Genomic DNA, 72,089 nt, shown 5'->3' with positions numbered 1-72,089 from the left:
ATTTGTTAGAGATGCAAATGATGCATATGCTATGATATGAGGTGGTATCTTAGGTCAAAAATTGGGGTATGACAATGAGTTACCTCCACAAGGAAAAGAGCACAACAAAGCCTTGCACATCTCGATACAATGTGGGAAAGCTCATCTATCTAGGGTTCTGATTGATACAGGTTCGTCACTAAACGTGATGCCAAAAGCTACACTTGATAAAATAGCTTTGGAAGGCCTAGTGGTTAGACCAAGTCGCCTGGTGGTTAAAGCCTTCGATGGATCACACGGTCCAGTGTTCGGAGAAGTAGACCTCCCTGTTGTAATGGGTCCTCCCACTTTCTGCATCAATTTCCAAGTAATGGAGATTGAACCAGCTTATACTTGCTTATTGGGGCGTCCTTGGATTCACGCAGCTGGGGCAGTCACCTCTAACCTCCATCAGAAGATAAAATTCGTGGACAGAAACTCTATAGTAACCGATAATGGGGAAGAGGATATATTTGCCAGTAACCTGGATTCATACAAATACATCGAGGTTGGAGAAGGGGCATTAGAAACTGCATTCCAAGCGCTAGAAATTGCAACTGCTATCACATTATCTGTAGAAAAGATACGAAGGGCGGTAACATCCTGGAGAGACCTGCAAGACCTGAATGTGGAAGGCTGGGGAAGAGTACCAGAAATCCAAGAGAAGAAGGATCTCCTGGGGCTAGGATATCAGCCGACAAATATCACAAGCGCTGCAAAGGAGGAACAACGATTCCCCCCGATCATGCAGACTTTCGTGACAGGCGGATATGAACACGTAGCTATGATATCTAGCATGGATCCTAAGGAGGGAACGTCCAACTTCATCCGAATGATCAGACCAGGAGAGTAGCTCCAGAATTGGACAAGCCTGGAGATACCGGAGATAGTTTCTATTTCGAAGTAATTTTCTTTTGTTGTGTGTTTTATTTCCCTTCAACAAAGAAAAAAACAATTTCGCTCATGCCTCGCCCGAAGCATAGAGTTGGTTTGTAAGGGCCCCATTCACTTTCAAAGTTCAAGTTTATTAATAAAATTGTCGTTTGCATTTGGTATTGAAAACATTGTTCTTTCTTGCATTTACTCTTTTAAAATGACAAATAACTGTCTTGCATAAAAAAAAAAGCACAACCATATCTGCATACTAAAAACAAAACATAAAACATGTGCAGATCACTTCCTAACACTACCGATAATAATACTGCTGAAACTCAATATAAACTCGAGGCTCTCGCTAATCAGTCCGAGGAAGGGGATGAGGAAGACGATGAACTTTCGGAAGAACTGTCAAGGTTAATGGACAAGGAATCCAAAAGCATGCTCCCTCCTCAAGAAGCCATTGAAATTATAAACTTGGGTACAGACAAAGAACCTAAGGAAATCAAGATTGGGGCAACGCTGAATGAGGATGTAAAAGCGGCGCTGGTCAAGCTTCTCCACGAGTATGCAGAAATATTTGCTTGGTCATACCGTGACATGCCAGCGTTGGATACAGATATCGTCGTGCACAGGTTACCGCTCAAAGAAGGTTGTGCACCCGTCAGACAAAAGCGCAGAAGAGTTCGACCGGACATGGATAACAAGATCCGAGAAGAGGTACTCAAACAATTCGACGCAGGATTCCTTGCCGTGGTTGACTATCCACCATGGATTGCCAACATAGTGCCAGTTCCTAAGAAAGACGGGAAGGTACGCATGTGCGTGGATTACAGGGATCTAAACAAAGCAAGTACGAAAGACGACTTTCCACTACCCCACATAGATATACTGGTGGACAATAAGGCACAAGCTTCGGTGTTATCCTTCATGGATGGGTTCTCTGGGTATAATCAAATCAAAATGGCTCCCGAAGACATGGAGAAAACAACCTTCATGACATCTTGGGGCACCTTCTGCTACAAGGTAATGCCTTTTGGATTACGAAATGCAGGGGCAACATATCAACGAGCCATGGTCACACTATTCCATGACATGATCCACAAGGAGGTCGAAGTATACGTGGATGACATGATTGCTAAGTCCTGTACTGAAGAGGAACACATTACTCACTTACAAAAGTTGTTCGAACGCTTAAAGAAGTTCAAACTGAGGTTGAACCCAAACAAGTGTACATTTGGTGTAAGGTCAGGAAAGCTGTTAGGATTCATCGTGAGCCAACGAGGCATAGAGGTAGATCCCGACAAGGTAAAGGCTATACAAGAAATGCCTTTCCCAAAGACGGAAAAAGAGGTTTGTGGTTTCTTGGGTCGTTTGAAATACATCTTAAGGTTCATCTCACATCTTACAGCCACGTGTGAGCCCATATTCAAACTACTAAGAAAAGATCAGCCGATCAAGTGGAATGACGATTGTTAGGTAGCTTTAGAAACCATAAAGAGTTACTTACAAGAACCACCGATACTCATACCTCTCGTACCAGAAAGACCGCTGATCATGTATCTCACAGTCCTCGAAAGGTCTATGGGATGTGTACTGGGGCAGCAAGATGAAACTGGCAGAAAAGAGCACGCTATTTACTACCTCAGTAAGAAATTCACGGAATGCGAATCTCGGTATTCACCATTGGAAAAGACATGTTGCGCCCTAGCATGGGCCTCCAAATGTCTACGACAATATATGCTGAACCATTCCACATGGTTAATATCAAGAATGGATCCTTTGAAATACGTGTTCAAAAAACAGGCTCTCACGGGAAAAATCGCTAGATGGAAAATGCTATTGTCAGAATATGACATTCAATACGTCACTCAAAAGGCAATAAAAGGGAGTGTACTGGTAGAACACCTGGCTCATCAACACCTCGAAGAATATCAGTCTATGAAGTTTGACTTTCCTGACGAGGATATTATGTTGGTAAGAGACTACAAAATACCAGGACCCGACGAAGGACCCGAACCAGGGGCAATATGGACGCTTATGTTCGATGGGGCCTCAAATGCACTAGGGAATGGTATATGGGCAATCTTGACATCCCCTGACAATCTTCACTTACCTTTCACTGCAAGACTGTGTTTCGACTGCACCAACAATATTGCAGAATACGAAGCGTGCATATTGGGGTTAGAGGCTGCAATCGACCTAAGTATTAAACTACTCGAGGTATATGGGGATTCGGCACTGGTAATCCACCAAGTAAATAAGGAATGGGATACTCGAGATGCAAAGCTAATCCCATATAGGGACCTCATACTGGATTTAATGGCCGAATTTGAGACAATTACTTTCACTCATATCCCAAGGGTAGAGAATCAAATGGCTGATGCGCTAGCAACACTCTCCTCTATGTTCAAAGTAACTTGGCCAAACCACGAGCCACAAATAACGGTTAGACACTTCGATGAGCCTGCTTATTGTCTCACAATTGAGGAACAACCTGACAAAAAATCTTGGTACCACGATATCAAGAGATACCTGGAAAAACAAGAATACCCAAAGAATGCCTCCACAATTGGCAAAAAGACACTAAGGAGGTTGGCATCCAAGTTCTTCCTAAGTGGGAATGTCCTATACAAGCGGAATTACGACTCGGTGTTACTAAGGTGTGTGGATAAAAACGAGGCCAAGGAGATTATAAGAGAAGTACACAAAGGTAGGGCTGGACAACGGGTCGAATTGGGCGGGTTCGGGCCCAAAACCTCAATCCGGCCCAAACCGCGGGTGAGATGTATAGACCCATTTTCGCCCATTTTTAGCTGCGGTTTATACGGTTTGCGGTTCGAACGGGTTAAAGATTTTCGGGCGGGTTTTCACGGATAAGAACTTAAACTATTGTTAAAAATTTCTTGCGGATTCAGAAGGAAAAAAAGTATGAACATCAAGTTAGAAACAAAGTTTCATATATAAATTTGATGTTTAAAACATGAACAACACAAAGAATTGGATTAGAGTTATGTTAAAAAAAATAAAAAAAATCAGAATAAACTATATTAGATCTAGATATGTATCAATTAAGCATCATTCAAATTGAAAAATAAAATAAGAGGGAGAGACAGAAGACCAAGAAGAGTGGTTGTTGTGTGTTATTTGCACAAATGTAGTTTTGCATGATTATGTGAAAATAATAAGGTGAGAAAATGAAAATGGTAAAGAATAGAAAAAGTGAGCAAAAGTGAGAGAAAATGCATAGAGATAAATGTAGAGAAGAAGGGAATACAGTAGTGAAATTTTGAAAGAGTTTTTCTATTAAAAAAATTCTATTACTTATTTTAATTTAATAATTTTTTATTATTATTAACGTTACTACTAAGATAAAGTATTAGCTAAAACTCTCTTGTCTAATATCATATCCTATGCCACTTTTAAAATATAAATATATTAGTTGATGGGAATGGTCATTGCCACACTGTCATGAAAAGAAATGCAATGAAAAATCATAGTGATTGATTGATCTTGAAAGTAATTAAATAATCTGGTATTTCTTCAACATTGAGACTTTGTACATTGAAAAGTAATGAAAGCAGTGATATGCACGGGTGGCTTCGGTTACCGTTGGGTCTATGATTTAGATCCGCACCCACCCATTTCAACCTGTATGAAACTGGTTCAGACCATTTGTTCACCCGCAGACCGACTCGACCCGCCCATTTAACCAATATTAAATTCGGTTTATGCGGATTTAACCGGTTTTCGGGTTTTTGTCCACCCCTACACGAAGGGACCTTCGGAACTCATGCAAATGGACATTTAATGGCGAGAAAAATATTACGAGCAGGGTACTACTGGTTAACAATGGAAGCTGACTGTTTCAAATACGCGAGAACATGTCACAAATGCCAAATATACGCTGACAAAGTACACGTTCCGCCAAATCCGTTGAACGTACTAAGTTCACCGTGGCCATTTGCAATGTGGGGGATTGACATGATAGGGATGATCGAACCCAAAGCCTCTAATGGACACTGATTCATATTGGTTGCCATAGACTATTTCACCAAATGGGTCGAAGCTGCTTCCTACACCAATGTAACGAGACAAATGGTCACTCGGTTCATCAAGCATAACATCATATGCCGGTACGGGGTCCCAAATAGGATCATCAATGACAATGGGTCGAATTTAAACAACAACTTGATGAGGGAGCTGTGCGAGGAGTTCAAAATCAAACACCACAATTCTTCACCATACAGGCCTAAGATGAATGACGCTGTTGAAGCTGCAAACAAGAACATCAAAAAGATAATACAAAAGTTGGTGAAAACATACAAGGATTGGCACGAAATGCTTCCCTTCGCCCTACACGGTTACAGAACCTCGGTGCGCACATCCACAGGGGCAACTCCCTTCTCTTTGGTTTACGGTATGGAAGCAGTCCTCCATATCGAGGTGGAGATTCCGTCACTAAGAGTCCTGGCTGACACAAAGTTAGAAGAATCGGAATGGGTAAAAACTCGTTTTGATCAGCTTAATCTCGTTGAAGAAAAGCGACTAACAGCTTTATGTCACTGGCAACTCTATCAGAAAAGGATGAAAAAGGCGTTCGATAAAAAGGTCCGCCCTCGAACTTACAAAGAAGGAGACATCGTCCTCAAGAAATCTTACTACCTCGACTTGACGCTCGCGGAAAGTGGACACCTAACTACGAAGGTCCATATGTCATAAAAACGATATTCTCATGAGGAGCACTCGTCCTCACTACAATGGACGGGGACGAGCTGCCACACCCAATCAATTTAGATGCGGTCAAGAAGTATTACGCCTAGCAAAGGCAGGATCATAAGCCATGAGCCGAAGACAAGTCACAAAGGATAAGGAGTCGTGCAATCATCTACCTCTGAGGTCAAAGGATTACTGGGGCCCTCAATAGCAAAAGAGCAACAACAGTATTAATATCATTTCTATTTGTCATTTTCTTTTTCGCATTTTTGTAAATTCGCCGATTTAAGGCAATATCAATAAAAGCTTTCTTTTTCTTTCATACTACGCTTTCTCGTCATTTTAATACCATGTGCAAAGGATAAATTATTTTCATAAACTTTAGCATTGAACTCAAAATGAGAAACTTACAAATTTTCAATACAAAAGCAATGGGAACGAAACCATGACATCTCAGGCAGGCAATATATGCCCCACGCTGCAATCATTCTGATCCACCACGATCTCTCTTACCATGGATGTTACCAGTAGATCATCCCAGAACAATCCAAACTAGGATTTGCAAAAAACTTGAAAGGGTTAAACAAATTCAATGGGTGACAAGGAGATAAACCGTTGAAGTCATCACACATACATAGTCATTTACACATAAACATTCATACACTCAACATTTGCATACAAACATTCATACACGCAACATTCGCACGCAAACATTCACATGTCTACATTATACAAACAACAAGATCGTAAGCATACGCATGATGCATACGCATTTGCAAAGAAATTTTCTATGCATGTAAACTTGTCCGCACCGGGGCAAGTGGATCCCATTAGTCCAGGTAAGCTTGCTAAGGATATGGCAGGTGACCCTTTTGGGATCAATCAAAACTACGATAGTAAGCAGGTACGGCCGACCGCGACGACTTACTAGCACAATAGTAAGTGGGCCACACCATCTACGATAAGCTTACTCCAACTACGATAGTAAGTAGGTATGGCTAGCTGCGACGACTTACTAGAGCTATAGTAAGTGGGCCACACCATCTACGATAAGCTTACTCCAACTACGATAGCAAGCAGGTATGGCTAACTGCGACGACTTACTAGCATAATAGTAAGTAGGTCATACCTGTCATACCCCAATTTTGACCCTAAGATCACACATCATTTGCATACCAATCATCAATCAAGAAGTTTTAACTTAGAGCTCTACTTGTGATGTTGTGCTCAATTCATCTACAAGGGAATCATCAAGCACCAATGTTTTTCTTATATATGTTGTTTTACTAACCAAAATACCAAAAATATTGCCTTATGCTTTTGTATGTTTGTGTTTTGTAGGTACCAAGTCAAAGTATCCTTCAAAAAGGGCATTTTTCAACAATTTCACTATGCAAATCGATTTGCATAAGGTGTAAATCGATTTACACAACTGATTTTGCCCAGATTTTGCTTCTTCCATCAGTGCAAAATGATTTGCATAAGGTGTAAATCAATTTACACAACTGTTTTTGCCCCAGATTTTGCCTTTTTTCAGCAATGTTAATAGATTTGCATAAAGTGTAAATCGATTGCACCAGTGCGAATTTTGAAAAATGAAGGCAAATTTCAGCTTTTGGAAGTGTTGACATCATTTGCAAGCATGGGAAGCATGACTTAGCTCTTGTATTTGATTACCTACATCATTTAATCATAAACCCTCATGTGATTGCATCAAGACTATTGGATCTCTTTTTTGGATCCAAAACCATTTCCCAAGCCTAATTCTATTTTCCATTCCTAACTCCAAGCCACAAAATTTCCCAAGCCTAAGTGCTATAAATTGAGCCATTCCCCTCCTCATTTTTCAAGCTTTGATAGCCAAGAAAACTCTTGCTCTTTCTCTCCTCATCTCTTCCAAACCCCTCACTCAAAGCTCTCTTCTTCTTCCATAAAAATTAGTGAGTCACATCTTGAACCTCACTAATTTAGAGCTAAACCTCCATCTAAACATCACTTTCTTCATCAATTGTGAGAGATCAAGGCTTGTGGTTGTGTGTTCTTGAAGGAGATTCAAAGTTTGTGAAAGATTTGGTAAAATTCTAGATCCTTTCCATAATCCAAGATGTGATCCATTGTTGTTTATGTGTGATGCACCTTTGGTGCTACATTGCTGAGTTTTGCTTGCTTACTTGATAAATTTTCGTGCACAAATTGATCCAAGATTACAAGGTGTTTGGTTTTATGTTTAAACAAGTTTTCTGCTCTTTATTTGTTGTTTTTTTTAAAACTATGTTGTGCAAATCAATTTACATCTGGTGCAAATCGATTTACATAACTAAAAACTGCGCAGATTTGAAAACAGAGTTGTGCAAATCGATTTACACTCTGTGCAAATCGATTTACATCTGAGCAGAATGTGTTTTTTTCCCTTTTTTTAACTTGTTTTTGGTTCTAACTCATCTTCTACTCCATTCTTTTGATATTTTCTTTGAATCACAAGTTAGAGGCCTAATTTCTCTCTAATTTCAATGGACTTAGGGCGTCGATAGGATGAGAATCCAAATCCGCAAAATTAAGTGATTGAAATTATGGATGAAAGGAGCTTTTCAATGTGGTTCCATCTTTTACTTCTTTTTATTTTGATCGATGAAAGTCTTAATGCCTTGAGAATTCTTATGGATTCTTGGTAAAGACTAGATCGCTCCATATTTTTCTTTTCGTGCAGTATTGCTTTCGGAAAGTGATCTACATATCACTTCTCTCGCATGCATTAGCACATAAAGTTTTGACCGGCCTCATTGTAGGGTGATTTCTACATAAATCACTTGGCGATCTGCTTAATATAGCGCAATATTTCGTGTCCTGAATAAAAAAAAGATCAAATATGGAAGAGAATTGTATGCGGTTGATTTAAGACTTATGGAAATTTATCATGTAGTCGCTATGATTTTGTCAAGCTTCTGATAAAGTTCCATTGAATTTAAATCCGAGAACATCCTTCACTCACCATCGATCTTTATTACTAACTTTGATAACATACTTGACAAGTTTCAAGATGGTTATCTTTAACATCTAACAATTGACTTTAATTTCCGCAATTTATTATATTGCTCTTTATATTTTGCTTTATGCTTTATCATTTCATCATATTTACATTCCGCTATTTTCTCTTTGTCCATTTGGACGTATTGTTTTTGTTTCCGCTATTTTATTTTGTCCACTTGGACCATACTTTACTTTTATGCTAAAACACTAATAAACAACAAAAAATATAAAAAACTATTAAGGCTCTCTTTCGGACTATTGGTTACTATCCCGAGCATTTTGGAGATTCTGACTTGTGGACTTAGCGCCTCTGGACCCTTATTCTGTTATTACTCTGCTGTTATTCTGTCTGTTTGACATTGGATTGTTGTCTGTTTGTGTATGCAGGTATTTCCTTGAAAGTCCTTGATGGTTAGTTCCAAGGCATTGAGATAAGGATTTTACCCGAAAACAGCCGTTACTCTGCCCGATTTTCGTCATAATTTTAATGTGCTTAATGCAAAGTGATGCTAAAGATAATAAGTTCATATGGATCCCTAAGTAATGTGTTGGTTTGATATTGATAAGTCCAAAGGATGGGAAATCTACATTGACTCATAATGTCAAGTGTTGGCTTCTTATTTCGGTTAGACCGTTCTTTTCCTTAGCTTTTATTTTACGCAATATGATAGCCTCTTCATCTCCTCCCCTTCTTTAATTTTCAAAATCTTCTCCCTTTAATTTACGTTCTTTTCCCTTTTCCTTTGGAAACAATAAAGCGCGGTGGCGATTTCAAACAAAATATTGAATCGAGTCAATTCCATGGCTTCGATCTCAGATTTTCCCCGCTACAGAAAAATGGCGACTTCACTGGGGATCCAGTTTTAAGTGTGTTAAGCCTATTTTTGTTTATCTGTGTGTTTTTATCTGTATATATTGTTGTGTGCTTTGTTTGTTTATCTTCTTTTTTTCTTTTTGGTGCTCGATGGTTCCTCTGTGATGAGATAAAGTTCTAACCCGAACTTTGGTGAGTAACTTGAGATAGGAGGTGGTAAGACCAATAGTCGCATGCCAGGAGCAATCCTTACCATGAGCGTCATATGGTGGAACCCCAATCAGTGGAGGCCTCATGGAAGGTGGTAGATGTTGTTACGAACCATCGTAAGAACGCTATTACTTTTAATAGTGAGTGTCCGTAGAAGCTGAATGACCTAGAACCCTTTTAACCCATCTAAGCCTTTTTTAGGATGTAGTGCAGAAACAAGATCAAGTACCAATTTGAGCTTGTTGTCATGCGATACTACGTTCAGACGAGGTCTTTTTAGGCATGTTATTGGCGCCCATGAGCAATTGTGCGTGCCGGTAATATCCGATAGAAGATTGAAAACTCTGGGAACCTCTGTAGAACCCGATTGGCAGGTACAAAATTCCCTAGAACACACCTTGTGGGATGGGTAGACCCATGGCTCCATGCTCGTGATGTCGAACCTTTGAACCTGGATTGTGTGATTTTGTGTGATTTGATGTGATCTTGTGTGCTCTTGATTGTGATTGATGCATAAACCATGCATTCATGCATCCATAAAAAAATGTCTTTCACAAATGGTTTTCAAGGAACTTAGAGACTTTTTTTGTAAACATCACAGGTACCATGGATCAAAAGAGATGCATCAAGAAGTATACTTTCAGGAATTCAAGTGCAAAAGAGTTGAAAGAGCTGGCAACTTTGGTTCCTAATCTTGACAACTTCAAAAACCGTTATGGGAAATTGATCTCTATCTTGAAGACCAAAGTGGAGAAGGGGATTCTTGAGACTCTTGTGCAGTTTTATGATCCCGTTTATCATTGTTTCACCTTTCCGGATTATCAGCTTATGCCAACTTTGGAGGAGTATTCTTATTGGATTGGTTTGCCAGTTACGAATGATATACCGTTTAGTGGTCTAGAGAAAGAGCCTAAGGTTTTTGAGATAGCAGAGCTTCTTCAGTTGAAGATATCAGATGTGAAAGCAAACATGACCAAAAAAGGAGGAATTTGGGGGTTGACTTCTAAGTTCTTGATTGGAAAGGCTTCTATGTTGGCTAGTAAAGGAAGTATGATTGCTTTTGAGACATTTTTGGTCTTTCTCATCTATGGTTTGATACTCTTTCCCAACATTGACAACTTTGTCGATGTTAATGCTATTCGGATCTTCATGATTGGGAATCCTGTGCCTACTTTGCTTGGGGATACTTATCATTCCATTCACCATAGGACTGATAAGAAAGGTGGACTTATCAACTGTTGCACTCCTTTGCTCTATAAGTGGTTTATTTCACACTTACCTCAGACTAAGAATTTCTTGAGCAATCCTGATGGTCTCTCATGGTCTCAGAAGATCATGCCTCTTACTAATGGGAATATCCATTGGTATAATCCCGCTTATGACATTGGTGAGATTATTGATAGTTGTGGAGAATTATCTAATGTACCTCTTCTTGGTATACAAGGAGGAATTACCTACAATCCCATTCTTGCAAGGCGTCAATTTTGTTACCCCATGAAGGAGCGATATGCTAGTATTCTCTTGTCAGGAATATTCTATCTTAATCAGGATGGAGATTCGGATATGAGAAATCGGTTTGTGCGTTCTTGGCACCATGTTGATAGGAAGAGACATTTGGGAAAGAAACAATGTGTTTCTCTCAAAGACTATACTGATTGGGTTCGAGCTAGAGCTCATACTTTTCAGATGCCGTACTTACTCGAGGAGCCCTCTCTACCCATTGCTCCACCATTGTCTTCCACTATTCCCGTCGAGAGTATTGAAGAGCACTTAGAGCTCGGGACTAAGTTGAGAATGGAAAGAGATGCTTGGGAGAAGAAGTTTCATGCTTCGGAAATTGAGAATAAAGAGTTGAAGATACATTTGAAATAAAAGGATGAAATGCTTTATATCCAAGATGAGTGGTTGTTGGAGAAGGATGATCAGATCCGTCGTCAGGAAGAGCTAATTCAACAACATGGTGAAAAGAGAAAGAGACAACAAGAGGATTTATTTTCCTCTGGTAGTCATGAAGATTCAGTCGCATGGAAGGAAGTTGCTGATAAGCTGATGGTCGAGAAGACTCATTTGAAGGCCTTTTATGAAGACGAATTGGAGAAGCTCCGTAGGAAGCTGCAGAAAGGAGTTGGATCTTCGTCAGAAGCGTTCCCTTCTAGTTTTTAGTTTTTCCGTTGTTTTGTAATTTTGGATCTTTGAATCCTTTTGTAAGCTTTTCCATTACTAATGAAAGAATGATGCAATGTTTTATGTTGTTTTTGCTAATGTTTACAATTAGTGTCTTAAAGTTCCTCGAAAACCAATAAAAATCATTTGCATTGCATTTCATGCATCATTCCGCATTTTGGTCTTGCTTCCGAGAGTATTCCCGAGGTCTTAATCAGTGTTCTTCATACAGAATCAAGCTGTCTCACCGGTATAACACTCGAGCTAACTGCAAGAAGAAGATGGAAGGTCTTGAACAAGAGAATCGTGAGCTACGCGAAGAGGTTGTTACTTTGAGATCTGGTGTGGAACGTCTCACTGCTCTAGTTGAGACATTGATGGCTGCTCAGAATCAGAATCAGAATCAGGTTCCTCCTCCTAATACCCAAGCTCAGGGTCAGGCTACTGTGATTTCTGAAATTGCTGCTACAACAATTCCTGCTGTTCCTGTTGGTGCTACTCAGCAACGTATGCCTAATGGATATCCCTGGGGTATTCTTGAAGGTTATCTATCTGTTCCTTAGATGACTCGTCCTTTGACTCCCTTTATGGTCAACACGTCTCCTATTGTTCATACTGGTCCTTTTGTCCCAGAGCCCATTTATGATGTTGCGCCAAGTGAAGGTTTGGGTATCCACGACAGAATGGATGGTTTCCAAGATCAGCTTGAAGAACTGCAGAAAGAGATGAAAGCCTTGCGTGGGAAAGAACTGTTTGGAAAGAATGTGCATGATCTCTGCCTTGTTCCCAATGTGAAAGTACCTGCTAAGTTCAAGTTGCCTGAATTCGAGAAGTATAAGGGAAATTCCTGTCCTCAAGCACATTTGGTGATGTATGTAAGGAAGATGCCCACTCACACTAATGATCAACGTCTATTGATCCATTATTTCCAAGACAGTTTGACTGGAGCTGCTTCTAAGTGGTATATGGGCCTTGATAGCACCCATATTCACACTTTTAATGATTTAGCTGAGGCGTTTGTGAAACAATATAAGTATAATATGTACATGGCTCCTGATCGAGATCAACTACGAGCTATGATGCAGAAAGAAAAGGAATCCTTTAAGGAATATGCTCAGAGATGGCGTGAGGTTGCCGCCCAAGTGATTCCTCCGATGGAAGAAAAAGAGATGACTAAGATTTTCCTGAAGACTCTCGGCCCATTTTATTATGAGAAAATGATTGCGAGTGCTCTTGTAGAATTCACTGAAATGGTGGGTATGGGTGTTAGACTGGAAGAAGCTGTGCGAGAAGGTCGTCTGGTTCAGAATGACAATCCGTCTGGTGGTGCGAAGAAGTATGGTTCTTCTTTCCATAAGAAGATGGAATTAGATGCTAATGCTGTTTCTCATGGAAGGAATAGTCGATCCAGAAATCAACCTCAACAAGTGGCATCAGTGACTCCTGTTGTGAATTCAGTGCCTGTAACTCCTGTTAACCAACAACCAGTGAGGCGGAATCCGTATCCTCGAGTTAATTTTGATCAAATCCCCATTACGTACAGTGAACTGTGTCCTGCTCTAATTCATAAGAAGTTAGTTCAACCAAGGTCACCACCTCCTGTTCCAGAGAAACTCCCCTGGTGGTATAAAGCTGATGCCACTTGTGCTTTTCATCAGAATGCTCCTGGGCATGACTTAGAGAATTGCTGGCCTCTAAAGAACGAAGTTCAGAGATTGGTTCGTTCTGGAATGCATTCTTTCCGTGATATTGGTCCCAATGTGCAGAACAATCCATTGCCAACTCATGAAGCATCTGCTGTGAACATGGTGCATGGATGCCCCGGGAAGTATAAGATTTATCGTGTGGAACACATCAGAGGATCATTGGTGGAGATGCATGCCACTCTGTGTGAATATAGTCATTATGAGCATAATCATGCTGCTTGTAGGATTTGTTCAGTCAATCCTCGAGGGTGTTATATTGTGAGAAGAGATTTACAAGAGATGATAGATCAAAGGCTCATTGAGATTCTGAGGTACAGAGATGAAGATGATGTCAATGTGATCGAGCCGTGCTTTGAAATTCCGGAATGTGTAGAAATTGATTATTATGGAAAAGCTGCTGTAGAACCTCTTGTGATATGTTTGCCTGGATCTGTACCTTATAGCTCTGATAAAGCTGTACCGTACAGATACAATGCCACCATGCTAGAAGCCGGAAAAGAAGTCGAGATTAAGCCTCTGTCTTCTGTTGAGAATATAGCGGATGTCAGTAGAGTGACTAGAAGTGGACGAGTTTTTACTCATCCCCAAGCAGTTGTGGATGTCCAGAGGAATCCTACTCGAATGCCTGTGAATGATGCGACAAAAGTTAATGAAGGTGTAAATGCAAGCTTCTCAAGCATAGTGTGTTTTGATGAAGACAATATGGACATCAAGCTTTTATAAAGGATGTGCAAAAAGAATTTCAAGTATCAAGCAAAAATACATCATTTCAAAGTCTTGAAGAAATTGTGAAGATTCAAGAATCAAGCTAAAATGTCAAAGGTATAAACAATACTCACTTTGACATATAATTGTTCACAAATATATTTTCATGCATATCATAAACATACTACAAAGTGTCATCCCTCAAAAGATCTTTTAAAACCTTTTTCAAAGTTAAAATTCAAAATAAAGGTTTTAGGAACCGGGTTGTCCCTATGGGGGAACCGGTTCCCAGCATTCTCAGTTTTTAGTTCTCTGTTTTTTACTATGGGGAACCGGGTTGTCCCTAGGTGGGAACCGGTTCCTCAGTTCAAAATTTGAAATTTCTGCTGTAACGTTCAGCAAGAACCGGGTTGTCCCAGGTAGGAACCGGTTCCTACTTAAACAGTGTGTTTTTTCATTGCATGATCTTATTCAAACGAATCCATTTTCTTACCACTTGATCATTGCATTGTTTCATGAAAAAATAACCATTCAAAGAGGTGTTTGACACATTATAAATACTACATATTTCAGAATCATTATTCACCTTCTTCATTAACAATTCATAAACCATATATTCTTCATCTTTCAATATTTCCAAGTGTTCATCAAATCTTATTTTCAAGTGAAACTTTCTATACACATTTTCATTGAGAAATCCATTCAAAGTTTCATGCATACATTGTGAACACTTATATTCATTTTGAGAATTGTTCATTTGAATAAGAAGATCAATCGAAGAATGATAGTGCTATACAAACTTCATCTAAATCTCTTGTAAAAATTCAAAGAAAATTATCTCCTTACTATCCAGGATTGTTGGAAGTAAGTGGTGTGTTTGAAGAGGATTATTCTTCATTCACATTAGTGTTGATTGATCTTAAAGGTGTTAAGAACCTTTGATCACCCTATAGGTTAGATAGTAGGCATAGGCTTGTACAATAATTCTAACTATAATGAAATCTCTTTCGTGTTTGAAAGGGGACTGGAGTACTCTCGGATTGTGAGGGGAACTAGTATATATCGTTGCGTTCTTTACTTTTCTGCACTTTATCGCTTTCATCACCATTACCAAAGAAAAGAAAAGAACCTTACAAAAACCTTCAAACACTTAACCAAAAATCATTAGAAGTATTCTCATAAAACCGATTAAATTTTTGAAAACCTAATTCACCCCCCCTCTTAGGCGCACTCTTATACTTACATTCGGCATCAGAGCAAGTTATAGGTAACTTGTTCCTAAAGATCCAGAATGGCTTCCGCAAATCAAAGACCGGTTTTCAAAGATGGTGGTTCTAACAACAAGCCTCCATTGTTTTGTGGTGAATATTTTGACTTTTGGAAAATCCAAATGAAGGCTCATCTAGAAGCACAAGGAGAAGAAGTTTGGGAGGCTGTCCTACAAGGTCCTCATGTTCCTACAACGGTCGTTAATGGTGTTGGATCGGAGAAACCTAAAGCGTCATGGGATGATAATGATAGAAAAAGGGTTCTTGCTGACAAAAAGGCGATCAGTCTTCTTCATGGTGCTCTTAGTATGGATGAATTCTTCCGAGTATCAACATGTACAACATCAAAGGAAATTTGGGATACTCTTGTAGAAACTCATGAAGGTACCGCTGAAGTTAAAAGATCAAGATTGAATACTTTAAGCCAAGAGTACGAACTGTTTAGAATGAAGCCTGGAGAAACTATTCTCGATTTGCAAAAACGATTCGTACATTTGACAAATAACTTGAAGGCACTTGGTAAGACTCTTACTACCGAAGAACTTAATCTTAAAGTGCTCAGATCTTTGACAAGGGAGTGGCAACCAAAAGTGACGGCGATATCCGAAAAGAAGAATTTATCAAAACTTACTTCCGCAACACTATTTGGAAAACTTCAAGAATATGAGACAGAACTTGGAAGATTGGAAAAGCATGAGAACTTAGAGAAGAAATCCAAAGGCATTGCATTAAAAGTAGATTCAAAAGAAAGCAAAATGAAAGATGCATCGGATGAAGATGAAAACTTCTTGCTTCTTGTAAAAAGGTTAGGCAAATTTTTTGGTAATAAAAATAATATTGATAATGCTAACTTTGTCAAAAGGAAGAAATTCTCAAAGCATAAGGATAAAGAAGCATCCACTTCATCACAAGAAGTAACATGCTATGAATGTGGGAAACAAGGACACATAAAGCCGGAGTGTCCAAAACTTTCTAAGAAGAATGGATTCAAAGGCAAGAAGGAATTCAAAAAGAAAAGGGCCTACATAGCATGGGAAGATAATGAAGTAAGTTCTTCATCGGACTCCGATAGTGACAAAAGTGCAAATCTAGCATTGATGGCATCACACCACTCCGATGATGAAGAAGGCGAGGTTAGTTACGATGATTCTCTTTTTAATAATGGTGCACAAGATGCAATAAATGAATTGTTAAATGAGTGTAAAATTCTCTATAAAACTATCTCATCTCAAAAGAAGATAATATCATCTTTAGAAGAGAAGGTTAAGATAATTGAAGAAGAACACAAAGATGACAAAGAAAAAATGATTAGTGTTCAAGAAGATAATGTTGCATGCAAGAATTGTGAATCACTTTCCTTCCAAATTGTCCAATTAAAACGTGTTTTAGAAAGATATGAAAAAGGGCAAATTGGATTGGAAAATGTTCTTAGCACACAAAGATACTCCAATGATAAGAGCGGACTTGGTTTCTCTAAATTTGTTAAACCAACATCCAACAAGACTATCTTTGTCAAAGCTAGTAACCAACCAATTCAAGAGAAAGTGATCAAGCCTAAAGTAATGCAACATTATCCTAAAAGGAAGAACTTTATTAAGAAGAAATCTTATCCTCCTAGGTATAGAAGTAACTTTGAACCTACTTGTTTTTATTGTGGTATTATTGGTCACACACCCAATGCTTGTTATGTAAGGAACTTTAGTGTTCCTAGTGGACATTATGTATGGGTGAAGAAAGGAACTAACTATGATGGACCCAAAGCCATTTGGGTACCTAACAAAACTTAATTTGTTTTGTAGGTATGCTTGAAGACCACTTCAAACCTATGGTATCTAGATAGTGGTTGTTCAAAGCATATGACGGGTGACTTAAACCAATTTTCAGATCTAAGGTTAAAGGCCAAGGGTTTTGTCACTTATGGAGACAACAATAAGGGAAGAATTCTTGGCAAAGGCAAAGTTGGTGCACCACCTTTCACATCCATTGAAGATGTTCTTTATGTTGAAGGACTAAAGCATAATCTTCTAAGCATTAGCCAACTTTGTGACAAAGGCTTCAAGATCAAATTCACTAAGGAAGAATGCTTGATCATCGATGAAGTCACCAATGAGGTAAAACTCAAAGGTACAAGAATTAATAACATTTTCATGATTTCTTTAAATGATTTATCCTTGAAAGTAAAATGTCTTTTGGTAAACAATAATGAATCATGGTTATGGCATAAAAGAGCAGCCCATATTCATATGGATCATTTAAATAAATTAACCAACCATGATCTTGTTATTGGCCTACCTAAGATAAAGTTTGTTAAAGATAAATTATGTGATGCATGTCAAAAGGGAAAGCAAACCAAATCATCTTTCAAACCAAAGAATGTGGTGACTACAACAAGACCACTTCAATTGTTGCATATGGATCTATTTGGTCCATCAAGGACAAGAAGCTTCGGAGGTAATGTATACGCTTTAGTTATTGTTGATGATTATTCTAGATATTCTTGGATTTTGTTTCTTGTGCAGAAAAGTGATGCTTTTAGAGCCTTTAAGAAGTATGCAAAACAAATCCAAAATGAAAAATCATTAAAGATTGTATCCATAAGAAGTGATCATGGTGGAGAGTTTCAAAATGCATCGTTTGAAGAATTTTGTGAAGAACATGGTATCTCTCATAATTTTTCAGCACCAAGAACTCCACAACAAAATGGAGTAGTCGAAAGGAAAAATAGGTTTCTAGTGGAACTTGCAAGAACAATGCTTAGTGATGCAAATCTTCCTAAATATTTTTGGGCGGATGCGGTTAGTACGGCATGTTATGTTGGAAATCGAGTAATCATTAGACCTATCTTAAAAAAGACTCCATATGAACTCTTCAAAGGAAGAAAGCCAAACATTGCTCACTTTCACATTTTTGGATGCAAGTGCTTTGTTCTATACAATGACAAAGACAATCTTGGTAAGTTTGATGAGAAATTCGACGAAGGTATATTTCTTGGTTATTCTCTTTCTAGTAAAGCATATAGAATTTATAATAAAAGAACTTTAACTATTGAAGAATCTATGCATGTATCTTTTGATGAGACTAACACTTCCAAAGAGGAAATAGTTGTTTGTGATGATGATGATCCTTTAGATTTACCCCCGGAAGAACCTTCAAATGATACAATTGTGAAGGCACCGGAAGAACTTTCAAATGATATAATTGTGAAGGCACCGGAAGTACAACAAGAAAGTGTTCAACAAGAAAATGTACAACAAGAATCAAACACCAATGATCTACCAAAAGAATGGAGAACTCATAGAGATCATCCTATTGACAAAGTTATTGGTGATATTAGTCAAGGAGTTGCAACAAGATTAAATCTCAAAGATGCTTGCTTACACATGGCTTTTGTTTCTCAAATTGAACCTTCCAAAGTTGATGAAGCCTTAGGAGACGATCAATGGATAAATGCAATGCAAGAAGAATTGAATCAATTCGAGAGAAATCAAGTTTGGGAACTTGTGCCTAGACCAAGTAATAAACACATCATAGGTACTCGATGGGTGTTTAAGAACAAACTTGATGAGAATGGTATAATTGTTCGAAACAAAGCAAGATTGGTGGCCCAAGGTTACAATCAAGAAGAAGGAATCGACTTTGAAGAAACATTTGCTCTGGTTGCAAGGTTAGAAGCTATTCGTCTTTTACTTGCTTATGCATGTTCATTAAATTTCCAGCTTTATCAAATGGACGTCAAGAGCGCATTCTTGAATGGCTACATCAATGAAGAAGTCTATGTCAAACAACCCCCGGGATTTGAAGATTTCAAGAATCCTACACATGTCTTTAAGTTGAGAAAGGCTCTTTATGGCTTAAAGCAAGCACCAAGAGCATGGTATGATAGACTTAGCAATTTTTTGTGTGAAAAGGGTTTCGAAAAGGGTAAGGTTGATAAAACTTTGTTCATTAATAAAATCAAGAGTAACACTTTATTGGTTCAAGTCTATGTTGATGATATCATTTTTGGATCAACTAACAAAGAAATGTGTGAGGAATTCTCATTGATGATGCAAGGAGAATTCGAGATGTCTATGATGGGAAAGATGAACTACTTTCTTGGACTACAAATTAAGCAACTCAAAGATGGAATCTTTATCAATCAATCCAAATATTGTAAAGAATTATTGAAGAAGTTTGATATGGATAATTGTAAAGCAATGAATACTCCAATGGGCTCCGGTACATATGTTGATCAAGATGAATCCGGTACTCCAATTGATATTACTAAGTATCGAGGTATGATTGGTTCTTTATTATATTTGACGGCAAGCCGTCCTGACATAATGTTTAGTGTTTGTCTTTGTGCTCGCTTCCAAGCAAATCCAAAGGAATCACATCTTATGGCGGTTAAAAGAATCATGAAGTATCTCAAAGGAACAACCAATGTTGGCTTATGGTATCCAAAAGGTAGTGTTTGCAATTTAATTGGTTATTCTGACGCGGATTATGCAGGATGTAAAACTGATCGTAAAAGCACAAGTGGTACTTGTCACATTCTTGGAAATGCATTAGTATCATGGGCTTGTAAAAAGCAAGCATGTGTTGCTCTTAGTACGGCCGAAGCAGAATACATAGCAGCGGGTAGTTGTTGTGCACAAATTCTTTGGCTTAAGCAACAACTTTGTGACTACGGACTTGATCTCGGATGTATTCCTCTTCGATGCGACAATACAAGTGCTATAAATATTACAAAGAATCCGGTCATGCATTCAAGAACCAAACACATAGACATTCGACATCATTTTCTTCGCGATCATGTGCTTAAAGGAGATGTTGAAGTCACTTTTGTAGATACTCATAATCAACTTGCAGATATCTTCACCAAGCCTCTCCCAAAAGAATCGTTTTACAAAATTCGACGAGAGCTTGGAATTTTAGACGAAGGTGATGTTTAAAATTTATTCGTCATTTTCATACATCAAAGGTACACGTTTCTAAAATTTTATAAGTTAAAAGTGCTTTATAAATGTTCATTCATTATGACTTGGTAAATATGTATGATATGTATGCTTTATATTTCATAAAATTAAAGTTTTTGAAACTTTTTCAGTCCAGGAACCGGTTCCCATGTAGGGACGAACCGGTTCCCCATACTAATTTCCAGAGGCGTGTTTTTTGTGTTTCTCAGGAACCGGTTCCCATGTAGGGACGAACCGGTTCCCACGTACTTTTTCAGATTTTTTCTTGCTTTTACCGTGGCTGTACGTATTATTTTCTTTATTTTTATTTTTTTTACTTATTCTTTTATATCACTTTATTACTCTTTATCTCTATTCAACCACACATTTACTTTCATTATTCACATACATTCATCTTCATCTTCTCCAAACACCCTTCCACCTCCATTGTCAAACCCCATTCAAAGCTCCACTATCTCACTTTAACCCATAAATCTTTATTACCCACTACCTCAAAACTCTATATAACCCTCCATTCTTACACATATCTAACTCCAATCTTCCTCCACTCACCAAATCCGAAAATCCCAACTTAAACCCTAACTTTCAACTCCTTTCAACAATGGCACCCAAAGTTTCAAGAAGTGCAAAGGGAAAGAACAAAATTGGAGAGACAAGTGAAGATCCTCAAGAGATTCAACCAACTGTCAAGAGTCGGAGACTCACTTTCAATATTCGTAGTCGGAAACTCCTTCCGGCAAAATACGGTAAACTTCCCGATTTCCCTAATCACAGCTTCAATTTTCCGGTGGTAACATACCGGAGGATTGGCAACCGTATAGTAAGATTGATGTTTTTGTGGATATGTGCCAACCAACTCAACGCGACACAGTTCGCCAACAACTTGCTATCAAGTTTAACATGTTCGGTTCAAGCTTATCGGTGAGTGATAGGATGCTCCATCTTATCATTGCTTATGTTTTATTTCCAAAGAATTCTAACCATTCCAGGGTCAATGAGTTCGAGTTGATGGTTTTGCTTGCTCTAAGACGTGGCATTGAAGTCAATTGGGCGCTTTCAATTATGCGCCACATGCAGCTCATGGCTTCCCTTAAAGGAGGCTTACCTTATGCAAGGGCCATCTCTCATATTGTTCGGAATGCTGGTGTTCTCCTCCAAAGGGAACCAAAGAAAAATATGGATGAACAAGAGTGTGCTATCACCACCGCTACCGCTCTTAAAAATACAGGAATAGTTACGGATCGTGAAGGTAGATTCGTTTACAAAGTTGATTTTGAGCCAACCGTGCCACAAGTTCCTCAACCTCCCGAAGGTGGATACACAATGGATATGATGTTTGCCAAGCTTTGTTCTATTCAAACATCTATTGATAACAACAAGCGGGAGAATAACTATGAGCATAACCTTATGAGAAGACAAATGCGGGAAATTCAACGGACTCAAAGGCGTATCTTGGCTCATTATGAGGGAGAGGAAGGAAGTGAAGAAGAAGATGAACAAGAGGATGATGATGAAGAACAAATGGATGAAAGTGACTAAATTATGTGCTTTAATTTCTATGTTATGTTTTCTTTCTATTATTAGTTTTTATTTATGTTTTCTAGACATTGTTCCATTTATGTTTCGTGATGTTTAGGACTATTTGTGTTTGTGTTGTAATCGTAAAAAACATTTACGTTTCGTATCGTTAAAATCATGTTATGTTTGTAGTATTTCATTTTGTGTTATCTTTGTGGTATTTCACATTGTGTTCTTTTTTATATACTTTTTCTCTTTTTCCCCATCCTTTTTGATAATAACAAAGGGGGAGAAGAATATGCATGTGTTTTTGTTGTTGTTTTGTTTCAAAGAAAAATGCAGGCCATTGTTAAAATTATCAAATGAAACTCATCACCATAAATCAAGGAATCATGGATTTAGGGGGAGTCTCTAACATAGGGGGAGCCTTGCATTGTTCAACATAATTTCAAAAGCACAAAACAACTTTTCAAAACATTTTCAAGACTTGGTTGTCATCATCAAAAAGGGGGAGAATGTAAATGCAAGCTTCTCAAGCATAGTGTGTTTTGATGAAGACAATATGGACATCAAGCTTTTATAAAGGATGTGCAAAAAGAATTTCAAGTATCAAGCAAAAATACATCATTTCAAAGTCTTGAAGAAATTGTGAAGATTCAAGAATCAAGCTAAAATGTCAAAGGTATAAACAATACTCACTTTGACATATAATTGTTCACAAATATATTTTCATGCATATCATAAACATACTACAAAGTGTCATCCCTCAAAAGATCTTTTAAAACCTTTTTCAATGTTAAAATTCAAAATAAAGGTTTTAGGAACCGGGTTGTCCCTATGGGGGAACCGGTTCCCAGCATTCTCAGTTTTCAGTTCTCTGTTTTTTACTATGGGGAACCGGGTTGTCCCTAGGTGGGAACCGGTTCCTCAGTTCAAAATTTGAAATTTCTGCTGTAACGTTCAGCAGGAACCGGGTTGTCCCAGGTAGGAACCGGTTCCTACTGAACCAGTGTGTTTTTTCATTGCATGATCTTATTCAAACGAATCCATTTTCTTACCACTTGATCATTGCATTGTTTCATGAAAAAATAACCATTCAAAGAGGTGTTTGACACATTATAAATACTACATATTTCAGAATCATTATTCACCTTCTTCATTAACAATTCATAAACCATATATTCTTCATCTTTCAATATTTCCAAGTGTTCATCAAATCTTATTTTCAAGTGAAACTTTCTATACACATTTTCATTGAGAAATCCATTCAAAGTTTCATGCATACATTGTGAACACTTATATTCATTTTGAGAATTGTTCATTTGAAGAAGAAGATCAATCGAAGATTGATAGTGCTATACAAACTTCATCTAAATCTCTTGTAAAAATTCAAAGAAAATTATCTCCTTACTATCCAGGATTGTTGGAAGTAAGTGGTGTGTTTGAAGAAGATTATTCTTCATTCACATTAGTGTTGATTGATCTTAAAGGTGTTAAGAACCTTTGATCACCCTATAGGTTAGATAGTAGGCATAGGCTTGTACAATAATTCTAACTATAATGAAATCTCTTTCGTGTTTGAAAGGGGACTGGAGTACTCTCGGATTGTGAGGGGAACCAGTATATATCGTTGCGTTCTTTACTTTTCCGCACTTTATCGCTTTCATCACCATTACCAAAGAAAAGAAAAGAACCTTACAAAAACCTTCAAACACTTAACCAAAAATCATTAGAAGTATTCTCATAAAACCGATTAAATTTTTGAAAACCTAATTCACCCCCCCTCTTAGGCGCACTCTTATACTTACAGAAGGGTCGTCTTCAGGAAAGGAAATGGATGAGATTTTGAAGCTTATCAAGATGAGTGATTATAAGATCGTGGATCAGTTGCATCGCACTGATCGCGACTTTACGTGTCTATTAATCTGATGACTGCAAGTGCACAGTCGTGTCGTGTAGTTTTAAAAGATATCGAATCCACAGGACTATGAATCGATCTACCGTTATCTAAGGTTACTTTATAAAGCTAAGGCTACTAATATTTTGATTGTTCCTAAGGGAAAGTGATTGTGAATATTAAGAAATATAGTAACGGACGGATATCAGTATGTATTTCGTTTAACTTAAGGTGATCCGAAGGTTCATTGGCTAATGCATAATTCGATTAAAAATCTTTATTAACTCAATTGATTAAAAATCCTCCTCTCAAACTTTCGCTCTGTTGATTTAGATTACTATCCTAACTCGTAATGTACGCTTTCTCCATCCCATTAGATTTTAGAAAAGCTTTTTGGAAACAACGTAATTAATAAAATGCTTGTTTTATGAAGTCGTTATCTATTTAAATCCCCTAATCTCAAACTTTCGCTCTGTTGGCTCGGAACATGCTAATATCCCTAACGTACGCTTTCGCCATCCCGCTCTGGTGTAAAAACATTTTTTGAAAATAAATAAGTTCTAATTAGTTTTAATACACTTTCGCCATCCTTAAAACTAATGTCCTATGTCTACTATCCAGTTAAAGATCTCAAACTTTCGCTCTATTGATTTTAACCTTTGACCGTCCTAACCCCTCAAACTTTCGCTCTATTGGTTTTAAGACTTACTAATTAAATTAGACATACAAACCAAAAACAAGTGATATTTAATAAAATATAATTAAGCCAATTTATTTCGGATCCCACAGTTAACTTACTTTACATACCGATATCTTAGTTAATTAGCCAGACATATCAATACGATTAAGCATGCATAAATTTATTTGGCTTATAATAAAAGGCATGTTAAATGGCATATAATATATCATGCAATAATAATATAAATAAAGGCGGTAAATAATAAACCTGAATAAAATAAATTTGCAATTGAATCTTGAAGTATGAACCTCCACCACAAGTTGGCTGGATCGTTCTTCGGAATTAAACGGACAGAAATTAAAAACAAGGAATTAAAACGATAAATCTAACGTAAGGCTAGATTTATAAAAGGTTCACAACAATTTCCGGTGTAGAAATTGTTATGAGAAAATAAGACTGTTTAAATGAAAGCAGGAAGAAAAATAGCAAACGCGGAACAATTTCGGCAGCACTTCGTTAGCAGGAAATCGGACCGTTTGAAGTGAAGTGGATGCCTCTATTTATAGGCGAGCCTTTGCAGTTGGAATGCGTGAAATGAGGGAACTTCTCAGACTGGGGCTTGGAGACGTGCGTCTCCACTTTTTGAGGGGCTCCGTTGAATGACTTGAGACGTGCGTCTCAAGTGGAGAAAATTTAGGGAGAATTGGAGACGTGCGTCTCCACTTAGTGACGTGGCAGGAAGTTGCTGGAGACGTGCGTCTCCTCTTGCTTGTGTGATTTGGGCCACACACAATTGATCCTTCGTGGGCTGGGTCTTTGCTTTGCACATTTGGGTCTCCTTTTGCACCTCCTTTTCACTTCAGCACCCATTTTTCATCTTTTAGGTACAAATAGTAGTCGTTTTAGCTCCATTTCCTCTCCTTTTCACAAATAGTCTCAATAGGTTGATAAAACCTGAAACAAAGCAAATACTCGCATAATATCATAATAAAACAATATAATAAATGGAAAATGCTATAAATATCTACGGATTTCAAGCTAAATATACGATATAAAATCGTGTTATCAAATTCCCCTAGACTTGAACCTTTGCTTGTCCTCAAGCAAAAATAATAAGATAAAGATAGGAGGACAGCGAAATGAAATACGCTTCCACCACGTAGTTCGGTCATACTCAGCTACATAGTGTTCTTGTTTTGAAAATAATGTTGCAGATCCTAGCAATAAACTTATAGTAGCGACACTAGACAACTCCCAGCGTGCATACCAATCTGAATCATGCCATTATAGCGTGACCTTGACTCGTCATCAAGTTTTACCCTTTTCATTCGCGCGCAATCACATTAAGCCCATTATCTTGACACGCACATAGCAGAGTAGTCGGTTAGTGACTATGATCCTTCTTATGGAGTTCTGGCATATTTATGTGGTATACTCCTTAGCGCTCATTTGTAGATTGTGGGGAATCGGACAATAGTCCTTCCTACCAAGTTCAGTACCAGATAACTTCTGAACCAATCAACAATGAGTTTTTAAATCCTTTGTATTTGAGATTTGTAACCGTTAGGTTAAATGATCTTGTGAGGATCACCTTACTTAGTAGGCACATTTCTTATTAGCGGTTAAGCACATAATTATTATTGTAAGGATCATACACTTATATTCATCGACTCTCTGCGTAGTTGGTATTTAAGACGGTGCCGACTGCTAGAATAAACTACTAAGGGTTACTTCAAAAATTAAAGTCGATGGTTTTGGTATAAAGGGTATTCAAATCGGTTATGCACACTTGGGGGTTTTAGAGTGTCGGGACAATAAGGGTATTGTCTTGGATCTTTATTGTGATTTCTATGTGTTAAGTATTTGAGTAGCTTCGTATTTCTCGAACGTGTGGGGTTATGCGTTTATCGTTTTGGAGTAAATTTTTTTTTTCTTATGGCTCAAGAAAATGGAAGAAATTGTAATAGCCACGGAATTATACATATAAGACTTGAAATTCCATAAATATGCTTTATTGAATTTGAAAAGGAACATTACAAGGAAGGGAAATACAAGGAAAGGAAATAACTTAAAAGGAAATAATAAAGCGAGTAATACGACTCCCCCAGACTTAAATGATGCAGTGTCCTCAATGCATGTGAACTACCCCTCATTGTTGCGGTTGCGGGAACTGCTCGCGCCTCTTGTACGAACACGGCGACGTCTATCAGTAGGAGAGCCACTTACACGAATGTTAAGATCATGCAATTGTGTAGCAATTTCGCTGTATTGACCTTCGTTCCTAATAGCGTAGTCACGGTGCTCTTGTTGCATCTCTCGAATAAGCCTTAGTGTTTCGTTTTGATTTGTCTGCATAGCTTGAAAGAGTTGGTCTTGGCGTTGAATTGCAGCATACATGGCATCAAGAGTAATAGGCGGAGGGTTGTTTGGAGGAGGTTGGTTGTCATCAGCTTGTTCTTGGTTGAATTCTTCTTCCATTGCATCCTCAGGCTCATTATGATGTTCAGGTTGGTTATCTTGAGGATTATCATTAATAAGCCACCAACGCTGAACATAGCGGATGTTGATTTGCTCTGGGCATGGCAGGATGACATAAGGAATTAGAACTTTGTTGACGACCAAAGTGTAGTGGCCATCATGGCGGGGTGAAACCAAGTGAGAGTCACGGCAGTAAGTGAGATCGAGGGATTGAGCAGGCATCATAAGATGAGAGAGGGAGATGAGGTCATCACCGAGACCTAAGGCACAGGCCAAGGAGGTAATAATTTCGCCAAACAGGAAGTGGTTTGTAGCGGGGGCGTTGATGCAGCCTTGGATGTGTTGGAGCATAAAAGGTGCGGCAATGAAACGGGTATTATTGAGCGCACAGTATAAGAAAAATAATTCATTTTGGTTTACCTTGTGGTTGTTGGATCTTGCAAAAATAGTGTGCCCCAAAACACGTTGAAAATAACGTATAGCGGGGTTTTGAATATGAGAAGCATGTAGAGCCCTCCAACTGGTAGGAATTTCGCCAGTAAGATTAAACCAAAATTCGAAAGCGAGTTCCTCCCAAGATCGACCATTGAGTTCTTGAAAGATTGTGCGGTGAGCATTTGGTGTATTATTAAAATGCAAGTATGTAGCGACCGCTTCTTGGTCCAGTGTAAATTCACGGTTAAACATCCGAAATTGGATGCTACCGGTTAAAAGTGGTTGATCAGAAGGAGTGTCGTAATTGAAAGAGCTCAAGAACTCTAAGACGAGCGGCTCATAAGTTGGTACGGGTTCAGTACAGAGATGATGTAGGCTAGATTTTGTGAGCAAACGGGTGACACCATCTATGAGACCCAGAGTTTCTAGACATTCGATGTTCACGAATTTCGTGGGAACAACCGAACGTTCATAGAATGCGAGGTATTTGGTTCTTTGAGCATCGTTGTCTTCCTCTCGAAAGATAATATGTGAAAGGTCGGGAGGTGGCCTCTCAGGACGCACACTACGGATGATTGAACGTGGAGGCATGATGTGTTTTAAAGAAGATAGTGTGGAGAGTAGAAGAATGGAAAAATGGTTTGGAGGTTGTGAAGAAAAAGAGTGGTGGTGGTGTGGTTTTATAGTGAGGTTTGAAAATGGTGGAGTTAATATAGAATTAAAATGGCGTTATGGTGGTGTTTGAAGTTTGAATGGAATGGAGAAATGGGAAATGATGTAGAGTTAAAGAGGTGAATGATGGAGGATGAATGAGGTTTATGGTGTTTAAATGGAAGAAATAATGGGGATAATGAAGAATATTGAATGATGAATTTTGAAATTCAAAATTCAAAATTCAAAGAGGGAGTAAAGATGCTTCTGCATGGTCAAATGCAGTGCAGACTGCTGCCCTTGGGAGACGCGCGTCCCAGGCAGTCAGTCTGCTGGGGGACAGAGTATGGAGACGTGCGTCTCCTGTCCTTTGCATGTTGCGTTCTGGTCCCACAGAGGTGGAGACGTGCGTCTCCTAGCTTAGGGAGGTGGTCTCCACGCATGCATTGGTCTAGACAGGTTCTGACAGATACCATTAAGTATAGAATAATAGTTCAGAATAGTGTCATTGTTTAATACTATTAACAACAAAAAATAATGGTAATCAGGAATATATAGCAGTTAATAGCAATGTAGTATAACATAGTAGTAGTAATGAATAAAATAATGTATTTGGAATTAAAACTGGTACTGAGTGTTGATAGAAACAAAATGTAAAAGTGCAGAGAATGAAATCCTAGACTACAAATTGAAATTGCTAAAACTAGAAATAAAATCTAATAATCTAAGCATTAACATCTAGCCACGTCTATTGTTGTGCACATTAGAATAAATGTGTTTGAAAACTTCGTCGAATTGAGCATTGACGCTGTCGATGAAATCTAAGAAGTGCATTTGCAGAGTGTGTAACTCGTTGCGCACATGTTGTACTTCGTGTTGCAGTGCATTAATGGCTTGCCCATGTGTGTTCTGATTAGGAGCAGGCTCGATCCTTGGAGGAGCATTTCTTTGGTTCACTGATTCGGTGGATGCAGCAGGTTGTTGTGGTTCAAGCTCGACATCAGTCATATCTTCAGTATATTCTTCAGTAGGAGTCTCAGGCTCATACTCAGGAATGGGTTCGTCTTCAGGAAGAGGCTCATACTCAAGCATGGGTTCATCTTCAGGAAGAGGCTCATATTCAGGTTCAAAGTAATCCATGGGTATATTTCCATGTTCATAGTATCCAGGAGGAGTGTCAGGCTCAGATTCCGATGCTTGCATTTCATCATCAAAATGTTCATAAGCTTGTGGGGTTTCAGGTGAGGATTCTCTCTCAGGAATCTGACCATAGTAGAGCCAGTTAGCAGGGTTATGTACACTCGTCCTTGGACTTGGTAAGGTGAACTGATCCAGTACTTTGTCATCAATGAGTAAATCAAATTGTTCAGGTCCAAGGTTACCGATGATAACTCGATTAAAGCAGAAGTGAATGTCCATAGAATTTTAGGAACCAAAAGGTGTCAATCTAAGTAGAGGTGTTCTCAGAACTATGGCATTTGCAATCATAGTGACAAATCCGCCGATCAGAATAGGTGAAACTTCGTCTTGCGTGATGCGCTCGAAGTTTGTTAGCATGAATGCGATGGCGTTGACCGGACGATTCTGAGAGGTGCAGAACATGATGAAAAACTCTTCTCTAGAAATTTCAGTGATATTATCGGGTTTACCGAAGATGTAGTGAGCGATGATCTTATGCAAGTATCTGAAAGCAGGGTTATGGATGTTCTCGGATTGAAACTCGTTCTCTACAGGGTTATCGTTTCCAGTGATCTTGCCCCAAAATCGTTCAAACTCCCAGTATGCAAGACTGTCTTCAGCTATTGTGGTGTATGCATCTGATCCATTAGGTAGTTCTAACATTTCAGCAAAATCTCGGATGCAAAACTGATATTCTAAACCAAAGAGTCGAAAGAGGATAACTCCTTTCCTCAGCCCTTATCCACAGTTAGGAAGATAAGTCAAAGAGCTCAAGAATTCCAGAGTGAGCTTTCGGTAAGTACTAAACTTGCGGAACAGGTGAGAACCGGTCCAACCGATTTGGTTCAGTAAGTGCATGACGCTTTCTGCGATACCTAGCCTTTCCATAGTCGGGTGGTGAGGATAGCGAGTCAAATCCATTTGCCTCTCAGCAAGCTTAGCATATCTCGCTTCTTGTCCTCTACCACGGAACACAACTTCCATATTGTCAACTTCTTGCATCATGATGAGTTAGTAGTTAAGAAAGCCTAAAAGTTGAAAATATTAAGATTAAGTTAGAACTAGGCTAGTGTTATTTAAAAAGAGGAAAAATAAAAAGAAAGATAAAATAAATAGAGGTAACAAGTTATAATAATAATTATAATTATAAAAAGGAAAAATTATCACGATTTAAAGATAGCGGTTATAATTATAGTAATTATTATAAAATGTAGGAAAAATATAAAAATATAGAGAAATTAAAATAATTCAAAAATAGAATAGAATATAAAAAATAAAAATGAAATTAAAAATAAAAATAATTGTGGGTTGTCTCCCACCAAGCGCTTTGTTTTATGTCGTAAGCTCGACGATTTGAAAATAGAAAATCATTTTTCTGAAGGAGCGGGCAGCTCGTCAAGTTTAAGAATTTAAATGTTTTCATCGTGTTCGAGATGGTGGTAATACTTAAGACGTTTCCCATTTACGACAAATGGTTTGACGGTTTCTCCTTTGATTTCTATTGCTCCGCTCGAAAATATGTTAGTGATTTCGAAAGGACCAGACCACCTAGATCGTAACTTTCCAGGAAATAATTTTAATCTAGAATTAAATAGAAGTACTTTATCGCCTATGCTAAAATATTTCTTAGATATACGCTTGTCATGCCATTTTTTCGTTCTCTCTTTATAGATTTTGGCGTTTTCGTAAGCGTCTTGTCTAAGTTTGTCTAATTCGTTTATGTCTAGGAGTCGTTTCTCACCAGCGGCAGTGTAGTTTAAATTTAAATTTTTAATGGCCCAATAGGCTTTATGTTCTAACTCTACCGGAAGGTGGCATGATTTTCCATAAACGAGTTTGAATGGGGTGGTTCCAATTGGAGTCTTGAAAGCTGTTCTATAAGCCCATAAAGCTTCATTTAACTTGGATGACCAATCCTTTCTAGATATAGCAATAGTTTTCTCCAATATTTGTTTTATTTCGCGGTTAGATGCTTCTACTTGTCCGCTTGTTTGTGGATGGTATGGTGTAGCTATTCGATGATTTACTCCATATTTTCGAAGGAGTTTTTCAAGGATTCTTGAAATGAAATGAGACCCACCATCGCTAATTACCAGTCTTGGCACACCGAACCTAGGAAAGATGACGTTTTTGAAGAGTTTGATAACTACTCGTGTATCTTTTGTAGGAGAAGCGATAGCTTCTATCCATTTTGAAACGTAATCGACAGCTACGAGTATATATTGCTTTCCGAATGATGATGGAAACGGACCCATAAAGTCTATTCCCCAGACGTCAAATATTTCTATTTCTAGAATGCCCTTTTGAGGCACTTCGTCACGTCTCGAAATATTTCCGGTTCGTTGGCATCTATCACAGTTTAATACAGCAAAATAAACGTCTTTCCACAGGTTAGGCCAGAAGAGTCCAGATTGAAGGATTTTGGCGCAGGTTCTAGATGTGCTATGGTATCCTCCACACGGTGCAGAATGACAGTGTGTTATTATGCTTCCTATTTCTTCCTCGGGTACACAACGTCTAAAGATTCCATCGGGGCCTCTTTTGAAAAGGAGCGGGTCGTCCCAATAGTAATGTTTTAGGTCATGGAAAAATTTCTTCTTCTGTTGGTAACTTAGATCAGGAGGAAGTACACCAGCAGCTAGGTAGTTTACGAAGTCTGCATACCAAGGTGTGTCGGAGCGGACTAAAGCTACTTCTGCGAAGTTATTGGTTTCAGTGATTGGATGGTATGGTTCTAATTCAATAGCTTCTAACTGAGCGATGAGTCTTTCATAAGGGAAATCATCGTCAATTGGTACTTGTTCGGGTTTCAGATTTTCCAGTCGAGAGAGGTGATCTGCTACGACATTTTCATTCCCCTTTTTATCTTTGATTTCCAAGTCGAACTCTTGTAATAACAGGATCCATCTTGACAGTCTAGGTTTGGCGTCCTTCTTGGTTAAGAGGTACCTAATAGCAGCGTGGTCAGTGTATATGATTATTTTGGCTCCTACCAAGTAAGAACGGAACTTATCTAACGCGAATATGATAGCTAATAATTCTTTTTCTGTCGTGGCGTAATTCATTTGAGCTTCGTCTAGGGTTCTACTCGCATAGTATATGACATGTAGTTTCTTATCTTTTCTTTGCCCTAGAACGGCTCCTACAGCATAATCGCTTGCGTCGCACATTATTTAGAAAGGCTCATTCTAGTCGGGAGGTTGCATAATCGGTGCAGAGATTAATGCTTGTTTAATCGTACGAAATGCTTCAGCGCATTTATCGTTAAAAATGAATTCGGCATCTTTCATCAGTAATTCGGTTAAGGGTTTGGTTATTTTAGAGAAATCCTTAATGAAACGTCGGTAAAAACCAACGTGTCCTAGAAAACTCCTTATTTCTCTAACTGTTTTGGGAGGTTGAAGGTTTTCGATAATTTCGATTTTAGCTTTATCCACTTCGATTCCTCTATCGGATACGATGTGTCCAAGTACGATTCCTTGTCGAACCATTGTCGCACGCTCGCGAAATATGAACAGAGTCTCCACCAATATATTTATCCCATAAGGGAAAGGAATATCAGGAAACCTAACAAAGGAAGGAACAGGGTCTTGCGACCAGAGAATCTAGGTACGGGAGTCGGATACGCAAGGGGAAGGTGCTAGCACCCCTCACGCCCATCGTACTCGATGGTATCCACCTATGTTTGTTTCTATCTAAAAAGTGTATACTATGTCTATGTCTAAATGCGAAATGAATGCCAAATGTAGGGAAAATAAAGAATTGTACTCGCACGGGCCCTACCCCGCTGCCTACGTATCCTTTTCAGGAATCAGAGTTACCGTAGCTCGGCTAAAGATTTTCTGTTTGTTTTTGTGTTTTTAATTGGGCGGAGTCAACGCTCGCGCTCTTGCATAAGGGGACAGCCTAGGATGCAATGGAGCGGAGATAACGGTGCCCTTAGGTGCCAAAGAGGCAAAAGGAAAAGAGATTGGTTTGTGTCTTTTAGGGTAGATGAGTGGTGAACAGTTCCCAATACCGGGCCACTCACCACTTTCTCTACTTTGCTTTAGTCTGAACCATTGTTAGGTGTTTTACATGCGGTTTTTGGTTGTGTGTTTTTTAAGGGAAATATACTTTTGCGATCCGAATCACATACAATGTATAATGATCGAGAAGCAGATTAGGGAATGAATCCCATTCACTTCCATCCCATTATGTAATGTTTGAGAAACAGATTAGAGAATGAATCTCACTCATTTCTCTCCCATTAATTAATGTTTGAGAAACAGATTAGGGAATGAATCCCACTCGTTTCTCTCCCATTAAGTAGCGACCGAGAAACAGATTAGGGAATGAATCTCACTCGTTTCTATGCCACTAAGCGATTGAGAAATAGATTAGGGAATGAATCCCACTCATTTCTCTATCACTTGCTTAATGTGATTCGCATCTTCCTTTTATTAAGTATTTTAAAGAGTTGAAAAAGAAAAAGAATGCAAAAGGGAACTAGATCTAACATTCTAATCTATGTTATTCTAATCTACAAATGGCCCTAAGCTCGAGGATAACTATCCTATCTCAATTCCTCTTAACAAAGAAGGAAGAGTCTAAGGGAACATGGCAAGCAATAGTAAGGAATAAGCAACATCAAAACAAGGAATGAGAGGCTAAGCATGGACACGAGAGAAAGAAGCCCCAAGTCAGTAGCAAAACAAGGGATTGAATGTCCCAAATCAAATACAAAAGCATCACGGTGTCATACAAAAATATCCACAAGAAGTTACCAAAGTATCGCATGCATCGTTACTTACCAATTAGCGGACAAACATCAATTAATCAAAGCAAAAGCAAGTGAACACATGGTCTAAGCTTGAAGTCAGTAGCAAACTCATTCATTTAATTCCAATATCCTATGTTAATCTATATTAGTCAATTAGCATGAAGCAATACAAAATTCTAACCAAAACTAGCCAACACTAGGTCAATACTAGTTAAACGGTTTCAAATTGTGAATGAAGTTAGAAACATGCAATCAAATGGTACAAATCAGTAGCAAATAGCCTCTACTAGATGCCTAAACAACCACAAAATCATGCCAAGAAGTTTCACACAAAATTACGGGTCATTTGTACAAGTTACGGTACAATCGCTAACCAAAAGCGAGTTATTTACATGTGAAAAAGAAAAATCGAGTAAAATAGGAAAACATGATCTAAAATTTTCAATTCCAGGTTTTAGGACCTCTAGACATCCCTAATTATATGTACAAAAAGGAACCAACATTATTGCATGAATGCATTTCAATTTGAGAGCACAAACGTCACAAACATCTATTAGGAACGCATGTTAGTCGAGTCAAACAACACTAACCAAATACCAATCAAAACAAAGAATTAGGAAACCATTTTTTATACACAACATAATGGGTTAGTCTACAACAATCATACAAAAATTGGTGGTTAAATTCTGATCCAAAGGTGTTAAACGAAATTACTTTGTAAAACCTAGTAAAATATGAAGAAGAATGAACATATGTGAAGAAAAAATTAATTACAAATAGCCAAGCAAATTCTAAAAATCTACAAAAAATACCAAAAATATATACACACATATATCTATCTAAAACCTATTTTTATTTATTTTTTATTTGCATGTAAATTGAATTAATAAGCAAGAAATAAAAGGGAAACTATTTTTATTTGTTTTTTATTAACAACAAAAGGGGGGGTGCAACAGCAGTTTCAAACTGAATTAAAACTATGTTAAGAAGCAAACTGGGCCTGATTACAGGGGTGGACATAGTAAATCGTGTGGAAGGCCTAATGGGGATTTTTGTTACAGATTGATTCAGTAAAACGGTGCATGGGCCAGGGAGAGTGTAATTAGCATTTTCGTGCAAGGCCCATGGTTGTTTGTGTTATTCAGATTATTAACATTTGATTATCACATTTATATACACATTAATCCTAATTAATAACAGTAAACAAGATTTAAATCAAAATGTAAATTAAAAGGGGATTAGGGTATGATTTACGTGACCTTTCAAATTCCTCGAATGATCTTTCTCCGGCTTCAGCGGCGACGGCGAAAGCTTTCCGATGAACCTTCGTCTCTTCCGTCCTCTCACGTATTGCATCAGTCCCTTCTCCGATCAAAACTCTACGGCGTCACCACCGTCCTCACCGATCTCAATTTGTTTTCATCCTTTCCGATCTGCTACCGGGTCGATGCTTCGAAGGAGAGTGACGAGAAAGCCAGAGGAAGATGTCAAGTATGCACGCGTTGAACCTTCTCCTCACTCCTTCGTCTCTTTCTTGAATCTCTTGATGCGTGAACGTTATTGCGCTCTTGCGATGTTCGTTGTTGTTCTTGCGTTGAATTCAAGGTGAAGAAGATTCGCTCACAGAGTCATGATTGAAGCATGATGAAGATGACGAAATCATTGTGATGCGATGATGAATGAGCGCAGTGGTTGAACGTGATGCAGAGGCGACTCAGATGACGAATCGGTGATGGTGATGTTGTTGGAGATTGTTGTTAACATTGAAGAACAGATGAACGATTCGTTTTCTTCATGCAGGGGAGTTCTCTTTTCTTCCTTATCGTTCTCCTTTTTTGTTTTGATTTCTTCTGATTCTTTCTTCTGTGTGATGTTCTGTGGATTAAAGGATGAAGAATGAGATTGTGAAGGTTATGGTGATTGAAGACGATGAGTTTGTTGTTGTTCACAGTGATGAAGATGATGAAGAAAGTCGAAGGTTGTGGAGATTGGATCCGATTGAGAGAGATTATGGTTGGAGAAGGTGATTGAAGGTCGGTGAGTGAAGTTGAAGATTGAAGAATTACGGAGGAGTGAAGAATGGCTGAGTTGAAGAATGAAGTATGTTGAAGAAGGGAGAGTGAGAACCGAAGATGATGAAATGGTGAACAAGATTGAAGAGAGTCTTGGAGAAAAGTTTGTTACGTTTTGGTTAGAGGTGAGTTTCAATTTCTGAACCGATTCCCTCCTTCTTTTTTCTTTCTGATCTTTTTCTGTTTTCCATCCCCTGCTGATTCTGTTAGGTTGTTATAGGTTGAAAACTGGATCTGTTAGTTTGAGGGATCCTGTTTTTGTGGTTTATGATCCTGTTAGGAAGACTGTAACTGATTTTTTTGGTAGTTATCTTTCTGTTAGGGCTAGTTAGGGACGGTTATAGGTTAGTAACTGAATCAACTATAAACTGTTAGTGACAGTTAGGACATGTTTGGTTTTCGGTTAGTACTAGGCTATTGGATTCAGTTTTTCTTTTAGGAATTGTTGCTGACTGTATACTTGTATGAATGGGAACGTATGAACATTAGAATGGGCGCTGGTTTTGCGAATCTGATCCGTTTTTGAACTGGCTGAATTTGTTGTGGATTGGTAAGATAACGAAGACGATTTAATGTTGTAGGTCTGTTTTAGAGGTGCTACAAGTCTGTGAATGTTTGATGGCAACTCCGGTTTTATTTTGCGGGTAAGCTGGATTTATCTGTGATTGTTGTTGAAGCTGGGAGAAGGCATGCTATTGATATTTGTAGGTTATTTTTTGTTTATGTTTTCTTTGTGACTGTTAGAAATGGCTTGGCTGAATGTTTGTGATGTAAGATGTATGAAATACTTCTTGTTTTTCTTTTGTAGGCTTTGGAAACGATTGGGAAATGGTGTTGGCAGCATACTGTTGAAGAATGGTCGGGTTCGCAAAGCTTAAAGATGGAAATAGCAAAGTATATCTAGAATAGGATTAGGACATTTATTTTTTGTAGTTTCAAATGGATTTGTAATGAAAGATGATAATGCCGACGTTATATGTGAAACTTTGTAATGGACTTGTATTGGAATGGGTTTGAAATATGTAATGGTTCATTTTTGTATTGAAATTCGTATGAAATAGTGTGAAGTTGTTTGAAACTCAACGGGAATTTTCAATGAATTGAATGTGTGGGCTCTGAATGTATGTGATGGAGTTGAATCAGGTTTGGAAAATATAATTAAATTTGATGATGGTATCAATGTAGTTTGACTTTTGAATGCAAGTGTCGATTTCCCCATATGAATATTGATTCCCATGTAGCTTTGACTTTCCTTGTCTCCCTTTTGTAATTGAAACTAAGGTGTTCCAACATTGAGATTCAAACTTTCATCCAGGTGAATTGTACTGTAAATAGAGGATAGATACAATCTTCAATGAATGAGTGTACCCGACTGACAATCAATCCGTGCTTGCACTTTTAACCTCTCAGAAGCAATCACCTTTCTCCCCTGATGTTGCAGTATTAATGTGGACCACCAACTTGCAATTGAAAGAGACCAATATTCGTGAGCCAAAGACCCTAATTCCATATTTCAACCAACTTATCTGTAGTAGGAACCTTAAACCAGTAAGAACCCGATTCACCAGAGGATTTCTGATCCCATGCTTTTAGATGTTTATTTAATGAATGAATGTGAAATCAATGCGAAATCATGTTAATGTCCTAATGGAGGTATGCCGATGAAATGGGAAGTATAAGCCAGTTAAAATAAGGGGTAGGACAAATTTGGGGTATGACAGCTGCCCCTATTTAATCGTCTTAAACCTGAAGGTGAGATTGGCGCTAGCCTTTCAAGCATTCGAGGTAGAAGAAGATTAAATATCAAAGTACCAGAAATTTGTCCTAAAGAGAAGATGGTGTGAATGTTATCCTTATTTTTTGTTATCTGCTGGGGAAAGAGAATTTTTATTTTTCTTTCTGGTGGAAGAATTTATGGTGAGTAATGGTTGAATGGGGATAGCTTGTAACGTAGCCCAAGGTGCCAATACAAGGTTCTCAAAGGAAATGTTTACTACATGGAAGTGGTCGGAGCAGAAGTATGTCTGGTGGGAAGGTAAGATAGACAAGTGTTTTAAAGGAGATACAGACGAGTATCGACAGAATGACACATACGAGCATCAAAAGGGAGATACAGACGAGTATCGAAAGAATGACACGTACGAGCATCAAAAAGAAGATACAGACGAGTATCGAAAGAATGACACGTACGAGCATCAAAAGAAGATACAGACGAGTACCAAAGGAACGACACATACGAGCATCAAGAGAAGATACATACGAGTACCAAAGGAATGACAAATACGAGCATCGAAAGAAGATACATACGAGTACCAGAGGAATGACACATACGAGCATCAAAAGAAGATACATACGAGTACCAGAGGAATGACACATACGAGCATCAAAAGAAGATACAGACGAGTATCGAAAGAATGACACATACGAGCATCAAAAGGAGATACAGACGAGTATCGAAAGAATGACACATACGAGCATCAAAAGGAGATACAGACGATTATCGAAAGAATGACACATACGAGCATCAAAAGGAGATACAGACGAGTATCGAAAGAATGACACATACGAGCATCAAAAGGAGATACAGACAAGTATCGAAAGAATGACACATACGAGCATCAAAAGGAGATACAGACGAGTATCGAAAGAATGACACATACGAGCATCAAAAAGGAGATACAGACGAGCATCGAAAGAATGACACATACGAGCATCAGAAGGAGATACAGACGAGCATCGAAAGAATGACACTTACGAGCATCAAAAGGAGATACAGACGAGTATCGAAAGAATGACACATACGAGCGTCAAAAGGAGATACAGACGAGTATCGAAAGAATGACACATACGAGCATCAAAAGGAGGATACAGACGAGTATCGAAAGAATGACACAGACGAGCATCAAAAGGAGATACAGACGAGTATCGAAAGAATGACACATACGAGCATCAAAAGGAGATACAAACGAGTATCGAAAGAATGACACATACGAGCATCAAAAGGAGATACAGACGAGTATCGAAAGAATGACACATACGAGCATCAAAAGGAGATACAAACGAGTATCGAAAGAATGACACATACGAGCATCAAAAGGAGATACAGACGAGTATCGAAAGAATGACACATACGAGCATCAAAAGGAGATACAGACGAGTATCGAAAGAATGACACATACGAGCATCAAAAGGAGATACAGACGAGCATCGAAAGAATGACACATACGAGCATCAGAAGGAGATACAGACGAGTATCGAAAGAATGACACATACGAGCATCAAAAGGAGGATACAGACGAGTATCGAAAGAATGACACAGACGAGCATCAAAAGGAGGATACAGACGAGTATCGAAAGGATGACACATACGAGCATCAAAAAGAAGATTTAGATTTAAGATTTTGGGCTATTGGACCCACTGGGGATTGGGACTTGGATTTGAAAATTGTGTGCCTGGACGAGAGGCGGGGGACGCACAACACAGGGGTTGGATCTGAAAAAATTTCCCGTACGAGGGAAGGGATCACGGAGACTAGGGACGACTAGGCTCGGCAATAAGGTGACAGTAACCACGGGGGATTACGGGGATATTGATGCTAACGAAGCATAAGAGTTACATTGATCCCTCAGGCCGAAGGCGGGGTGTAACTCTTCAAGAGTGGCAATCGTTCGAGTTGCCACACACCAAGTATGGTTATCCAAACGGTTGAAAAATGAGATGGGTTGAATGCCCACCCTCATTCGCACTCTAAATTGCACGCAGCACACGGGAAATAACCACGACAAGACTAGAGACGACTAGACTCGACGAGAAGATGATAGTAACCACTGGGGATTACGAGAATATGGATGCTTGCGAATCATAAGAATTACATTAATCCCTCAGGCCAAAAGGCGGGGTGTAACTCTTCAAGAGTGGCAATCGTTCGAATCGCCACACACCAAGTATGATTATTCAAACGATTGAAAAATGAGATGGGTTGAATGCCCACCCTCATTCACGCTCTAATCTGTACGCAGCACATGGGAAATAACCTTGGAGACAACGATTCTGACGAAGAAATACATTGCATCCGATCCATATTGGAGATAGAAGATAAGATTTCTTTTGGGGATTGAGGATACCAAGTATCGGCACCGCGGCTTGAGGAGATTTGTAATGTAGTAGCAGATATCAATCGGAGTTTGTAAGGACAACCTTTTCTGTGAGGAATTATTGTCATCTTGATTGAGCGTTAGTTTGTATTATCTGGCTTATGTTTTGTATGCATGTTTGAATTTTTCTGTGTGGCGTAATGATCCATTTTAATGGATATGCTACGCTTTTGAGGATGCAATGTTATATGCAATGAATACTACATGCAGAATGCCAAATAAAGGCATTAGTGAGGTAAACACCAGGGAGAATCCCCTTAGTGTTAAGGACCATGTGGAGGTGCCAATAGATATTGGACTTTGATTTGTAAGATGCACTTTTCCTTGACTTGAAGAATGATTTCTGACTTCTCACCATGTGCCACTGCTTGGAGGATTTTCAACTTGAGGAGATTCCCTCGATTCACCATGTTGGGGATGAGAGATCCAGGTAAGGAGCCTTGGTTAGGGAAGTAGATCAACTCCTAGGAGAAATAAACTCCTATGCTTGAGGAATGGAACAGACTCTCAGGAGAAATAAACTCCTATGCTTGGGGAGAGACCAAATTTCTAGGAGAAATAAACTCCTATGGTCGGGGTGACAAAAAAAATCAGAATTGTGCCCTAAGCTTCGTGACTTATGGAGGAATTTGCCCCAAAGGATCCTTGGAGAGATTTGTCGAATCTCGACTTAACTGCCCCAGATTGGTCGAACACAAGAGAGATTCCTCGACGTGATCGCCCCAGATTGATCAAAGCTTGAAGAGATTTATCGACATGATTTCCCCAGATATACTAAATTTGAAAGGTCAAACCTCGATTCAATTGCCCCTGATTAGGTACATCTTGCTAGAATCCTGAGGCTTTCTTTGTTTTGAAGTCAAACAATCATGGAAACAAACTTTACCACGCTCAACGGAGTCTTCAAACTCTTCCCCTCAGGGTAATCAAAGGAAACATTAACTGTTCATGTCCAACGGAGTTCTTTGGATAACTTGCCTTTTGATGGTCAACATTTGAGATGATTAGCCTTTACTCCTCGGAGTTCTCAAGTCTCTTGTACTTTGACACGATCGAGTTACTTACTGATTCTCATCATGGTAACTTCCTTGATGTTAAGCGCATATTTTGTATGCAAAAGAATGTTAATTCTAAGAATGATAATTCTAATGCAAAGCATATGTTAGTCTTGAAGTTTTTTAAGAAACTTTTTATGCAATGAGGTGGCCACCTCTTGTGAATGAAAGATAAAGCAAACATACGATACCAACATGAGTATGAGTCTCGCTTCATTGGGAGTCAGTTAAACGTTATCTCTTAGGAGTGCGCTTTCAGAATAAACCCTACTTCAATTAGGACTTTTAAGGGTTGTAATTTGGATGGGTTCACGGTTTTTAGAAAACAAAGGATTTTTAGGCTCAAAATTATTTGTACCCACCCCCTTCGTGATGTTCTCCAATCCTATGTTCAGTTAACTCAACATGAGTGTTCATCCCTCATAAGGAATTTTGAAACGGTTGAGGAATCAATGAGGTTGTTTTTGGACATGGCAGTCACGCACTTTTATTCTTTGGTGTCTGGTCACACAACTTTGTTCTTTTGAGAAGGATTTTTATTTCGTAATCCTCATTTTTCGCTTCTGCTTTCCCTAACTTTTGCCTGGACTAATTCTTTTGAATTTTATTTTGGAGTCCAGCGGGATGCCCTAACTTCTGCCTAAGTCATTGTTTTCATGTTGTTGACTTAGCGTGCTCTCTTTTTTCTTTTGTTGTTTTTTTTTTTGAACAAGTCGTGTGATATCATGTTGCTCTCGATTTGTTTGAAATATTGTGACTGCCTCATTCTCTGATTGATGAGGGATAACCATTGTGGCATCGTCATCTTTTGATCTCTTGATGGAATAAGGATAATCATTGCGGTTTTGACATTCCTCAACCTTTGGAGGGATAACCATTGTTGTATCCTTAGATTCATACCTTTTTGGAGAGTTTTGAACACTCAATCAAGTTAAATGAACACTACCCTGCCCCAAGGTTAAAATTAAGGGTTTTTTTTTATGAGAAAAGAAACTCCTACTTCAAGGCTCAAAGGGGTTATCGAGGGTCTATCTCCCTTATATCTCCAGTGTTTGGGAATTTGAAACAATGCCTGTACATCCTCAGTAGGGTTTTTTATTCAAAAACACATGATTAGAGATTTTTACGTTTTTATTTTTCATCATTCTCCCTCAGCTTTTTGCCTCAGCAAGCAATTAGTAAAGTTGGTATCGTAATGCCAAAAACATTTTATGAGTGAAAACGAATGGATTTCTTCAAGACAAACATAAACAATGTATTATGATTTTCATTCAGAAATTAACAAATTTTTACATGCTAGCAATGCTTAAACAAACAAGGAAATGTTAAAAATGAGAATGCAATAAAGAACTAGATGGTTTCCATTGTTGAGGAGACTTGACTCCGTCTGGACTTGTTGATCTCGAATACTTTTTGCAGTTCCTTCCAAAAACTTTAGATTACTTTCAAAATAAAATTCGACAAAGTCACCCAAGAGTTGTAAACTTTTGCCTTACTTTAGGGATTCGAGCAATGCGAGTGATGCAATGCTCAAGATAAGAGTATGTCTTGCTTATCCCTCGTGCGGGAGCCCCAAGTATAGACGTTGGAGAAGTATTCGCCTTCATAAAATGGAATAACCTTGCATCGTCATCAGATTGAGGGGATCTATTTGTGGTGAAGAAGACCCAAAACACGAATCTTAACCAACTGAAAGTCTGACAAACGAGGAAGCAATTGGGCACAAGGAAATATAATCACATCAATTTGTTTCTCATATTCTTTTGTCTCTATTAACAAGCGAAGGCCATTGAGAAGGAAATTCTGAGAAAATGTAACTGGGATATGAAGCAGAACCTTGAGGATGAGAAGCATTATGAAGAACACTCTTGATTACCACACGGAAGAAGATTCTGACGAAGTCACATAGGAATTTGTAATGCCTTTAGGGATTCGAGCCATGCAAATGGCGCAATGCTCAAGATAAGAGTACGTCTTGCTTATCCCTCGTGCGGGAGCCCCAAGCATAGATGTTGGAGAAAGTATTTGCCATCAAACATGGAAGAACCTTGCAAGTTCATCAAACTTAGAAAAGCTATCTTTTGTAAGGAAAGACCAAAACATCAACTGAAACACCAATCTCCACGGATACAACTGAGCACAAGAACCTTGAGAATGAGAGATGCTTCTACATAACATCTTGATTACTACTTGAAAGAGATTCTGACAAAGTTGCTCGAGAATTTGTGGTGTTTTTATTATTATCATACCAACGAGTTCAAACAAGGAAGTAGCCTTCTACAGAATAGGAAATACTGAAATGAAAATACGGAAATGAAATGATGATTGCCATAGTTGAGGAGCCTTGACTCCATTTGGGCTTATTATTTGTCTTTTTTTTTTTGTGATACTTTATGGAATACGGACATTCATTTATGCATGAACTCTTCGTTTTATGTGCAGGCCATTTGGAGTGAATGATATTTCTTTGGAGTCAATGAGATCTTGGACTTTGTGTTTCAAAATATTACAATCCTCAATTGAATGTCCAGATGTCCCAGAATGGTACTCACACCTTGCATTTAAGTCATATCCTTGAGGAATCGGTGTTGGAGGGGGCTTAAACTCCCTTAGTTGGACCAAAGAATCCTTGAGTAAATGAGAAAGTAGTTGACTATAGGTCATAGGAATTGGGTCAATTCTTCTTGGTGGTCTCCTCGGCATTGGTGGACCCTGTTGCTGGTGATGATTCAAATATCCAATTTGTTCAGGTGTCTTCCTTTTTTGATTTGGCTGGGAAACAATCAAAGACTGATAAAGTGGAAGATCCGGAATCCAAGACGGTGCATTGTGCTTCTGATTTGACGTAAATCTGACATAGAAGTATGAATCAACCTTTTCTCCCACCACAGATGGAACCCTATTTCCTTGAACACTCATGCCCTCGGAGGTGAACAAAATCACTTTTGAGTCAATGAGATCTTGAATTTGATGTTTCAGCGCCCTACAATTCTCAATATCATGACCAGGTGCCCCAGAATGGAACTCGCATCGAGCATTGGCATCAAAATTGGGGGGAAGCTTTTCAGGCATGGACAAATCGCGTAGCTCAACCAACTGAAGTTCCAGCAAGCGAGGAAGTAACTGAGCATAAGGCATCGGGATAGGATTGAGAACTCTCTGAGGCATCTTAGGCTTTTTCCCACACATTTGGCTCCCTTGATTCATTCTAAGGACATGAACAGATTGACGTTGAGGTAATGGCACTTGAGTTTGAGGGAGAGCTCCCTGAGGCATCCCATGAGTGAAAAGAGATCCTATTGAAGAGAAGGAGTCAACAATTTCTGTTGTAGCAGCAGGGGCAACATCACCTTCCTTTCTTAGTACCGTTTTCAGAACTTCCATGACCAGGCTCACTTGAGTCTTCAACTGATTGTTTTCCTCCTTTAGTGCACCCTGATTACGGATCAATTCTTGCATCTCCAACATAAGATGACCCATTTGTTCCCTCATCTCATCCATTTCCTCACGGAGTTGTTCCATAGTTGATCTTGGAGTTGTGGCGGTGAGAAGTCAAATCTGTTGTTGATCTTGGAATCTGAATAGAAATGGTCCCATAAGTCTTTGAAAGAACCATGAAATGCATGATAGTATGAATGCATGTTTCATTTATGAGAGATCCTAAAGTCTTTTCTCACACTTTCATCTTTCTTTTTTGGAATCAAAGCTTCTCTTTTGTATAGAATATCTTTTCTTTTCTTTTTTGCTTTTTATTTTTTTTGGAATCAAGGCTTTGTTTTATATGGAGTATCTTTTCTTTCCTTTTTCCTTTTTTTCCCCCTTTTTTTTTGGAAATAGACTTTAGGATCTTTCATAAATGGAGTGGATAAAACAATGATGTTATGCAATGCAACAGCATGGGATCAAGGTCCATATAATCTTAGTAACCACTGTACAATCTTCTGAATAACTGATATAGGTCAGATGTCATGAGATCAAAGGTCCGACACCTTCTTGAATACCAAGAAAACCAATAGTCACCAACAGAACAGAATAGTCACCAACGGTACCTGTCATGTATATCCCACCCCACTCACGGGTGTAGTCTAGGTCAAGGTAGGTCAATGGCTTCCAGCGTTATCAGTTCTCCTGAAACACCATCATTGTCGCAAATACATGCCAAAAACAGTATCTCATTTGAACATCGACTGGTCGTGGGTCTCATGATCGCAATCAACAGAACCTGACATACTGTTTGCGTCATGACTATCCACTCTGTTTGTTTTTGTGTTTTTAATTGGGCGGAGTCAACGCTCGCGCTCTTGCATAACGGGACAGCCTAGGATGCAATGGAGCGGAGATAACGGTGCCCTTAGGTGCCAAAGAGGCAAAAGGAAAAGAGATTGGTTTGTGTCTTTTAGGGTAGATGAGTGGTGAATAGTTCCCAATACCGGGCCACTCACCACTTTCTCTACTTTGCTTTAGTCTGAACCATTGTTAGGTGTTTTACATGCGTTTTTTGGTTGTGTGTTTTTTAAGGGAATTATACTTTTGCGATCCGAATCACATACAATGTATAATGATCGAGAAGAAGATTAGGGAATGAATCCCACTCACTTCCATCCCATTATGTAATGTTTGAGAAACAGATTAGAGAATGAATCTCACTCATTTCTCTCCCATTAATTAATGTTTGAGAAACAGATTAGGGAATGAATCCCACTCGTTTCTCTCTCATTAAGTAGCGACCGAGAAACAGATTAGGGAATGAATCCCACTCGTTTCTATGCCACTAAGCGATTGAGAAATAGATTAGGGAATGAGTCCCACTCATTTCTCTATCACTTGCTTAATGTGATTCGCATCTTCCTTTTATTAAGTATTTTAAAGAGTTGAAAAAGAAAAAGAATGCAAAAGGGAACTAGATCTAACATTCTAATCTATGTTATTCTAATCTACAAATGGCCCTAAGGTCGAGGATAACTATCCTATCTCAATTCCTCTTAACAAAGAAGGAAGAGTCTAAGGGAACATGGCAAGCAATAGTAAGGAATAAGCAACATCAAAACAAGGAATGAGAGGCTAAGCATGGACACGAGAGAAAGAAGCCCCAAGTCAGTAGCAAAACAAGGGATTGAATGTCCCAAATCAAATACAAAAGCATCACGATGTCATACAAAAATATCCACAAGAAGTTACCAAAGTATCGCATGCATCGTTACTTACCAATTAGCGGACAAACATCAATTAATCAAAGCAAAAGCAAGTGAACACATGGCCTAAGCTTGAAGTCAGTAGAAAACTCATTCATTTAGTTCCAATATCCTATGTTAATCTATATTAGTCAATTAGCATGAAGCAATACAAAATTCTAACCAAAACTAGCCAACACTAGGTCAATACTAGTTAAACGGTTTCAAATTGTGAATGAAGTTAGAAACATGCAATCAAATGGTACAAATCAGTAGCAAATAGCCTCTACTAGATGCCTAAACAACCACAAAATCATGCCAAGAAGTTTCACACAAAATTACGGGTCATTTGTACAAGTTACGATACAATCGCAAACCAAAAGCGAGTTATTTACATGTGAAAAAGAAAAATCGATTCAGTAAAACGGTGCATGGGCCAGGGAGAGTGTAATTAGCATTTTCGTGCAAGGCCCATGGTTGGTTGTGTTATTCAGATTATTAACATTTGATTATCACATTTATATACACATTAATCCTAATTAATAACAGTAAACAAGATTTAAATCAAAATGTAAATTAAAAGGGGATTAGGGTATGATTTACGTGACCTTTCAAATTCCTCGAATGATCTTTCTCCGGCTTCAGCGGCGACGGCGAAAGCTTTCCGATGAACCTTCGTCTCTTCCGTCCTCTCACGTATTGCATCAGTCCCTTCTCCGATCAAAACTCTATGGCGTCACCACCGTCCTCACCGATCTCAATTTGTTTTCATCCTTTCCGATATGCTACCGCGTCGATGCTTCGAAGGAGAGTGACGAGAAAGCCAGGGGAAGATGTCAAGTATGCACGCGTTGAACCTTCTCCTCACTCCTTCGTCTCTTTCTTGAATCTCTTGATGCGTGAACGTTATTGCGCTCTTGCGATGTTCGTTGTTGTTCTTGCGTTGAATTCAAGGTGAAGAAGATTCGCTCACAGAGTCATGATTGAAGCATGATGAAGATGACGAAATCATTGTGATGCGATGATGAATGAGCGCAGTGGTTGAACGTGATGCAGAGGCGACTCAGATGACGAATCGGCGATGGTGATGTTGTTGGAGATTGTTGTTAACATTGAAGAACAGATGAACAATTCGTTTTCTTCTTGCAGGGGAGTTCTCTTTTCTTCCTTATCGTTCTCCTTTTTTGTTTTGATTTCTTCTGATTCTTTCTTCTGTGTGATGTTTTGTGGATTAAAGGATGAAGAATGAGATTGTGAAGGTTATGGTGATTGAAGACGATGAGTTTGTTGTTGTTCACAGTGATGAAGATGATGAAGAAAGTCGAAGGTTGTGGAGATTGGATCCGATTGAGAGAGATTATGGTTGGAGAAGGTGATTGAAGGTCGGTGAGTGAAGTTGAAGATTGAAGAATTACGGAGGAGTGAAGAATGGCTAAGTTGAAGAATGAAGTATGTTGAAGAAGGGAGAGTGAGAACCGAAGATGATGAAATGGTGAACAAGATTGAAGAGAGTCTTGGAGAAAAGTTTGTTACGTTTTGGTTAGAGGTGAGTTTCAATTTCTGAACCGATTCCCTCCTTCTTTTTTCTTTCTGATCTTTTTCTGTTTTCCATCCCCTGCTGATTCTGTTAGGTTGTTATAGGTTGAAAACTGGATCTGTTAGTTTGAGGGGTCCTGTTTTTGTGGTTTATGATCCTGTTAGGAAGACTGTAACTGATTTTTTTGGTAGTTATCTTTCTGTTAGGGCTAGTTAGGGACGGTTATAGGTTAGTAACTGAATCAGCTATAAACTGTTAGTGACAGTTAGGACATGTTTGGTTTTCGGTTAGTACTAGGCTATTGGATTCAGTTTTTCTTTTAGGAATTGTTGCTGACTGTATACTTGTATGAATGGGATTGTATGAACATTAGAATGGGCGCTGGTTTTGCGAATCTGATCCGTTTTTGAACTGGCTGAATTTGTTGTGGATTGGTAAGATAACGATGACGATTTAATGTTGTAGGTCTGTTTTAGAGGTGCTACAAGTCTGTGAATGTTTGATGGCAACTCCGGTTTTATTTTGCGGGTAAGCTGGATTTATCTGTGATTGTTGTTGAAGCTGGGAGAAGGCATGCTATTGATATTTGTAGGTTATTTTTTGTTTATGTTTTCTTTGTGACTGTTAGAAATGGCTTGGCTGAATGTTTGTGATGTAAGATGTATGAAATACTTCTTGTTTTTCTTTTGTAGGCTTTGGAAACGATTGGGAAATGGTGTTGGTAGCATACTTTTGAAGAATGGTCGGGTTCGCAAAGCTTGAAGATGGAAATAGCAAAGTATATCTAGAATAGGATTAGGACATTTATTTTTTGTAGTTTCAAATGGATTTGTAATGAAAGATGATAATGCCGATGTTATATGTGAAACTTTGTAATGGACTTGTATTGGAATGGGTTTGAAATATGTAATGGTTCATTTTTGTATTGAAATTCGTATGAAATGGTGATATGAACATGGAAACGATGAATGGAAATAGTGTGAAGTTGTTTGAAACTCAACGGGAATTTTGAATGAATTGAATGTGTGGGCTCTGAATGAATGTGATGGAGTTGAATCAGGTTTGGAAAATATAATGAAATTTGATGATGGTATCAATGTAGTTTGACTTTTGAATGCAAGTGTCGATTTCCCCATATGAATATTGATTCCCATGTAGCTTTGATTTTCCTTGTCTCCCTTTTGTAATTGAAACTAAGGTGTTCCAACATTAAGATTCAAACTTTCATCCAGGTGAATTGTACTGTAAATAGAGGATAGATACAATCTTCAATGAATGAGTGTACCCGACTGACAATCAATCCGTGCTTGCACTTTTAACCTCTCAGAAGCAATCACCTTTCTCCCCTGATGTTGCAGTATTAATGTGGACCACCAACTTGCAATTGAAAGAGACAATATTCGTGAGCCAAAACCCTAATTCCATATTTCAACCAACTTATCTGTAGTAGGAACCTTAAACCAGTAAGAACCCGATTCACCAGAGGATTTCTGATCCCATGCTTTTAGATGTTTATTTAATGAATGAATGTGAAATCAATGCGAAATCATGTTAATGTCCTAATGGAGGTATGCAGATGAAATGGGAAGTATAAGCCAGTTAAAATAAGGGGTAGGACAAATTTGGGGTATGACAACCATGAAATCGCATTTTTCCCAATTAAGGGCTAGGTTAACGCTTACGCATCGTTTAAGTACCAATTCAAGGTTTTCTAAACATGTTTCAAAACTTCCTCCACAGACAGAGAAGTCGTCCATAAAGACCTCCATTATTCCATCCAGGAAGTCGGCAAATATTGCCATCATTCATCTCTGGAAGGTTGCGGGTGCATTGCAAAGTCCGAAAGGCATTCGTCTATAAGCGAATGTACCATAAGGACAGGTAAACGTGGTCTTTTCTTGGTCGTCAGGGTGGATAGGAATTTGGAAAAATCCGGAGTATCCATCTAGATAATAGAAATGTGAGTGTTTAGCTAGGCGTTCGAGCATTTGATCTATGAATGGTAAAGGGAAATGGTCTTTTCGGGTGGCTTTGTTTAGCTTCCTATAGTCAATACACATTCTCCATCCAGTTTGGGTACGTTGTGCTACAGATTCGCCTTTTGCGTTAGTGATTACAGTAACTCCTCCTTTCTTTGGTACGACATGAACAGGACTAACCCATTTACTATCGGATATTGGATATATGATTACGGCTTCTAGCAGTTTTTGGATTTCCTTTTTAACCACATCGCTCATGATAGGATTTATTCGTCTCTGATGTTCCCTAGAGGTTTTACAATCTTCTTCTAGCATAATGCGGTGCATACATATGGAAGGACTAATTCCTTTCAGATCTGATATGTTATATCCTAAAGCGGTTGTGTATTTTCTTAGGACAGTAAGTAGTTTTTCATTCTCGGTTTGTCCTAAATTGGCATTAACTATAACTGGTGGGTTATGTTCTTCGTCTAGGAATTCGTACCTAAGGTCGGTAGGTAGTGTTTTAAGTTCTATAGCAGGTTTCTTAGGCCCAGGTATAGGATCAGGAGTCAATGCTAAACATTCACTCAGGTAGTTATCTTGATATTCCCCACGCCAGTTGTCATCTTCAAATATTGGCGGTATAGGAATTCTTAAGATCTCGGTTTCCTTATGTGGTTCGGATTTTATTTCATTAACACACTCATCGATTATGTCGGTAGAGCAGCATGTGTCAATTATAGAAGGTGCTTTTAGGAATTGGGAAAGAATAAATTCTATTTTCTCTTCACCTACTTCGAAGGTAAGCTTTCCTCGCTTGACGTCTATAATTGCACCAGCGGTTGCTAAGAATGGTCTTCCTAATATGATCGAGATGTTAGAATCTTCTTGGATATCCATTATGATGAAGTCAGTTGGGATGTAGAATTGGCCTACACGAACAGGGATATTTTCTAACATTCCTACAGGGTATTTAACGAAACGGTCAGCTAGTTGAAGAGACATTCTCGTTGCCTTAAGCTCACCCAAATTTAGCTTCTTACAGGTTGAAAGAGGCATCAAACTAACACTGGCTCCTAAGTCGCACAAGGCTTTCTGTATAATAGTTTTTCCTATTACGCAGGGTATAGAAAAACTACCAGGATCTTTCAGTTTGGGAGGCATGTTATTTTGGATGATAGCGCTACATTCAGCGGTAAGTGTTACAGTTTCGTTATCCTCGAGTTTCTTTTTGTTCGATAGAATTTCTTTCAAGAATTTAGCGTATGAAGGCATTTCGGTTATGGCTTATGTGAACGGTATGGTTATGTTTATTTGTTTCAGAAGTTCTACAAATTTTTTAAATTGCGCTTCGGTTTTTGATTTGGCTAATCTCTAAGGGTAAGGAATTGGTGGCTTATAAGGTGGTGGTGGAACGTAAGGTTTTTCTTTTTTAGGTTCCACTTCGTTGTTGTTCTCATTGGACTTAGCAGTTTGATCATCAGTCGATGTCTTTTTGGTTTCCTTTGGCTCTTGTTGTGACATGGGTGCGTTTTGAGTTCTAGGATCGATAGGTCCATCGTAGTTCGTTCCACTTCGTAGTGTTATCGCGTTCGCATGTCCTTTAGGATTAGGTTGTGGTTGAGCAGGAAACTGTCGCGGGCGAAAAATCGTTTTGTTCCTCTTTTTTGTGGGATGAGACACCTGATGCCTTCTTTGGGCTCGAGTGCTCATAAAAAATGATTTTTCTTTTGTATCGACCAAACTTTTTATTATTTCCAAAAGAGGAAAAGGAAAAAAGCTGCAATAACCTAAAAGTGGGGGGAGAGATCTTGGGTAAGAGGGTTGGTTATACGAAGGGAAGGTATTAGCACCCAACGTATCTATAGTACTCTATAGGTTTCTTTGCTTTGTTTTTCATTCCATGTTGTTGAGAGGTTCTTAGGAAATAGGTGGGACCTAAGGTGTTTGTTTGATTATGCTCGCAAAGATCATCGCGATCCTCTGCATACATATCCCTTAAAGGGAATCAGAGCATCTGTAGCTCGGGGTCTACGGGTGCTAAGGTTTGAATGGTTTTTTTTGTTTTGTTTTGCTCGCCAAGGATCGACCTTGTGCCTACGTATTCTCAAAGGGATGTTGAGAAAGTCAGAGCAATCGTAGTTCCCACTTATGCTAGTGGAAGCAAAGGAAAATAGACAAATGTCGTCTAAATGCTAGATGTATCTGTTGCACCCCAAAATTTACCCACATATTTATTTCTAACTAGCTTATGCTTTCCATTTCATATGCATCATCTTTCTATTAGGTCATTAGCATAACCATATGTTCATTAATCAATAAACGTGGCAGGGGATCAAGGTCATAGATGGAGGTGAGGTTTCACATGGTTCGAAGTTCATATCTCATGCAGGTTTGTTCCTATTGGGGTTCTCAACTGATCATGGAGTGAGGTCCGTTTCGTTATGCTTGTGTCAACTATTGGATTTTCAAGGTTGTGCCTATGATTATCTTGTTGTCAAGATTTCATCGGGTTCATTCTCCATTTCAAAGTTTGGTTCACCTGATCATTTGGAATATAAGTTATTCATCTAAAGCTTCATTAAAAGAGTGTGGATTTGTTCATTTGGGGACGGTATTGAGCCACTTTCAATTTTTGAAGACATGGGGCAAAATTTTGACTTTTGGTCAAAGTCAACCATGGACGGTTGACTCTGTGACCAAAATCCATAATGATTTATCTTGGGTTTTTGTATTATGATGTTTGGCCGAGTTGCAAATGGGAGAACATTTGGAATTAAAGCACTTAGATGGAAGGAGTTCTTTTTAAATTCAATACATGGGAACTACAGTGTTTGGACTACAGTTTCTAATTTGGTTCAAAGTCATTACATTGAGGAAGCTATCATTATAAGTTAATACAAAGTTTCAAAATAAAGTCATTCAGCTCAAACAACATGCAACAATCCTCATTGTCAAGCCTGGGCTCCAATTGTCCATCACAAAATAAAACTACCAATTGGTGTTAAAGGTCCCTATCACAAAATAAAAGTGCTCATTGTTCGTGTACCTAACAGTAGCCTTGCACTGGACATATATTTGAAAATACCAAGCTCCATACAAGTTTAAACCAAACAATATCTGTCTGCACTAATCCTAAGACCTATATCTATTTCTCTCCAATTCTTCATCATGTTTGGACCACAAAAACCATGCCCTGCATCACTGCATATAATTGAGTCGACACCGGAAAATGCGGACAGTCTAAACCGAGCTTATGCATCCGAAATCAACCTGTACAAAATAGAACCAACACAGAAAATATGGAAATTCAAAAAGGGGCTCCTCATTTGCATTCTGATTTTACAGCTGCCGCACCTCTAATGGCTAAAACCAAACGACTCTGCTTCTACCTGCAAGGCAATATCAGAGATGCATATCAGAGAATTTATCCTGCAAAATAATACCAGATTCACATCAATACATGGTTCTACACAAGCCAAGTGATCTATAACAGACCTGACACCATATAAGATTATTCTACAAATTCAGTCAACAAAAGTCGCATCAGCACCGCAAAAACCAATACGCTATCTAAACTCAGTTCAGAGTATACAGCAGCCAGTCACACGGTTAATAATCTGATCACGTAATTTACGAAATACGAAACAGGGCTGTATGAATAAAATTCAGCAATCATGAAGTTATCCCATATATGAGGCCAAACAGCAATACATACATCAGTTCACTACAACAAGAAAACTGTCCCATTTGTAACTAACATAACCAATTCAAACCATATCAAACCATATTCAAATAAACCAATTTCAGTTTAACAGTTAACATATCCTCTAACTTCGGTAACTGAAACTAACAATCTCCTATCCTTGTAACTACCTTTCTCAACATCAACCAATTTCAGTTTCACATATAACTAACTTTCCAAAAATCAGTTACTCCTAACTAACTCTCAACCTTCAGTTCAATAATCTCCAACATATAACCAATCCATAACAAACTTTAACAGAAAAAAAACTAACTTCACATACCTACGTAACAGAACTAACTACCATGTTCCTATTTTTCTAACTATCAAACAGAATTCTAACCAACTCCTAACAACCTTCTAACAACCTAGTACAGTTTCAATCCTAACTAACTTCACATAACCATCAACTAACCTATAACCAACTACATAACAGAAAAAGCCAACAAATTCTATATAACAGAATGGAACTGATCCACAACAGAATTTCAAAACCACATGTAACAACCAGCTAACCGATTCTATAACTACCTAACCAATTCCTAACAGCAAGGGATTCTGTAATAGAAAAAGAAGAAGCAGAGTGGTATTAACAGAACTTTCAGAGGTTAGTTACCTGAGAACTCTATATAACAGATTGATCCCTGCTTCATTGGGGCTCTCGACCATTTCATCACTCTTCTCCACCTCCTTCACTCAACAGAGCAAACCCCACTCTCTTCACCATTCCACCTTCACTTCCATTCTTCTTCACATCTCGGCTCTCAGCCATTCTTCATCATCAATCTATTTTCACTTCACCATAATCTTCATCATCTCAATTCACCCTCTTCATCGATTCTCTTGCTATCTTCACCATCTTCTTCCTGAATCCACTCGATTCTCCATGGATTCTGCAGAGAAATTCATAACAGAAAAGTGTAACAGAAATTGAGAGGGAGATAGTTGTAACAAAAATTGGAACGCACCTGAGGATCTTCATCTTCCTCTTCTCCAATCCCCAACCTTGGATAATCATCAACACCATCGCCATTCAATCACCGACCTTCATCTTTCCCCTCCACTCTGAAAATCATCGCTCTGCATCACTCCACACAATTCATCTCCAAAAACCTTCATCGCTCTTGAATTCTTCACACTCGTACGAGAAATCTTCGATTGCTTCTTCATCTTGATTCTGAAAAAGAACTCAGAACGCTCTTCAAATTTCATCACCTGCAACAAATCGTAACATCATCATCAACAACAAACGCGAAAGATTTAGATTAAATCGAAAAAGATAAGGAAGATTGGAGACGCGAGGTTCTGGCAGGGAAAGTGAGGCGAAATTCCAACGGAAAGTTCGAATGATTTGAGACGAGTCATGAACGGATGCGAGAGGAAGAGCGATAGCGCCGGAAAGATGAATCGTAATAGATGAAAGAGATAATCGAGTCGAGAGAAATGATAGAGGTGACGAAGAGTACGCCGCCGTTTCAATCGGAGTCGGAGGAGAGCTTGAACCACCTCGCCGTCGTCATGTGCACACGAAGAAGAAGAAGAACGTGAAGCTGAGAGGTCATTAACAGGGTAACCCTAATCCCTTTCCTCTTTATTTTTATTTTATTTTTTTTATTAATTAATTAATCGATATTTGAATATTGAATAAAATCTGAAATTGAATCATGAAAATCTGAATAAACAATCCCTTGGGCCAAGACCGGATTCGACCTTCACCCCCATAAGGCCCGATGCACCTCTGTTTGATACAAATGCTGAACAATAAAATGTCTGTGGGCCTCCATCCCTGGGCCTGCGTAAATTTCAGCTCATACACCATAATTCAGTTTTAAACCCCCCTGACTCCATTATTTTCCCATTAGAATTTAGGTTGTTTAACATAGCTTTGTTCCAATCTTTGTATAGATAAAAACATGTAGTAATCACTATTAAAAATGGTAGATTTTAGGTAATAAACATAATAAAAATCATCTTTTTCTGAATTGATTTTAGGTATTTTGTTTAGAAATTAATTGTTAGATTTTAGTCATAGGTTTCTCCCATTAAGAAATCAATAATATAACACTAGTTTAGGCTTAGTAGCATTTAGGTTTTTTAGTATAATTTAGGCTTGAATTAGAATTCCCTTAACACTAAAAAACTCATAAAAATAGTAGTATTTTTTAGGTTAACTTTGTACTAATGCTTGAATTGTTTTTGTATCACTTTCATGCTATTTTTGTATAATTGTTGTGTGATGTTGTTACTTGTTTTTGGCCATAATTTTGGCCCATTTATTTTAGTATCATTGATATGCTCCTTTTAGAATTTAGTCACCATGTTAACATTAGACTTAGATTAGAATAACTTAGATTAGAGAATAGGATAGTCTCCCCTTTGTTCATTCTTTTTCTTTTTCAACATTAAAACACTAATAAATAAAGAGGCGAATCACATTAAGAAAGTGATAGAGAAATGAGTGGGAATCATTCCCTAATCTGTTTCCCAATCACTTAGTGGCATAGAAATGAGTGGGATTCATTCCCTAATCTGTTTCTCAGTCACTACTTAATGAGAGAGAAATGAGTGGGATTCATTCCCTAATCTGTTTCTCAATCACTTAGTGGCATAGAAATGAGTGGGATTCATTCCCTAATCTGTTTCTCAGTCACTACTTAATGGGAGAGAAATGAGTGGGATTCATTCCCTAATCTGTTTCTCAAACATTAATTAATGGGATAGAAATGAGTGGGATACATTCCCTAATCTGTTTCTTGAACATTATATAATGGGATAGAAGTGAGTGGGATTCATTCCCTAATCTGCTTCTCGATCATTATACATTTTATGTGATTCAAATCGCAAAGTAAATTCCCTTAAAAAATACCCAACCAAAAACATTTAAAACACTTAATAAAGGCTCGAATTAAAACAAAGTGATGAAGTGGTGCGAAACCTTGTATTGGGTTTTGTTCATCATGTAGTTACATAAAAAACACAAACCCAAGTTCATTTTCTTTTGCCTTGTTAGGCGCTTAAGAACATGTTGAGTCCATTCCAAAGTAGGCGTATAAGTCTCCAAAGGTCGAGCATCGTGGATTGTGACCTTAACCTCTGTTCAACTAAAAAACACAAAACAAATGGAAACTATGGAGCCGAACTACGGTCGCTCTGATTCCTTAATGGGATACGTAGGCATTGGGTCGCGGGGCCTAAGCGAGCACACTTGTAAATAATTTCTTCTTTTCCCCGTATTTCTTTTGCATTCATTCGCATTTAGGTTTTAGACATTATACACCCTTTAGATAGAAACAAACATAGGTGGATACCATCGAGTACGATGGGCGTGAGGGGTGCTAGCACCTTCCCCTTGCGTAACCGACTCCCGTGCCCTGTTCTCTGGTCGAAAGACCTTGTTCTTGTTCTGAGTTAGGCTTTCTGATATTCCTTTCCCGCGATGGGATGAATATATTAGTGGCGACTCTGATTCCATTTTTCGCGGTAGCGACAGCTGGCGACTCTGCTGGGGATGTTGATAGACCTGTTGCTGGTCCATCCTTAGTGAGTCGATCCTAGCCTGCGTTTGTTTGTTTATTTACTGGGTGTTTATTTGTTTTTATGTCCATACCTTGTATATATGTTTACATGTTTACTTTTCTGCTTGCATATCATGCATATGGATTATATTCTGTGTTCCTTGGGGTCTTCTGTTCTGTTTTGCAGGTTGGGTGGGTTGTTCTATGAGGTAAAAGGCCCAATACCCAGGCCAGAGTTAACACATAGGATACCTAGGATAACGTGGATAGTCATGACGCCAACAGAATGTCAGGTTCTGTTGATTGCGATCATGAGACCCACGACCAGCTGAGACTCGAATGGGATACCGTTGTTGGCATGTATTTGCAACAATGATGGTGTTTCAGGAGAGTTGTTAACGCTGGAGACCTTTTGACATACCTTGACCTAGATTCACCTGTGAGTGGGGAGGGATATACATGACAGGTACCGTTGGTGACTATTCTATTCTGTTGGTGACTATTGGTTCTCCTGGTATTCAAAAGGGTGTCGGACCTTTGATCTCATGACATCTGACCTACATCAGTTATTCAGAGGATTGTACAGTGGTTACTCGGATTATATGGACCTTGATCCCATGCTTTTGCATTGCATAACATCATTACTTTATCCACTTCATTTGTGGGGGATTCTAAAGTCTATTTCCAAAAAAAAAAAAAGATGATAAAAAGTAGAAAAAAATAAAAGATGGAAAAGAAAATAGAAAAGATACTATATGCAACAAAAAAAAAAGAATAAAAGAGAAACAAAAGTTGATGAAAAGACTTTAGGATCCCTTAGAAATGAAACATGCATTCATACTATCATGCATTTCATAGTTCTCTCAGAAGCTTATGAGGGCCCTTTCTACTCAAATGCTAACTTCAACAACAAAATGACTTCTCACCGCTATGTGCTTGAAAGTTAATAATGGAACAACTCCGTGAGGTTTTGAATAAGACGAGAACAGAAATGGGGATTGACGTGAATCAGTGTATGGAGGCTACCCAAGGTTTCTCTCTTAGACCAGAAGAATTGAGACAGGTTCCTCAAAGGCTAAATGTGAATGTTAATCTTACCTCAAGGGAAGTTCTTATGAATCAGAATGTTTGAGTACTGTTGCGATTCCTATTACTTTAAGGAGGGAACCCATCATGAGAATAATTTGGAAATTGAAGTCTTCAAGTTTTCGATCATTGAAATGAAAAAAGGTTCCACCTCTTGGAGAAAAGGTTGAAAATCATAAAAGGTCGTGACTCCGTTGAGTTAGACATTGCGTGTTTGTACCTAGTGCCTGATATCAAAAAAAACTGCAAGGATCATTTACTCTCACTCCGAATGGTTTGGATATTGAAGCTAAAGTGATAATCATCTCTTGTACATATATGTGGAAATTGCTTGGGGCTCCCGACTGAGGGATAAGCAAGACGTATTCTGGTCTTGAGTACTGCGTCATTCGCATTGCTCGAATCCCTAAAGCATTACAAATTCTTGTGTGACTCCGTCTGAATATTTTTCCATGTGATAATCAAGAGTGTTCTGCAGAAGCATTTCTCATTCTCAAGCTGTTATTTCATATCATGGGTCATCTCTTCTTGGAATTTTCTTCTCAGTGGCCTTTGCTCGTCAATAGAGAAAGAAAGAATATGAGAAATGAACCGATGTAATTTCAATACCTTGTGCTCAGTTATATCCCTGATTGATGGTATTTCAGTTGATGGTTTGGGCTTTCCTTACCACACGTAGCTCTCCTGAGTGTGATGATCATACTATCTTCTTCCATTTATAATGGTGATTACTATTCTAGCATCTCTATTTGGGGCTCCCGACCGAGGGATAAGCAAGACATTGTCTATCTTGAGTATTGCACCATTTGCATTGCTCGAATCCCTAAAGAACGGAAAAAATGCACCACTCTTGTACGCCTTTGTTGGAATATTCTTCTGGAAAGTAATCTAAAGGGTTTGGAAGGAACATATGATAATGCTAAGTGGCTACCATGATGGGGCACCTAGCTATTCAACTGAAGGTGGTAGGACATTCAAAGGCAAAATTCAAGTCCTCGTTGATTTCAGAACAACCACATCCACTCAAGAGGTTTTATGCACCAATTGAAGTCTCGATGGGGTATCAAAACTGCAAAAGGTATCCGAGAGCAATAAGTCCATACGGAGTCAAGTCTCCTCAACAATGGCATTCATTTAGTTCTTTATTGCATTCTCATTTGTAACGTTTCATTGTTTGTTTAAGCATTTCTAGCATGTAAAATTTGTTAATTTCTGAATGAAAACCATAATACATTGTTTATGTTTGTCTTGAAGTAATCCATTCGTTTTCACTCAAAAAAAAGTTTTTGGCATTACGATACCAACTTTACTAATATCTTGCTTAGGCAACGAGCGGAGGGAGAATGATGATGATAAAAAAAAATGCAAAATCCCTAATTGTGTGTTTTTGAATAAAACCCTACTGATGATGTACAGGCATTGTTTCAAATCCCCAAACACCGGAGATATAAGGGAGATAGACCCTCGTCAACCCCTTTGAGCCTTGAAGTAGGAGTTTCTTTTCTGTTCAGAAAAAAACCTTTAATTTTAACCCTGGGGCAGGGTAGCGTTCATTTAACTTGATCAAGTGTTCAAAACTCACAAATAATATGCATCTAAGGATACAATAATGGTTATCTTTCAAAAGGTTGAGGAAAGTAAGAACTGTGATGGTTATCCTTCACCTACCAAGAGGACAAAAGATGACGGTACCACAATGGTAATCCTTCATTAATCAAAGAATGAGGCAGTCGCAATCACTTCCAATGAATCAAAGACAATGCGAGGTCACACGACTTGTTCAAAAAAAAAAGAGAGCAAAAAAAAAAAGCAAAAAAAAAGAAAAAAAAGAAGAAAAATTATATAGCAATAAAAAGAAAATGATGGTGAAAGTAAAGCAAGAACAAGGTCGTGTGACAATGAATCAGAAGAATAAAAGGTGAGCGACTGCCATGTCCGAAAAACCTCATTGATTCCTCAACCGTTTCAAAATTCCTCGTGAGGGATGAGCACTCATGTTGAGTTAAATTGAACCTAGGATCGGAGAACATCACGAAGGGGGTGGGCACCAAATAAATTTTGAGCCTAAAAATCCTTTGTTTCTGAAAACCGTGAACCCGACCAAGTTACAACCCTCAAAAGTCCTAATTGAAGTAGGGTTTATTTCGAAAGCGCACTCCAATCAGATAGCGTTTAGCTGACTCCCAATGAAGCGTAACACGTATCTATGTTGGTATTGTATGCCCGCTTTACATTTCATTCACAAGAGGTGGCCACCTCATTGCATAAAAAGTTTTTAAACTTCAAGACTAGCATAGGCCTTGCATTAGAATTGTCATTCTTAGAATTAACATTCTTTTGCATACAAAACATTTGCTTAAACATCAAGAAAGTTTCCATGATGAGAATCCATGAAGAGCTTGATCATGTCAAAGTAAAAGAGATTTGAGAACTCCGCAGAGTAAAAAAGAAATCATTTCAGAGACTGATATCAAGGGGCATGTTTCCCGAAGACTCCATTGAACATAATCAGTTTATACCTTCTTTGATTGGTTACCTCGAGGGGAGAAGTCTGAATACTCTGTTGAGTAGATGCATTTTGATTAAGTACCCTGAGGGGAAGAGTTTGAAGACTCCATCGAGTATGATAAAGTTGCTTCCACAGTTTGGTTGACTTCAAGGGAAGTAAACTTGAAGATTCTAATAAGATGTACGCAATCAGGGGCAGTCACGACGAGGAATCTCTCTCGTGAGTTCAGCGTACCTGGGGCAAGCAAATCAAGGTTTGACATTTCAAATTCGACCAATCAGGGTTAATCAAGTCGAGGAATCTCTCTTGATTTCAATCAATCTAAAGTAGTGACGTCGAGGAATCTCTCAAACTCACTCAATCTGGGGCAGTTACGTCGAGATTCGACAAATCTCTTCAAGGATCCATGGATCAAGAGAAAGAATATCTCAAACGCTTGGATATGCTGGGGTAAATTATGTCAAGCAAGCGTGGTGAAGAGATCCTTTTGAGACAAATATCTTCGTAAGTTAAGCAGCCTGGGGCACAATATTTTGGTTTGTATTGAAGGAACCGCTATTCACTTGTAAAGTGCAGTTAACCATCACAAAATGAATGAGTATCATAATACTTCCCCCAGCAAGATGCCTAAAGTTACTCTCTCCCCAAGCATAGGAGTTTATTTCTCCTGAGAGCTGGTTCCGTTCCTCAAGCATGGGAATTTATTTCTCCTAGAAAAAGTCTCTCCCCGGGCATAGGAGTTTATTTCTCCTAAAAGTTGCTCCATTCCCCAAGTATAGGAGTTTATTTCTCCTCGGAGTTGTTCCAATCCTCTTAACAATGGTTCCTCATTAGGGTTCTCATCCCCAATATGGTAAATTGAGGGAATATCCTGAAGCTAAAAATTCTCCGAGCTATGGCACATGGTGAGAAGTCAGAAGTCATTCTTCAAGTCAACAATCGGAAGTATATCCTGCAAGTTAAATTCCAATGTCTATTGGCAACCCCACAGAGTTCTGAACACTAAAGGGATTCTCCCTGGTGTTTACCTCTCCCGAGGTCAGAGACGAAGCTCGATCGACAAGTCAGCGGAATATTCTCTAAAGGGCCCCCGTCATTTCTGCATATAGTAATCATTGCATTCACATTGCATCTACAAATGTGTAGCATTTCCATGAATATGGAGCATTACGCCATGGAAAAATTCAAACATGCATCAATGCATAAGCCAAGTTTATATGTGCTTCCAAGGCACAAAGTAACACATCCCCAATAAGAGTCTAGTCGTTACTAGTCTCCTTCAATCAAGCCCAATGATTATTGGCATCTCTCTCCTTGAAGTCCCATGGTTATGGGCATCCTTCAAATTCTGGTTGTTACCAGCGAAAGTCCTGTGGTTACAGGCACCCCTTGGTCAAGTCTAGTTGTTACTAGCCTTTTCCGTAAAGTCCTGTGGTTACAGGCATCCTTTGGTCAGTTCTAGTGGTTACTAGTCTGTTCCTTTAAAGTCCTGTTGTCACAGGCATCCCTCAGTCAGTGCTAGTTGTTACTAGCCTGTTCCACAAAAGTCCTGTTGTTACAGGCATCCTTGGTCGAGTCTAGTGGTTACTAGCCTTTTCCTTAAAGTCCTGTGGTTACAGGCATCCTTCGGTTAGGTCTGATTGTTATTGGTCCTTTCTTCAAAGTCCGGTTGTTATCGGCAAAGGTCCAGTAGTTGACTGACGTTTCTTGTTTATATCAAGCATTTAATAGTATCCCTTGGTTGGAATCAGTAGTAACTGGTGTCCTCTCTCAAAATCAAAATTATAAGTATCTCTTTAGAGTTGTTATTCCAGAGCGCAAATTTTGATGGTGCTATTGGGTATTCAATCCACTTACACCTCAAATGTCCAAAACTTGTATCGTTCGGACATTCAGGTCCAAAAAGATTGAATAGGGGCAGTATCTAATCTATATCATCACATACATCTGTTTGTTTTTGTTTGAAAATCTTTTCATTATAAGCCCGGGGCCATGCCACTTAGGGTGCTTAGAATGATAAAGATGTTTTTGTTTAACCAGCCTTGTGGCAAAAGTTTCAATGAAGTCAGCCTTGTGACAAAAACTTTGATTAATCAGCCAGCCTTGTGGCAAAAGTTTCAATGAAGTCAGCCTTGTGACAAAAACTTTGATTAATCATCCAGTACGGTGGTAAAACAGTTTGATTGATTAGCCAGCCTTGTGGCAAAAAGTTTGATTTTGATTGATTGATTGTTTGTGATGATATAGAAGAGATACTCCTAGCATAGAGATGAAAAATGTATAATCTCCTAGGGTATTTGATTTGGATATTGGGGATGCTTATAAGAAGCCCGTGGGTCCTTGTACGAAGCCCAAGAGGAGGCTATCCGAGGGTCCTTGCATTGTAAGCCCAAGAGGAGGCTATGGGAGGGACAATCCAGGGTCCTTGCATTGTAAGCCCAAGAGGAGACTATGGGAGGGTCACTCGTTTGTACAAAGCCCAAGGGGAGGCATGGTATAGTTGGTTTGAGCTCTTAGAGCGATTTCACCGGGAAACCATACTCTATGTCCTAACCTAAACTAGGGAGATTCTTTGCACGAAGCCCAATAGGAGGCTATGGGGAACCTAGTGTTGTACTAAGTTGAACAAATATATATAACACAATCACAAACATGAACAAGTACGAACAAATATGAACGAGTACATGAACAAATATGAACAGTTATACATATATATGACAAAGTGTGTGTATATAATGGAGTTTATGAAGGAAATATACCTGTAAGCATGATCCATTTGTATACACAGGGCTCGGGACTCACACTCGGGGAGAGGTCCACTTGAATTTATTCAAAGCTATGTAAACAGGTATTCACAAAGGGGCTTGGGACTTATACCTACATGGAGGCCCATGGTATTTTTGGGAAGATTTAAAGAAACCTTCATTTTGGTTTGTTATTCAAAGTTAAAAAAACAGATTGAGATATGTACAAAAATGTGTATGTACAAAAAAGTGTATGTACAAAAAGGCGTACAATGAAATACCTAATTTCATGTACTGGAATGGGTATGTACAAAAGGGGCTTGGAACTTATACCTACATGGAGGCCCGTGGTCTTTTATAAAACATGGTTGATCGTCTTATTTACAGATGCGAGGTTAAAAAAAACCGTTTGAAAGTTTGTTTTGAAAGAGTTTTCTGTACAAAGAAAAACTGTATAAAAGAAAGAAAAAAAAAAGAGTGGGTCTTATACTCTCTAATATTCGAGAGGCCCCTGTTTTATTTTCATAAAACAGGGTGGATGGTTTTGAAAATGATTTGAATGTTGTTTGAAGAGATTTTATTTTGAAGAAGTTTTATTGTTTATAAAAAAAAAACTGTACAAAAGGAAAAGAAATGGGACTTACACTCTCTAATATTCGAGAGGCCCCACTGTTTTGAAAAACAATGGATGATTTGAAAGTGAATTGATTACTGTTATGAAAACAGTTGATTGAGTTTTAGGCTTACCTCGAAGAATGAGAAAATTGGATTTCTGAGTTTGAGGTGTTACCGTGATCCTCAAGTGATGTGCTTTGAATTAATTAGGATTTCAACAAATGTTAAGCATCCTCACCAGCAGAAAAGAATGTCGAATAAGTTCACAGCTTTCAGCATTCCATGATCATCCAGTAATTGTTTAAGGAATTCTACAACAAATGGAAGACCAAACAAAACAGACAAATCCAAAAGACAACAGAGAAATAATCTCGAAGTCTTGGATGAAGTGAGAAAATTCAAGTGATGTGCAATAATAATCAAATAGAAATTTAAATGATTAACTATACAAACTATGAAAATATCAAATTCAAATGAAATTTAATCTAAGAAAAGATATTTTTTTGTGATTTTTCATGAAAGAAGAAAATATTTAGAAACATAAACTTAAATATGCATCTAAAATATTTTTGTGTTTTTTTCTATGAAAAGAGAAAATAATTAGAAACATAAACATAAATATGCATCTAATATATTTTTTGGTATTTAAATAAGGATTAGAAAAAATAAACTATATCCTATATTTAATTAAAATATTAAGTCTTTTTTATGAAAATACTTTTCTCAAAGAAAACTAAAAGAAAATAGTTAAAAAAAAACTAAATGTTTGGGCCTGGGGTTTTAAAAATAGATTGGGGGGGTGAGAGCCCAATTAATTGATTAAAATGCTGAACAAACAAATAAAAAAAAAAAAGAGAGTGGACCGGACCGGGTCGGGTCAGGGATGACCCGGATCCGCCCACGTTTTAAACAAATGGGTTAGAAAACCCTAAACCAACACAAGAGGGCCAGCAGCGCCTCTTTCCCATTTTCTCTTGTCTTTCACGATTCTTCCTTGTTTGTGAACAAAAACAACAGCTAAACTTTCCTCCTTGCTCCATTGATCGTGAAAAAATGAAACCAGATCCCTCTCTCGATTTCTCTCTTCCTTCAGTGAACAACAACAGGATTTCCTCCCTTGGTTTCTCATCCATCTCGGGGTTCTCTCTCAATCGGTATATCATCATCTCTCTGGCTCTCAATCACGGAACAACAACCGTAACCTTCTCAAGCCAGTAGTGAACAACAATGATGGTTGCTTCCTCTCTCGCGCTGACTCTTTCTCTCTCGGTGTTCATCTCTCGTTAAAGAACAACAACAACGATCCTCGGCGCTGCTCTTGCTTCTTTCCGCGTCTATGAGCAACAACGACAACAGCTTCGAGTTTTCGGCGGCCATGGAAAGAGCTTACATATCCAAGAACCTAGGTTCGTTTTTTTTTATGATGTAGCAACAACAATTCTTTCAGCTTTCAATTCTTACAGAAATTAACAGCAATATTTAACAGTGTTAAAGGGTGAAATCAGAAAACTTATCTACGGCGAGGAGATTTCCACCGGTATAGTGTTAAGGTATGTGTTTATTCTGCTTCTGGAAATTTGATAGATTTGTATTTCTTGCTGAATTTTCGAACTGGTGCTTGGTGAAATTGTTGTCGTGTTGTTCTTGTTCTGAACCGCTTCTGTATTGTTGTTGATGAATGATACAAAACCATGATGAACTTTTGATGTTGCTGAACTGCTTTGAATTAGTTGATGTCGCTGCTGAACCGGGACTTTGTTGCTGTTGTCTCTGCGTTTTTTCACTTGCAGCAACAACAACAGTCTTCGAAATTGTGTATTTTACTCAATTTCGTTCTCCATGACACAATTGGTTTCTTTTTTTATGATAATAACATATGCTTTCTCTTTTTTTCTGGAAATTTTGTTTTAACAGAGAAACATGTTCATAGCAACAACAATATTGAGAGTAAGAGTGAAATTAACTTACCTACGGCGATGAGGTTTTCGCCGGACTATCGTTGAGGTACGCCTTGAATTCTTTATTGTTACTAACAACCTTGAATTGTTACTAACAATTTCCCTAACAACTTTGCTTGTTGTTGTAGGCTTTTGATGAAGATGGCCATCACCTCTTTGGATATTAGGGAGACTTGAAGATGGACTTCAAGTAGGAACTCTCCACCAAGGTATGAAGAATTTCTTCTTCACTCCCCTTCAAGAAACTATGTAGCTAGAAACTCTTATTTTTTTTCAAGTAGTTTTCTTTGAATTGAAGAATTTCTCCTTCTTACAAAGAAACATGAAAACTATAAGAGAAGAGGAAGAAGTGAGAAAGCTAGTAGTATAGTAGCTTTGGTGTGATTTGCAATGAAGAGAACACTTCTATTTATAGGAAAAGCTTAGGATGTGTTTGGCAATTGGTAAACTTGATTGGCAAGAAACAATCATTGCAAGATAAGAAAAAGAATAAGAATATTCTTTATGAGATTTTTCTCTTGCAAGTGGACATGAAATATCTTTGATTCCTTTTTGAATTTTTGAATTATTTCCTTTGTTGGATTTTTGCTAATCTCACCCCTTTTTGTCTTGAATTATTCTTTTGCTAAATTCACCCCTCTTATGTTTCTTTTTCATGTTGCATGAGGACTCTTGAAGAAAGAATGAAGAATCTTGAACTTGAAGAATGAAGACTTTGAAGATTGAAGAATTCAAGAATGTCTTGCATTTTCTTTTATCCTTTGTAATCCAAATTTATTCCACTTTAAAATTGTATGAACTTGTATTTTTGAAAGTGAAAAGAATTTGAAAGTTGTAATATCTTTGAACCTTGAATTTGACTTGAAATGTTGTAATCTTGAATTTTGGACAAAGTCTATTGTAATTCATTTGAAATTTTGAACTTTGTAAAGAATGAACTTCATTTTTGAATGTTGAAAATTTGAATGAACCCTTTTTGAAAGGAATTGGTAGAATATCCTTGAAGTAGTGAACTTTTGAATTTCAAGTCTTGAAACATATTATTGCATCATGAATTTGAAATGATCTTGAACTAAAATTCTTGAATCCATGATCTTGAATCATTTTTGAAATAATTTTCCAACAATGGACATTTTCTTTGCAACTTATATGAAATTCCCATGAATGATCAAATAATTCATATGATTCAAATCTTCACCATGAGCAATCCACGGACCAAAAAAACCATGAAATAAATTCCAAGCAAGTCTCTTTTAAATCACACCAATTAGCAAATGGCGCATTTAAAATGAAAATATCCACGAACATGAATTTATTTTGCAAAGAGTGAGTGATTGAATGAAGAATCCTAATTTGGTCGATTCAAAGCTTTTGAGCTTGTTGAAGTGAATCTTTGAGGACCAAATGGTGACTGTGGATCTTGAATTGAGATGTAATTTCCATTGGATGTTGTCATAGGGATTATTTGAAGATGATTGAAACCTTTGATTGACTTCCTGGGGATTTTTAGGGTTTCCCAAATGTGATCCCTGATTTTAGTCCCTGATAGTTCAAAAACCCTAATCTGATGATTTGAGATTTCACTGTTGATCAATCTTTGTGTAGGAGATGTCTTGAGCCAATGGATTAGGTCAAAATGATGTTCTTGGGGTCTTGAGGTCATGTCCCCAGCCATTAGGTCAAATCCTGAGCAAAAGTCAGGAGTATGCTATCTTCAGTCAAACCCTAACTGGTTGGTTCAGAGCCTTTGAGCTTGTTGAAATGAATCTCTGAGGACCAAATGTTGATTGTTGATGAAGATAATTCATTTGAGATGGAGGGAGAACAAAACCCTAATTGATTGTTACTTGTACTGATGAGTGATTTCTTGATTAAATCCCTACTGAGTCACAAGTAGCAAACACAAGCTGTGCAATTTGTTAGAGATGCAAATGATGCATATGCAATGATATGAGGTGGTATCTTAGGTCAAAAATTGGGGTATGACAAATGCCCCTATTTAAGTTTCTTCAACCTGAGACATGAAGATTGAAAATCTTCGTTTTGATAGGGTGGAAGAGACTTAAATATCAGAAGACGCGAATTTTGGACCTAAGATACCAAAATTGCGAATGATGCAAAGATATCTTTACCGTGGGAATATCAAGAACTGACTCCGCTGGGGAAAAGAGGTCGGGAAGGATGTCTCAATCCGTTTTAGGAAGAGAATCCGTTTTTTCGGGAAAGCAAGTGTATGCTTCGCCTGGGAATGATAGCTTTGTAAGAAAAGCTTACCTATCGACATTATCGACTATCAACAGAGGGATAGACTTGTTTAATAATGCGAAGGTGAAAGGTATGAAACTGTATTACCGACTACCAGCATTGTGATAGACTTGACAAGGTAAAAAGAGTTTCAAAGGTTTGATTAATATTACCGACTATCAACCTTGTGATAGACATGTTAAATAATATAACAAGAACAAAAGGTTACCGACTACCAGCCTTGTGATATCGGGTTTGAAGACATGAACAATTATCAGCCGAGTGATAAAATGATCCTGGAGACTTTGTTAGGGAAATTACTGGATATTCAGCCTTGTGAACAGTAATAAGGCCCTGATCGTCAAATGATCTTCATGATTGATTTCCTTGAGAGGAAAATCTTTTGAAAGAGACATAAGTTGCTCAGATGATGAGACTATTGCTTATTGTCTGTTTTTCACAACTCTATTTGAGGAATTGGTATTTTGAATCTCTGGTAAAGACAAGGTTCTAACCAAGAATGAATTGGAAAGAGACAGTCAAACAAGACTTTGTACCCATGAGGAATGAACTCGAATGGGTATTTTCTCCTTTGTTTTGAGAGGAGAAACTAAAGCAACCTTCTTCCACGAGGAATGATCTCAGTGGGGAACTGGAGAAAGAAAACGTTCTTTCTACTTATGGGTGACAACCTACTGGAGGAATGACACGCCCATACCTGCTTCTTCTTTTTTTCTTTTCTTTTTTTTTTGAGGATAAATATATCCTAAACAAGTAAGTACTGAAAAATGCAAGAATGCATAAATGATGCAAATATGTATGAATGATGAATGTCATGAATGTTGCATGTATGCTAACAATACTGACAGATAATGAAGTGTATACTGGAGAAGGACCGACGTCGCAATACAACCAGATACTTGGCAAATGTTCTTCAACACGGTGTAGATAACACAGGTGATGAATGGTGCTGCATGTTTTCAACTTCTCTGGGGAAGATAAACATCTTTTCTTATTGAGATGGAAGAACCTCTTCATGGAAAATCTTCGTCACTGGGGATAAAAGACCTTCTTCACTGGGGATAGAAGAGCTTCTTTACCTCGAGGGGTAATTGCTTCAGGAATTCTTTTCTGGGACCAGAATACCGTTGTCTCAACAATTTTTTCAGGGAGAATCCTTTTGTTCATCCTATGGAGACGACTGCTGATGTTCCTTCCGTTGTTCACAACTCAAAGGAAAATTTTGCTTTTATTTTGAAAAAGAAAAGTGAAGTAAATTCATTTAAAACTTTTTTTTTCTCTTTTTTTTTTTCAAAAGCGAATAACACAATTAAAGCGTCGTTTTGCAAGCTAAAAGAAATTAGAGATTGCAAACAAAGGGGCACAAGGCTCAAATTTATTTAATAGGATGGAAATCAGCTAAAGGCGTGATTCCATGGAGTATTTACAAAAGTTGGAAATGGTAATTATGTGGAAAAGGCTACATTGAAAGCAATAACCACTATTCCCTTAACAACTTTGAGTTCCAACTGTGCTTGTCGCTTCAGATTGGCGGTGATTTGCTTGAAGATCCTTTGATGAAGTACAGACTCCTCAGGTGACGAAGTACGGAGTGATGCAGTTACTTTGTCATTAATCCCTAATTTTTGCCTAGATTGCCCTTTCAAGTTTTCAATCTACCAGGATGAATTTTTTTCTGTTTATTGTCTCTAATTTTTGCCTGGACCGCCCTTTCGGGTTTTCAATCCACCGAGACGCTCATTTTTGCCTAAGTCGCCCTTTGCGGGTTTTCGACTTACCGAGCTGTTCTTTTGTATTTTTTAGACAAAGTATTTCTTGACTGCATCAGCATTCACAGAATACGGGAGTTCATCACCATCCATGGTTGCAAGAGTCATGGCGCCGCCAGAAAATGTTCTTTTGACAACATACGGGCCTTCGTAATTAGGAGACCATTTGCCCCTAGAATCTGGTTGAAAAGACAAGATCTTTTTAAGCACGAGGTCGCCTTCTTGAAATTCACGAGGTCGAACCTTTTTGTTGAAGGCTTGTTTCATCCTTGCTTGGTATAACTGTCCATGGCATAGAGCAGTCATACGTTTTTCTTCGATTAAGTTCAACTGATCGTATCTGCTTTGACACCATTCAGCCTCTGATAACTTAGTCTCCATGAGGACTCTCATTGATGGGATTTCAACTTCTACGGGGAGCACAGCTTCCATGCCGTATACCAGAGAAAAGGGAGTTGCCCCTGTTGAAGTACGCACTGAAGTACGGTATCCATGTAAAGCAAATGGCAGCATTTCATGCCAATCTTTGTAAGTGACGACCATTTTCTGGACAATCTTCTTAATGTTCTTGTTGGCGGCTTCAACAGCGCCGTTCATTTTTGGTCTGTAAGGAGAAGAGTTATGATGCTCAATCTTGAATTCCTCACACAGTTCTTTCATCATCTTGTTGTTCAAGTTTGAACCATTGTCAGTAATGATCTTGCTGGGAATACCATATCGGCAAATGATGTTATTCTTGATAAACCTCACAACCACTTGTCTTGTAACATTGGCGTAAGATGCTGCTTCGACCCATTTGGTGAAGTAATCAATAGCTACCAAGATGAAACGATGACCGTTTGAAGCTTTTGGTTCGATCATTCCAATCATGTCGATACCCCACATGGAGAAAGGCCATGGAGATGAGAGAACGTTGAGTAGAGTCGGTGGCACATGGATCTTATCTGCGTAGATCTGGCACTTGTGACATCTCTTCACGTGTTTATAACAATCAGATTCCATTGTCAACCAATAGTATCCTGCTCTTAAGATCTTTTTGGACATTGCATGCCCGTTTGAATGAGTTCCAAAGGACCCTTCATGCACTTCATGCATTAACATGTCTGCTTCGTGTTTATCCACGCATCTGAGCAAAACCATGTCGAAGTTTCTTTTGTATAGCACATCTCCGTTCAGGAAAAAACTGCCAGAAAGTCTCCTTAGAGTTTTCTTATCTTTGTTTGATGCCCCAAGTGGGTACTCTTGAGTTTGAAGGAAGCGTTTGATGTCGTGGAACCACGGTTTATCATCGATGACTGCTTTAGTTGCAAACACATAAGCAGGCCTTTCAAGGCGCGTAATTCTGACTGTAGGCACATCGTTCCAGTGACTGACTTTGAACATGGAAGATAGAGTAGCCAAGGCGTCTGCCATTCGATTCTGATCTCGAGGTATATGATGCAATTCAACTTTGTTGAAGAAAGTCAAAAGACGTCTTGCATAATCTCTGTAAGGAATCAAGCCAGGGTGGTAAGTTTCCCACTTGTCTTTGATTTGGTTGATCACAAGGGCTGAATCTCCATATATGTCCAGGATCTTGATCCTTAAGTCAATAGCTTCTTCGAGACCCATAATACAAGCTTCATATTCTGCGATGTTGTTGGTGCAGTCAAATAGCAATCTGGCGGAGAATGGGATATGAGTACCCTTGGGAGTGATGATGATTGCCCCAATTCCATTGCCAAAAGCGTTAACTGCTCCATCAAAAATTAGGCCCCATCTTGATCCAGGCTCAGGACCTTCTTCAGGTAACGGTTCGTCACAATCTTTCATCTTCAAGTATAAGACATCTTCATCAGGAAAGTCAAACTTGAGAGATTGATAATCATTAAT

This window comes from Vicia villosa, linkage group LG4, assembly GCF_029867415.1.
Source record: "Vicia villosa cultivar HV-30 ecotype Madison, WI linkage group LG4, Vvil1.0, whole genome shotgun sequence".
Taxonomy (NCBI): Eukaryota; Viridiplantae; Streptophyta; class Magnoliopsida; order Fabales; family Fabaceae; genus Vicia; species Vicia villosa.
Note: the sequence above shows the minus strand (reverse complement) of the source record.